We start from the raw sequence: 72089 nt of genomic DNA, 5'->3' as shown, positions 1-72089 counted from the left end.
ACTGATATACCAAGATCAGCCAAAATAGCCTTTAATGATTTTTGCCTTAAAAAAAGTTATTGGTGGTCAAAAGGTCTTAACACCACCTTAATGATACACTGTTCAGTTAAAACCAAGAATATTTAAAAACTCTAACTTGTATGTTCATAGTAACATAGGTAAAGACTATATAAAAGTAAAAATGACAGAATGAAATTGACACCCGATCTCAGAATGGAACATTTCAACCAATTATTCTCAGTAATAGATCAAGCAAACAAAAACGCATTGAGAAAGGATATAAGATATTGGAGAAAACGACTTGCAAGTCTCATTTTAATAAGTATACGCAAATGCCACATCCAGCTACTAGAAAATACAACAGAGCACACATAGAACAATAGTGAAAACTGATGACATGCTAGGCCATAGAGCACAGCTAACAAATTTCAAAGAGTCATGCCATGGTTCATATTGTCTAATGAAAGGCAATTAGATTAAAACCCAATAATGAAAAGGAAATTTTAGAAACCTCAAATAGCTGGAAATTAGAAAATACACTTTCTAATTAACTCCTGGGTCAAAATATTTAGAATTAAATATTAGTGGAAATACAGCATATTAAAACTTATAGGGTGCAGCTACGTTGGTTTTTAGAAATTTCAAGGTTTAAAGATTTATTTTAGAAAATAAAAAAGGCTCAATAAGAGACTAAAACAAGAAAAGCTTACCATGCAACTTGAGAAATTAGAAATTATTTTTAAATGAATATACTCAAAGAAAGTAGAAGAGAAATCATAAAGATAAAAGCAGAAATCGATAAAATACAAAACACAGAGTCAGCAAAGCCAGACATTTTTTTAAAAAGACTGATAAAACTAATGAATGTATAATAAGAAAATTGAGGGAGGAAGGGAAGGACAGAAGGCAAAGAAAGATAATAGAGCAAGAAGGAAAGACGAAAACCAGTGTTCTGGAAGTATACAGCTGCAAAAGCATTTAAGATGAGAAGACTAGGGCGCTTGGGTGGCTCAGTCAGTTAAGCATCTGCCTTCAGCTCAGGTCGTGATCCCAGGGTCCTGGGATCGAGCCACACATTGGGCTCCCTGCTCAGTGAGGGACTCTGCTTCTCCCTCTTTCTCCCCCTCTGCCCCTGCTCATGTACTCTCTCTCTCTCTCGATCACTCTCTCAAATAAATAAATAAAATCTTTAAAAAAAAGAAAGAAAAGACTAATACATTATGAACAACTAGAGCCAACATATTTGAGAACCTAGATGAAACAGGCAGTTTTAGAAGGCAATATAACTTACCAAAATTGATTCAAGAAGAAATAAAAAAACCAAATCTTCCTTTAATCAGTAAAGAAATTAAATCAATAGTTTTAAATCTTCTCAATAAAACCCAGTACAAAAGAATTGTAGTAGTTTTACCAAGAATTACATGCTTTCTTTTTTTTTTTTTAGAGAGTGAGAGTGTGCAAGCAGGGCAGAAGTGGGCAGAGGGAGAGGGAGAGAGTCCCAAGCAGGCTCCATACCTAGTGTGGAGCCCGATGCGGGGCTCAGTCGCATGACCCTGAGATCATGACCTGAGCCAAAATCAAGAGTCTGATGCCCAACCAACTGAGCCCCCAAGAATTCCATTCTTGCACAAACTTGCTCATAGCACAGAAGAGGGAACTCTCCCCAGGATGCAGCCTAGATCACTATCAGACAAATACAGAATGAGAAAAACAAATAAGTAAATTGTCAATCCCCCATATAAACATAGATATAAACATCCCAACAAAATAATAGCAAACCTAATGTAGCCACAAATTTAAAAGGATACATTCAGACCAAGTTTAATTTAAAGTCAGGAATACAATTTTGATTTGACATTAGAAAATATATTAATGTGATGCCCCATATTAACAGAACAAAGGGAAAAAGCCAGATGATTATCTCAATTGATACAGAAGTCATCAGATAAAAGTCAACATTCATTTGTGACAAAAGCTTTCTGCAATCTGAGAAAGAAACTTCCTTATCCTGATAAAGGATATCAAGAGAAAAGCCTCCAGTAGGCATCATATCTAACAGTGAAACATTAGAAGCCTTCCCTTTAATATCAGAACAAGGCAAGGTTGCTCACAGTAACCACTTCTATTCAAAGTTGCATTAAAGGTCTCAGCCAGCAAGATAAGGAAAGTCAAAGAAATAAATGGTGTAAGGTTTGAAAAAGTAGAAGTAAAACAGCTTATATATGATTACATTTAAATCCAGAAACAATACAGGTACAAGTTATCAAAATTAATAAAAGCATAGTAAGATATAGTTACTAAATGAAATGGAAAAGCCTTTTTGATATATATTTCTATTTGTTGCTGGTACATAGAAATGCAGATTTCGGGGCCCCTGGGTGGTTCAGTCCATTAAGTGGCTGCCTTTGGCTCAGGTCATGATCTCAGGCTCCTGGGATCGAGCCTCATGTCAGGCTCCCTGCTCAGCAGGGAGTCTGCTTCTCCCTCTCCCTCTGTGCTCTCTCTCCCTCTCTCTCTCTCTCTCTCTCAAATAAATAAATAAAATCTTAAAAAAAAAACTTAAAAAAAATAAAAATAAAAAGAAGAAATGCAGATTTCTAATAACAAAAATAATATGGTCCCTAGAAATAAATGCAAAAGAATATGTTCATGATTTCATTTTTAAAACTGAGACTTACTGAAGTACATTAAAAATGAAACTGGGAAGCTATTTATTGATGGATAGACTCATTATCATAAAGGTATCCATTCTCTCCAAACTGATCTATAGGTTTAGTGGAATTCCAATCATCAACAAGAAGATTTTTTTTTTTACTTTATAAGATAAATCTAAAACTCATATGAAGAGCCTTTATGTCAGATACTGGAATAGCTAAAGTCCTCCTAAAGAAGAAAAGATGGAGAGACTTACCCCACCATGTATTAAAATACACAAAACACTATGTATTAAAATACACTTCCAGATGGATTGCATAATTAAATGTGGTAGATGAAACTTTAAAATTTTAGAAAACACTTTATGACCTCAGGATGGGAAAGTATTTCTTAAGGCAAAAAAAAAAAAAAAAAAAAAAAGTGAAAGCCATAAAGAATTGATAAATCTCTCTTAATAAAAATGTTTATCAAAAGACATTGTAAAGAATGATAACCTACCAACTGGGAAAATATTTGCATTGCATATAACCAACAAAGGAGGAGGATTCTGAATATTTACAGAATTCCTACAGTTTAATAAGAAAAAGACAAGCAACCTGATTAAAAAAAAACAACCCGGATGAAAGACAAAAAGGCATTTCACATAAGGGGACACCAGAAAAATTGTCAACCTCATTTGTAATCAGGAAAATGCAAATTAAAGCCCCATCCACCAGATTGGCAACAATTAAAATCTGATAAGACCAAGGGTTGGAGAAGTTTTACAGCAATGAGAATTCTTTACACCCAGCCAGTGGGAGTATCTGTTGGTACAATCATTTTGGAAAACAATTTGGCATCATTAAGTAAAATCAAAGTTCCTCTAGAGGAACTTGTCGTGCACACATGTATGGGGGAAAAAATGCCAGAGCACTCAAGGGGCACCTTTTTTGGAAAAAAATAACAAAACAAACAAAACACTGGGCACAACTTGGGTGTCCATTGACAGGTGAATGGATCAATAAAGCGTAGGTTATTTATACAAAGGAATGCTATTAGCAAAGAAAATTAGTAACCCAGCCACAGCTATATATATGAGCCTGGATGAATGTTAGAAATAGAATGTTGACCACAAAAAACGTATGACTTTTTCTGTAAAGCTCAAAAGTATGAAAAAAGAAGCAATATAGTGTTTATGGATCCGTAAGTCTATGTATATATGATAGATCCGCAAGGAAGGGGAGGTTGGGCAGGGTTGCCTGTGGATTTTTGTACATCACACAAAGATATCCAGCCAGAGGGGGACTGAAGCTAAAATCTAGACCTTTGAAAGCTACTCCCAAGCCTCTTACCCTAGTGTGAGCAATAGATCTCAATTCAGAGGAAGGGGGACATTTTTCAAGTTTACTCAAAGGCACCGTGTCGGGAGTGGAGGTAACGTACATGGGAGTGTCACAGGTATTGGCAATATTCTGGGTCTAAAGCCAGGTGGTAGTAAATACATAACTGGCTATGTTATTTTTATTTTGTAAGTGAACATAAGAACACATTTTTAAAACGTACATAGACATACATATATATAGCATACATGGATAATCACACATATAATGTGTCCAGTTCAAATTTGCATACTGTATAGAATATATGCATTACTGTATGTGTGTATGCTTTATATCTATGAGGTGTGACGTATCTTACAGTTTTAAAAATTTGTATAAAGTGTGTGACATTAAGTTTTCTTAACATGGTTATTTCATTAACTACTTAAAAAAGGAGTGAGGAATGAATTTCCTATGACCATGACTGCTCGTCTTGGGGAAATAGTATATATTTTATATTACATACTTCTACCACACATGTAACTTTGCCAAATGGTTTGACTTGATCTTTGTCAGGAAAATGTCTTTTCCCAACTTTAAGAAATCAAAACTCAACCGGCCCATAGGGAACTTCGAATGAGGCTATCCCAAAATCCTAATACAGAAGTTAGGTTCTGTTAAACATCAAGTAGCTATTAGTTAGTCCTTGTTAGTCTCCCCCCCGCCCAAATATAAAATACTCACAAGGCTGCAGAGAATGGCATCTTTAAATAAAGCCTAATGGCCAAGAACGATGTTTACCTGGAAGATGAAAAGCCTTCTCAAAACAACCTCTCAGAGAATTCCCGAAACTAGAATCTGCTCCCACTGGCCCAGATGGTCAGTAAAACAGGGCCCTCGGTATACAACATGCTCAGAACTTGCGGAGAACAGGAACTGCCTGTGTGGAGTGCAGGGGCCTTCGCTTCCCCCCTGGGCTTCATTCGGCGCTCTGGTCACCTCTGGGAAGTGTCTCTGGGCCATGTCAACGCCAAAGTGAAAAAGGGAAGCACCACTGCCTGCCTCTGCCTTCACTGCACCGGGCCCTGATAGGTCTACCCGTGAGGACCTGTCACAAGGGCTTTCACATATGTCTTCCCATTCGAGCTTCTCAGCACTGCTGTGCGGAAGGGCTTGAACAGCGGAAGTCAGCATTTCTGCTGCCTACAGCGGAGCACCTCAAGTCCTGAGATGTGAAATGACTCTTGTAAGGTCAAGTAGGGCAGGTCTTCTGGCCCCTCCTTCAATAGTCTTCCTTTTCTGGGCGCCTGGGTGGCTCAGTCAGTTAAGCACGTGACTCTTGGTTTCGGCTCAGGTCATGATCTCAGGGTCATGAGATGGAGCCCCGCGTTGGCCAAGCTCCACGCTTGGTGGGCAGTCTGCTTGAGATTCTCTCCCTCTGTCCCTCCCCCCTCCTCTCTTTCTCTGTCAAATAAATAAATAAATCTTTTAAAAAATATATTCCTTTTCATTCCAAGGAGGACTGGTTAAGGCAGAAGCAAAGGAGGAGAGGGAAAGGGGGAAAAGATTAGGGGCTGATGGAAGAAAGGGGCAGAGGGGAATGGCAAAGTAGGTAGAAACTCCCAGGCAGATGCAGCGACAGGAAGCAGGGGTGAGTCTCAGCCAAAGGCTGAACCACAGCATGTTTCCTTCCAGCCTGGCACTCTCCAGCGGGGAGCAGATTGAAATGAGGGTCAGCATTTGTCCTAAGAAAAGTGGTGTCTTCGAGGATGAGCAGGCCCGCTGGAGTGTGTTTGGGACTGAGAGTTGAAATTTAGGTCTTGTATTCCAAGGCTTTATCTTTGTTCTCAGCAAGCCCTATCAGGCCAGCAGCATCTGCCACTGGGATACCGGCTAATCATCCAGCTCCCCAGAATAGGCATCCCTAGTACCCCATGGGTGTCACTCACAGTCAGTCACCAGGACATTATGATGGGCTTAGGTGTTCCCAGAAGCCTACCATCTCAGGACCCCACTCTCCAACAAGCACACACACCTTCCACTTGCAATAAACAGAGGCCTTATGCTTGGTCTCTTTGCCAGTTGGCTCCCAGCTCTAATCCTTAAGCACTGCAACCCATTGCCAATGTGATGCTGAGTATTCCAGTGTAACTTTTTTGCAAAGTTCTAGCCAAACCCTGGCAAGATGCAGTTGAAGAGAAGAAAAAACAGTCTCCTCTCAGGTGGAGGTCACTATGCAATGGTACAATTCTTGGAATCAGAAGATTGAGTTTTTTAAACTAACGATTTGATCTCCGTCGCCTTCGTGTAAATTGGAAATGGATACCATATCTTTAATGCTAATTAGGCATTGCATTACTTAGTCTTCCAGGCCTCATGTAAATAACAATTAGCAATAATGTAGCAGTTGTGCATGCTGGCATCTTCTAATCCATACCATTGTATACCATTCCAAATTCCTTTGCATTAATTAGGATCATAAGCCAATCAGTACTAATTAGGAAGAAAATAAGTATAATAATAAATGCAACGAAATTAGTGATTTGTATCTGGTCGGTACTTCCTTCCCTCTGCAGTTCATCAAATAGTCTTAATGCGTAGGAACTTCTTGTAATTGAAACTAATTATGAGGTTTCCCCTGCTACTTTGAGCCTCATGTTCAAATCCCACAAAGCTCATTAAATAAGTAACAAAACTGGAATCTTTAACACATATTGTAACTTGGATCGTGTTAATTAGCACCGCACGCAAAAGGCAACGAGAGGCCGTTTAGCAGCCCCTGCTCTCGTTGAAGGGAAGGGAGGTTGGGATTTTTACAGTTCTTCAGGGCTTTGAAGAAGCCCGGCCAGTAGTGGGTGGGCACTGTGGTGAGCGAGTTTGTGTGGTATTTCAGGGGCAGGGAGGGGACATGGAATCCGAGGCTACGCTCTGCCTTCACTGGGGGCATTTCCAGCAGCACGAGCGTGCAAGGAAAATACATGAGTGGGGTTGGTGGCCCAGTTACAGGGCAGTCTAGTTACTCCAGCAGCTTGCCTCAGTCTTGACTACCCTGTGGCTACCTCTCCCTTACTTTGGGCCAGTTATAGAGCTTTTCCCTTCAAGGTTGAGTGGTGAGCATGAAGGACCCCAGAGAATTCACTTGCCCTGCACAGACTGAAATTGTATACACATAAACCCATGTGTCTGTTTCTAGTCAAACATATGTACCATTCAGTAGACATATTGACTGTATTCACAGCTTCCAGCGCTGATCTAAGCGACTGCCGTTCCTTTTCCATATACAGCTAGATCTGTAGATAGCTCTCTAGGCCTCACTGGAAAGATGCTTAGACATACACTCACCCCCCAGTGTATCTCTCGCCCTCTCCTCCATGCTGTGAGCAATCTGCAGTCAAGCACCGGGGATAATGCTGTGAAGGTTGGACACGGGGACGTCGGTTAGGATGTACCCACCTGCAGTACTAGAATGCCATCACAGTATTACTTATTGCTGTTTTATGAGAAGGAGTTCCAAAATAATCCTAAAAGAAAACACTTATTACTCTACAACTGGGATTTCTCAAGCTTAATGGCTTGATGAGAAAAAAGACAGGACAGATTTCCAGGTACCCAGTGGAAACAAGGCTAATGATGTCTTAAGCTGTTAACGTTTACGTTATTTATTTAGGGATAGAATCTTCTGGTCCTTGTATAATAAACAGTTAATAATCCTGAGCATCCATCTAGCCTCAACTAGAGTGTTACTCCTAAATAAAGCTGCTCCTACTATTTATTCTAGCTCATAAAAAGCATTCCTTTAAAAAAACAACAACTTATTTAGCTGTCATTAACAATAAGACCTACTTATGCATGGTTCCAAGTTGTTTGATGAGAATCTTACAGGCAAGTTTGGTCTCCCTAACCAGACTAGTAATTATTCAAAAGTAGGAGTCTTCAGGTGTCATCCTGCTTTTGGGACCCGTAGTGACTAACCCAGGCTGAGAACCAAAAGTTTCCAGTAAGTTCTGATTCATTGATTAAGTGAGCATTATTTAAAAGAGCATTCAGAATACAGCATAAGAATGACACTTTGAAAGTACAAAAATATCATTTTAATTATTATTATATTATTCTCAGGATTTTAAATGTTTTGTATTATGAGTGGGTGGGAATGTGAGAAGTCTGCAGTCTTGATACCATCTACTCAATGATAGCTGGAAAGAACTCTGGGACACGTGCCGTGTGTATCTAAATGACTTGAATTTTATCTGACATTAATGGGTTATGAATGTAAGGCTTTGTCTATACTTAAGCACAATGGGGTAGAAAGTTAGAATGACCTAACTCATGATGAACCCTCCTACCAATGCTCCAAAGCAAAGGGGAAAATAATAGTTACGAGTTTGCCTGCACTGCTAAAATTAGCTGACCTGGTTAATCCGTTTCAGTGTTTGATTCAAATGGTCTGTGTATGCACAGCCCCCAACATGACACACAAGTATTTTTGAGGACATAATTCTACAGCATGAAATGCTGAATAATTGACAATGGAACTAATAAGGGAATAGTTAGACCCTGCCACTAGAAGCTTACAGTCTACAAGTTTTCTTATCAAGAGTTTGTGACTGGTCACAGTGAAATTAAATATAGCTGAGTTACAGTGTTTAACCAAGAGAGAAAAAAAGCAAAACACAAAAGACTTGTTAGTCTTTCTTTACTTAACCAGAAATTATAGTTGCCAATATTCTCTTGTCCGTAGTCCAATGTTACACTATATCACAATGCTGTGTTGGCGTGCCTGCCTCCCCTACCAGCATTGGATTCTGACTTCCTTGCTGGCGCAAAGGCCAACAATGGGTCTCAGATGGTGTTTACACAACAGGGATCCGATTTGGTATAAGGATGCCTAGACTGGCTTCTGAGACAAAACTGCCGTTCCCGGTGGAGGATGAAACAGGAGGCTGGTCTTGGTTATTAGGGAACCAGTGCAGACATTGGACTCGGACAGAGAAGTGCACACTTGGGTCAGTAGAATCAAGTCAGCAGGCAGAAGCAAAGGCACGAGGGAAAAGCAGGAGGCAGGGATGAGAACCGGGCCCGGGGCAAAGCAGGGGCTGCAGTAAGCAGCCAAGATGCCGATGCCGGGCAGCCCGTGTGTCACCCAGAGGTTTTCTGGGTGCCCCTAACTGAAACCAGAGCAAGGATTGGAGGAGGTGGGGAAAAGGGGAATGGGATAGATTGGAGACTAGGTAGAGCCCTGTGGATCATTACAAAGCTCCCCCCCAAATCATGTTCAAAATGTATCTGTCTAAATCTTACTAAATACAATTTTAAAATGAATATACCTGTATGTCTTAGGCTTTATAAGAATATCGCTCAGAGTTCTACAACAAAAATCATCTTACGATTTTTCTCATTGAAAAAAAGAAAGAAAGAAAAGAAAAAGCAGAGGAGTTGTCTAGGAAGATAATAAAGACCTAAAGCAGTCACTAAGATGCTGCTAAAAATCTATATAACTAGACCCAGGGTGCACCACTGAAACTGCACGAAACAGACATGCGCACACACACCCCTCAGAAACTTTACACTGGACAGAGTGCATACTTTACATTTTTATCTGCTTAAATGTGGTGCTAAGTTCCAAAGACAGCGTGAGCAACAAAGGTGAGGTCAGGAGGTCCTGAAGGACCAACAGAGTGCGGCTGCAACAGCACAGATCCCGACTACTTTGCAATAACAGGCTGCTTCTTTAGTATGAGTTCATTTGTTCCTTCATTCCCTCATTCCACATCTGCTGAGCCCTTCCTCTGAATCCAACACGACACTAAATACTCGAGCTGCAGAGGGCAGCAGTGTAGTCTAGGGATCACTGCATGAATTTGGGATCAGACTGACTTGGGTTCGAGTCATAGCTCTTCAACTTACTGTGTAAGACGTTTCTGGCAAGTTACATAATGCCCAAACCCTGGTTTCCTCATCTGCAAAAGGAGGACAATATTAATTTCTGCTTCACTGGGCCTTGGGAGGATTAAATCCAATGATGCCTGAAAGACTAGGTAGGCCAGTGCATGATATGAAGGAGGTACACAGGAACTGTTGGTTGTTTTTGTTGTTGCTTTTAACAAACTTTCTACTCTGAGTAGAAAGCGGAGAGAGGCAAATGCTCGCTCACAGGAGGAGTTTTCCAGCAGTCGGAGCTGGCCACACAGGATGGACCACTTGATTAGGTGGGGGGGCCTCTCATTTAATCCCTGCCTGCGTTCAAGCAGAGCTTGGATTTCCCATCTGTTGGGGATGTGGTAGAAGGGACCCCTGTCTGAGGAGGAGGCTGGGACAGATGTGCTTTACAGGCTTTTCCAACTCTGCCCTCCCCATCCCGTCATTCTCCAAGGGAACCGCACTGGGAGAGGAAGCAGCATTTCTGATTGCACCCTGTATGCTGGCCCACTGCTGGTTGCTTTAGAGTTGTGTTCTGATTTGAGCCTTGCAAAACCCCTGCAATGAAGATCTTGCTACTCTTCTTTTGCCTTAGGGAAACTGAGGCTCAGGAGAGCCTGGTAACATGCCCAAGATGGTGCAACCAGGGAAAGGTAGAAGACATTAGATCCCAGATCCATGCTCTTTCACTGCACTACACTCACTCTGAGTTAACTCGTTCGGAGAATACTCAGGAAAGTTATAAAAGACAGTGAATTCAGAGTGGGATTTTATCCCCACAGAGTTAGAGGGTGAGGCTCCTCCTTGCATCTCTAGATCCTGTGCATCATCCAAAGCCCCTGCATCCAAAAAAAAAAAAAAGAAAAGAAAAGAAAAGAAAAAAAACAACTTGCCTAAAAATACTTCAAATCCAACAAGTCTGAAAAACTCCTTTAGAAAATCCTCACTTCCGCACATTGATCTCTTTTTGAAAAAACAAAGCCACTCCATCATCTACCTACACTGATGAAAGACAGGCCAAAACCGAGCATTCCAGAAATTCACTCTAGAATCCCATCTGTCAGATCTGGGCTCAGAACATGGCAAGAGGTGGAAAGGGTGGTGGAGGCTGAGGGTTGGGGAGATTTTTTTTTTTTCTTTTTGTCAAGAGAAACAGATTACATTCTTGAATCCTTTGCCATGTTATAAACAAGACTAAGCACACAGCATTCCTTCCGAAGCACATGGCCCTGTTTTTAAAACACCGGTCTGGTCTCCCCTGGAATTTAGTGTTTGTCTCAATACTGTTCTTCCTATCCCTTGGGATTTATTATAATTCGGTACTATTAATGGCAGCCAGGAATGGAACAGCTCTTTTATTCATCCCCTCTTCCCTCATCTCTCTTTCCACACCCTCTATCTTTTATAATTGTGTTTGTAAGCCTATAAACGTTTCCAAGAGCACTGCCAAATTTTAAGTGCTGCTTGTTATTACGTTGTGTGGGTGGTTTTACCCTCGTACCTGGATCCTCCGGGTTTTGCTGGCATGTTGTGGCTCCTTCTCCAAAGCACTCAGACCTCAGCGAGGACCTCACCCGAGCAGATACTACTGATCTTTTCTTTTCCTTCTTTTGGTTCTTTTCAGGCCAGTTGTCAGGGATTGGCTGGAAATGTGATCCTCAAACTTGGCCCAAGACCAGAACAGTGGGGCCCTTAATTCTCACTACTTCTTTGGAGACTGGTAGTTCAGGACTTGGGTTGTTGGGGTGCGTGGGATGAGTACTTTAGTATATGTGAAGTATTAGTATTAAGTAATTAGATTAATCCGTTTTAAGAAATATACTGATATATACAGAGCCGATTGACGAGCTCTTTGTCTCAAGAGGATACATCCTTTTCCACAAAGCTGCCATTGGTCAAAGAATTTTTGGAATATTTCTGGAATTCCTTTGCATTTTCTTTTACATGTTCTCAGTCAGGGAAAACCTTTATCCTCTGTGCACAGCACTAATGAATCAGTGTATTTTTTAATTCCCAATTCGTGATTATTACAGGATCCTGAGACTGACTTTGTTGGTTGGCTCACAGTCTGGTTCGAATGGTTCCAAACTTGGAGCAACAAGTGAACAATGACAGTATCATTGGGGTGCATTATTTGCTTTCCATGATGACTCCCTTCCATTACAACTCATCTATGTTCAAGGAGCATGGCAGTCTTTGCAACCCAGCACCATCATGAGCCCACTACATGGGCAGTGTCTGCCCTGGGCACAGCTTCAGAACAGCTGCTTCCCCCTGTAAACACGTGAGGAAGACCACCTACATCCTCACGTGAATCCACCAAAGACCCTGCTTGCCCTTCCACATCAGATGCCTGAGGAATAGCGAAGTCATGAAAAATAGAACAGTAATAATCTGAAAGTCACAGGGTGTTTTTTTTTTTAATCTTTAATAGTACCGAATTATAAGGACTCAAATGTCTGTTGACAGTGAGAGTTTCGTGTAGTGGCTCTCTTTTAAAATTCAGGAGAGGTGACCTTTCTTAAAGTTAATGCTCTATGATTTGGGTTTGGAGAGTCTTTGGGAAAGAGTATATCCCACTAGAACAATGGTTCTCCCCTTGGGATGATTTTGTCCCCCAGAAGACATTTGGCAATGTCTGGAAACTTTTTTTTTTTTTTTATTGTTACACGGTGGGTAGGGTTTCAACTGACATCTACTGATTAGAGGCCAGGGACACTGCTCAATATCCTGTAAGACACAGGACTACCTATCTCCCTTCACAAAAAAGGGGGGAATAAAAGAATTATTTGACTCAAATATCAAGAGTGCTGAAGTTGAGAAACCTACACTAGAACAAGTTTCACCTGGTGGATCAAAGAAGCATATGGCATAAGTGTGAAGATAGTCCTGGCAAAATACCATGAACACCCTCTCCTTCTTTGAGCAAGATTTAGCACAGGGGCCAATTACTATGGCTCTCTTCCATTCATACAATGAAAATCAGGATGTTCCAAGCAGATGTTGCCCTCGGCGTTCTGAATTCATCTTCTCTGCCCCTGTGTTTGGTGTGGACATCACCCTCGTTTAAACGTGGGCATGGCACATCCTATTCCGTGCACTGTGCGGAAGACACAGGACATCTCTGCTACCCATGCTTTTGTAATCTCTACCTTCGATTGTGTAACCAGGTGCCTGTTACAGAATCAAAGAATATTTGAGCTGAAAAATATCTTCTGGTTTTCTTACCTTTGAGAAAACAGAAATCTCGAGAATTCAGCCAACTCTTGGGGTAGATAGAAACTGAGCCAAGATGAGAATCAGGTCTTCTGAGGTCCAACCTGGGGCTTATCTCACCACCTTATTTTTTACCACACTCCCTTTTTGTAGGCATAAGGAGCAGCAGCCCCAGGTCAGTTGTACCCAGCTTGTAACAGATTTCTTTACATGCCCAGGCGGTGAAATCACGGGCTCCACTCAAGGATGAGAACATATTTCTCTCTGCTGCTGGACCCTGCCGAGTCTCTGGACTGTAAAGCTCAATTCCCTGACTTTTCTGCTGAGATTTAGAGAATGGTTTTCTTTCTTCAGCTCGCTCCTCATGTCATTTTTAAAACATCGTTAATTGATAGCAGGATGATCCTGATAAGCGTCTCCATCATTATAGCCAGGGAACATATCAGGAATATAACTGATGTAGGACTAAGGAATTTGATGGATTGTGATTGCTATTTTAAAGGTAAGTGAGTAGAAGCCTGGTGACCTGCAAAGTATTGTAAGGGTTTTGCCACAACGTCTCAGTAAAGGAATGAAACCTAATGTTGTGACAAGACAGACACCAACCACCATCACTACACAATGAAAAATTTTATAATAAGGGCATACAACCTCAGGATACTAATTACATTTTTTTCTTTGAAATTCACCAAAACTAAAGTCTTGATGGTCAACCCTTTTAAAATCCCCCAAATTGAGGTGCTTGTCAAAACATTCTCAGGTTTACCTTCAAGTAAGTGAAAGGAAGCATAGTAGTGGTATTTCTGATGGGAACACTGAGCAGAAGAACCTTCAGCCCACCCGCCAAAGGATGAGTCTGGTTTAAGAGGAGGCCTCTAATAGAGTTCCGGTTTATAGGGTCAATAGACTCTTAAAATTGAGAAAGAACTCCTAGGCCACCCAGACCAGCTCCCAGAAAATGCACACTGGATCTGGGCTAAGGACTTTATATAAAAGAGGAGTCTGAAATAAAATTCAGGGAAAGGGATGCAAATACCCTAAACATGATTGGAGGGGACAGAATGCCAAACCACTTGTAGACTCACCAACAGGGAATACACTTAAAAATCTATTCAGAGCCTGACTCAAGCTCTCCTTCCCCTGTGAAGTTTTAAAAACTCTCTTAACCAGAATATCCCCCCTTCTGCTCAGCACCCCTAATTAATGTATATCTGTTCCTACTACCTTGCCCTTCAGTTGTTCTTTGTCGTGGTGTTGAGTCTCTGCCACTACATTAGTTTGCCCGTGCTGCCATAACAGGGCACCACAAGCCGGGTGGCTTAAACAAGAGGAATGTCCTGTCTCATGGTTCTGGAAGATACACATCCAAGACCAAGGTGTTGGCAGGATTGGTGCCTTCTGAGGGCAAAAAGGGAGCATCTGTTCCATGGCTCTCCTTGCTTCTGGTGGCTTCCTGGCAAACTCTTACACTCCTTTCACCCCAGGATCTGCCTTCATGTTCATATGGCATTCTCCCTGTGTGTATCTGTGTCCAAGTTTCTCCTTTTCATATGGACTTCAGTCATACCAGATTAGAGTCCACCCTAATGGCCTTATTTTAACTTAGTCACCTCTGTGTAGACTCTGTCTTCAAGTAAGGTCACGTTCTGAGGCACTGGGGTTAGTTAGGACTTCAGCATGTCTTTTGCTGAGAGGAACACAATTCAACCCATAATAGGTCTTGAGGACAGGAATTATCTTGTATTCGTGTGGCTTTGTTACACCAGACTCACCGTGCAGCACATAGCAAATTTGTTGGTTAATCAGAGATGCAGTGTGAGTCATGAATACACGGTCTGTCCAAAGGATGAGCAGAGGGGTGCTTTGTGGAAGAAAATAATTTTAAAACTTTCACGACAATATGCCCTACTTCCACCAGTTATATACCGCCTCACTTATAAAGTGCAAAGTTGAGAAAACTCTGTGACTTAACTGTGCCATTAGTAGAAGAGCTAGCATTCCATCCTCAGCCACCTCATTCCTGAGTCTACACCTGTCTTGCTCCACATTATCTTTTCTGGAATCTATTTCTAGTTCCAGCTGACCCCGGTCAATGGATCACATTTGTGTTGTGCAGTTGTTGTTATCTCTGTAATTTGTCCTATATAGTACATACTACATTAGGTGAGTTTTCTTTTCCATTTGTCTTCTTCTGCCTTCCTCTAAATATGCTTACTCAAAAACAATACTCATTTTAAAGGCTGATTGATGAGATGAGAAAAAAAAAGATGTCCAATAATGCTTAAAATTCCACTTTGATTATTCTTCTCCTGTTTAAGACCTTAAATCAACTCCAGAGAGTCTAAGAGACAAAGTCTACATTCCTTAGCTTGAACATCAAGATGATGTTTCTGTGCTCCTTTCCAGCCATCTTCCCTTATGTCCTTACAAAAATCCTTTGCATCAGGACATGGTGTCCTGATCTTTCCCATCTAGTCTTTCCCACCTCACGGGTATGAATTTTTTCAATTTTCCATGTTTCCATTATTATTTATTCAAATATTTAACTTGGAGATATTGATCATTAAAGACACTCAAAAATGAGGAATTTTGTCTTCTAAGTTAAGTTGGTTGCCCATGAAGTCTTTATTAAGGCCAAACCACTGCTTGAATCCAACATGACCCAGTAGACTTTGAAGCTATTTTGAGGATTCGAAAGGCATCCAGGGTGAACCGTGGCTGGACCTCCTAAAATCAGAGCAAATTGTCGATTCAGGGCTCAAAAATCCTGAAAGGCAAGTATTTGCCCAGATTCTCTCTAGGAAGGATCCAAAAATCTGTCCAAAGTTTCCTGAAGGCATTTCAGGGGCTCCTTCAGAGCTCCTAAGTTACCAAAACTCCACATTGTCCCAACTGGTCCTTGAAACTCCCCACGAATTCATGAGAAACCCACCGTTCTTCATTTGTGTAAGCAAGAGGGCTCAGGAAATGCTCAGGGTAGCTCTCTGGGCATCAGTATTTGATTGTGTTATATTTTTTCCCCCTTTTTCTTGTGGTTTGAGCAACATAAACCAAATTCTATCTCGTCCCTAGTTTTCTTCATTAACCTCCTGGGTGTTGAGTAGGTTAAAAGATAAACTGAGGCTTACTAATTTTTCAAGAGTTTATTTGAGCAAAAATCAATTCAAATTGAGCAGTACCAAACCAGAGGTGGTTAGGAGCACTCCACCAATAGGATCTTGGGAAAGACTTTTATACAGAAGAAACAGAAGCAAAGAAAGGAAATTATTTGATTGGCTCTAGCTTAAGGGGTTACCTTATTTGGGAAAGCCTAGTTGGCTGTTTGTGATTGGTTGTCCTTAGGTTTTGATTTCTTCTTCACCTTGAGGCATTTTAGGGTTAGGTTTTGGTTTGCTTACATAGGCTACTAAGGCATTAAAGCCACCTCAGTCTAGTGGCCTCATTGTTTAATTACTTTAATAATTACATAGGTATAAAGTCTCAGTGATAACTCACAGAGATCCTGATGAGTCTAGCCTGAAGCCAGTCCTAAAATGATGTGTATGTAGCCTTGATCAGGGACCAGGGATGTTCATCAGGGGTCTGAGGGAAATTTTTCCTCAAGTGTTTGCTCCCCCCCCACACACCCCCCCACCATCCACCTATCAGGATTAAATCCAGATGTACTTCCCGGAAGGGCAGCCCAGAATCTGCTGTCAGGAAGGGTGATGATGCTGAAGATCAATCACACCCTGTTTCTCTCCCAAAGACCAGCTTGAGGAGGTTCAAAGAGCACAGACTTTGGAGTTTGATTGACCAGACTTGGGCTCCAAATGTTGACTAGCTCTGACCTCAGGCACAATATTTGAAATAGCTAAGCCTCCATGTCCTCCTCAGAAAATCGAGGAAGATAATGCACACCTCAAGATATGAAAGGGGGAGCAAACATAAATCCCCCAACTCCCGGTTCTCTGTCTTCCAGCCAAGGGCAAGGTTCTGACTGCCCTATAAGCCAGAAATAACAGCCCCCGATCCTTGAGTGGGTCGGCCAGGTGTGGAGGAGGAGGGCAGGCCCGCCTCCCCTCTTCACTGTCCACGTCGGGCTTGGAGCTCGTCCATGGCCACGGCAGCTCCGATCGCAGAGGGGGAAAGGCGAGGCCGCACGACCGCCAGTGTCCCCTCCTGTGGGGGGCTGTGGGGCGGGAGGTGCCGCCTGACTCCAGAGCCCGCTCCCGCCGATGAGAAACAGGGGGAGCGTTTGCCACCTTGCGCTGTGGTGGCAACGCTCCTTTTAATGAGGGCTCCTCAGAAGTCGTGTTCTCAGAAGGGAGGACGCGGGCAGAGCTGTGTTTCCTCGCAGCCGCCAACCGTACCTACCGGGCGCCAGGAGGAGTTTTGCTCTCCACACTGGGCCCCGCAGCCAACCTCACAAAATGCTTTTTGGCGTTTGCCAACGGGGAGGCTCGGTGTGCAGCTGCAGCAGCAGGTGCTTGCTGCCAGGATCCCCGTGGCAACCCAGGTGTGTGCCAGGTTAGCGGTTCTGCCTCGGAGAAATGGCCTCCGTCTCCAAGGCGTGTGGCCCGCGGCACGGACTGGAGCTGTGTCCCCCCACGGTGGGAAGATAATGATTGTGCTGGTTTTTATGGGGCATAATATAACCTCAGTGGGTGGCTCAGTGGTAGCAGTGGTTTTTAGAGGGTATGGAAGATTGCAACACGCTTGTTGCTGTCTCTTGTTTGAGGGATTTGGGGTTTCTATTGCCATTATTTCGTCCCATTCATTATTATTCACGGATCTGCTCAGGCCCTTGGCTAATATGTTTATGACTCCAGGAGGGCTTTGCTTCCAGCCACGTGCTAATTCAAGTTTCTGTTTATAGGTTTTGCAGAAATGTTCACACCCGGGATCTTATGTGGGGCTCTCTAGGAAATCATGAGCGAGATGGATTAGGGATGGCTAACTTGGTCTGTCTGATGTGGAAACTGAGGCCCAGAGAGTCACTCACCCAGTTGTATGCCCTGTGTGACAGAGCCAGGACCCCCACTCAGGTCTTCTGAGGCTCCGTGCTGCATCCTTTCCAGCCGGCCTGCTGCTCTGGCCTCCTGCTGGCCCCTGTGTTTCTGTTTCCAGTTGTCAGTGAACTGTTTAATCACATGTCTTTTCCTCCGATCGGTTGTGGTCTTTCCTTTGGTACACAGATCAATGCCTGTTAACCACACTCACCGGCCTCCGAGGCTCTGTTCCTGAGCACAGCGGGAGGAGGAGGAAACGGAAGATGCCGAGTTATAAAGGCATCTTGTCCCCTTCACCATGCCCGTCTTCTCCGTGGGCTTCCCTCCCTACCCACAGACCCCCATCTCCCTGCTTCCAGCGACTTGTTTGCTCATGACTTGCTGTACCTCCTGGAGATGCAGGCTAAGTGGGGGCATCAAGGGAGGCTTAACCTGGGCCCCAGAGCACTCTGGTTCAAGATTGTCTGGTGCTCTTGTTCCCAGCATATTGGTAAATTCACATCCTAGTGGACTGCTCACTTTCACTTCTTCTCAATATGGGAGGAATCCTGGGCCTGGGAAATCCATAAAAGCTGATAATCCCCAAATTACATATGTGTACACACACACACACACACTTTTTTCTATAACTTTTTAGGAGCTTCCTGTCACTTTTTTCTGTAACTTTTTAGGAGCTTGACAGTGATCTGTATCAGGACATTTTTTGCCTCAGGCAGATGTTAAAATGTGTTTTCATTCCTTAAACAAATAACTAAGTACACACCGAGGCAGCTCAGAAGTTTATCAAAACATGGTCCTGAGACAGCATGCATCCCTGATGTTTCTCACGGGCGTCACCAAGAGACCGGTTCCTGGGACTCCTCCCCTCATTCTTAGTTCCCAGTGAACTACTGAAAATAACAACCAGAGCAATAATACTAGCAAACACTAGGTGAGCATTTGTCACATGCCGGACATTATCCTAATCCCAGTGCAAGCATTACTTACTTATTCCTCACGATGACCTGGCAGAGTTGGGTACCACTCACTTTTACAGATGAAAACGGTCCTGGCTGCCATAGCTGGTGTGGACTCAGGCAAGAATGCAAAGGAAGGCAAAGCTCTAGTTTGTCATTTCTTTTTTAGCCTTCCTAGCAAGTTGTTCGTTTATTTGTTTTTACCACTTTATTCAGGTATAATGTACATGTAAAAAACTGTACAAATGCAGTGTATACAATTCGCTCTGTTTGGGGATAAATGTGTACCATTGAAACCACTGTGATCAGCATAGACTTATTCACCAGCTCCCAAAGTTCCTCCCACCCCCTTCACTGTTATTTTGTTGTTGTTGTTGTTGTTGTTGTTGTTTGTTGTTAGAAGAACACTTAACATAAGGTTCACCTTCTTAGAAAATTTTAGGTATTCAATACAGTAGTGCTGGCAAGACTGTAATTTTAAAAGGCAAATGTTAATTTTATAACTGGATGCTAAAGAATTACATGTGAACTTCATGTGACCAAGTCAAGTCAAACATTCTACTGACATGGATGCTGTGGGGATGCCACAGAAATATGCAGCCCGATTCTAGGGTTAGAGGTCCGATAGTCTGCCGGTGGTAAGCTCTGCGCCCGTGAAAACATAAATCACAAGTGAGCATTCTCCTTTGGTCGGAGCAGGGCTGTGTTGTTAGAGATACAGGGTTCCGGTGTAGAGCAGGGACCTAGGTTGTGACCCTAGCATGCACCATGATGTCAGGTACCTGATAAAGATTTGGTCAGTGGTTAAACCTGTAAACCAGCAAGACCATGTAGACAAGTCTCTCTAGTGGAGGAATACTCACAGCTGCAACCCTAGTTACTCAGAGAGGGAGGGGCATACGTACCATCTTATAGCAGGGTCCGCGTTCCCTGCTGATGAGCGACAGCAAGACAAGGAAGCGGTGCCCTCGTGGAAATCAGTGCCCTGCTGTCTTCATCCACAAAGTCTTACTTGGAAAAAAATAAAAAGGCTGAACTAAACAGTATGCTCAGTGTCATACTTGATTTATGTACAGGTAACAATCTCTTTCTCTCTCGGGAGCCAGGTAACAAATAGCCTGCTGACCAACAGCTGGTTTGCAGACTGTTCTTTGCTCAGCTCCATTCTAGGGCCATACCTTTTCGGTCCCAGGGCTTCCCTGAAACGCCTCCTCCCAGGCACAGGTGCCCCTCAGTATGCACCGGCCCTGCGTGTGGCCTCAGAAGCCAGACAGCTGAGGTCTGAGTGCTACCTCTGTCCCGCTGTGTCATCTTGGGCAATCCGTTATTCCCTGGAGACCACAGATGGTGATTGTATGAATTAAAGAAAGTAATCCATGGAAAATGCCTAACATGTAGTAATGGTTTATACCTGTTAGTTCTTGTTGCTGCGGCTGCAGATAATGTTGTTAGAAACACTTGTAAACCTTTTTAAAAAATAAGCCTCCCAGTGAAATAAATATCTTGGCATAAAATAAAAAATAAAGATCCCAGATTATATTAAGGCGTCCAGGAATGGTAAGAGAGTGACCTCTTTTTAATTCCCCAGCATAATCCAGGGGAGTTGAGAGATTTAGGGACAGGCATGAATCTTGGTGTGTGAAAATGTACTCAGGATTTGTTTTTATTGGGTTTGGTGAGACACATAGACAGGAAAAAGATTGTCATGAAAGAAGAAGTTTATAGTCACATATCCCTTAGAAACAGGAAGTCCATCATGCCATGTCTGTGGCATGCAGGCCCATCTGTCAGGAAGCACCAGGGGAAAAGACTTTATTGTGGTCTTCATGGGAAGGAGCTGTCAAGGTAGGCTAGGAAGATTTGGTATTGGCTGATTTGAGTGATTTCAGCAGCGTTCGGTGTGTAGAGATTGCCCCTAGTTGCCTGGTACCTAGCTCTTAGGTGCTCTTAGGGTAGCGGGAGAGTGGCTCAGCCTGTGGACGCTCCATAAAGGGTGTCATTGGAGAATATCAGCTCTGGGACTGATGGGTCTGCACATGAAAGGCACGCTGTCTGGGAGGTCGTTTGTTGTTTCTAGGAATTAGCCAACCCTGGGAGAGGCAGTCTCTCCAGGATCAGTAAGTCCCCAAATGTCAAAGCATCATAAAACACAGAAAATAAAAAACATGATTAATACAAGTGGCATTGCAATCCCGGATAGTAGCAGTAGGGTTGGTGTTTACAAAAGGCATGACCATAGCTTCTGTCGAACTCACAACCAACTCAGACAGCTTGTGGTTTAAAGAATACCAGGGCCATCTCTGTGGTAGGGAGTAGGTGCCCCGACCCCACTACCATTTCCAGGGGTCAAGATGGCTTGGGAAGCCCCAAGAGCTCACTTCTTTGGGCTTCAACCCTACCTACCTGTTTTACCTTTGATAAGTCATTTCATGAGGGGTTCTATGAAAATCTGGTCGCCTCCGCCCAATGGGTGTCTGAAGAGATTTGTTCCTAGAGCTGGATCCACTGAAGCACAACTCATTAGGACAGTATCTGATTAGGAGTAAGTCACTCGATGCACGTGCCCTGGTGCCAGGCAGTAGGGCATCCCCAGTCATGCTGTGTAGTCCGAAGGTGTAATGGTTGTCGTTGACAGACCACTCACCCACCAGGTTTCTCCCTGCTCTGTTTTTAAATTTGCTTTCAGAAAAAGGCATGTGGTGTCCAAGACACTTGGGAATACATAGATGTGTTTAAACAACCTGGTTTCCTCTCAGGTTCTGCCTTAATTCAATAATCCATTCATTCTTTCATTCAACAAGCACATGATGTTTGGCAGAATTTTTTTTCTTTTTTTCCCGAATTCCCAGGCAGCATAGCAGAATGAGTCACGGAGCTTTGGGACCCAAATTCTCCAAGGTGGGCGGGGCACGGAAAGCCAGTGTCTGCTCGTACTATCAGCGGCCAGAGTGGAGGCGAGCGAGTTAGCGAATACAGACTGTAGCCATCTATTAAGCAACCACTGGACTTCATACAGTCCCTGGCAAGGAGGTGGAGGTTTAAAGGCTCAAAGGAGTCCGTTTCATTCCCACGTCAGCCTGTGAGTTCTGGTCGGCTTCACTGGCCACTGCCTTCCCCTCACACTGACCTACCATTCTGCACCGAAAGAGCAAAGGAGGAGGATGTGCTGATGAATCAGGGCACATCTGCCACACCACGGGAAAAGTAATTCAGGGTATGTCCTCCTGCTCTTGGCTCAGGACGGCACATTTCAATTTAAGCCCAACCAAGCAAAGGCATGGTTGATACAGATAGGAATAAATTCATAAATAATGCTCTTATTTAGCTGGCAAAGTTGGTTTAGCTTCCTATTACCATCTGGTCTAGTAGCTACTTATTGAATTTTCTCCTTGCACACACTCAGGAAAACAAAACATAAAGGGAACTCAGTGTTTAGTTCTTAAGAGGGTCAAGTATCCAAGAAACCGGGATTGTTTGGCACTGTTTGGTGGTTGAGTCTTTGAAGCCAGCTTGCATGCATTCAGATTCTGACCCTGCCCACCTGCTAGTTGTGCTAGTAACAGAGGGTGAATTGCTTACTCCTTCTGGGTCTCAGTTTCCTCTTCTGTAAAATGGGAATAAATATAATATCCCTTCCACATAGGTTTGTTGTAAATATGAAATGAATTAATACATGTAAAGGTCTTGGAGAGTATTCTAGTAATAGTGCCTGTGCAATTGAAGTATGTGCTATTATTATTACTAGCACAGTTGTGAGATAAAGAGCTTCAGAAACTGGAATGCGTGCTTTAAACAACTAGGGGTGAGCCTTCTCTGGCCTCTCTGCCTTGGCATCAAGTGTTCCCTGATCAGTGCCCAAGCATTCTAGAGCATGGTGAGGAAGCATCTGGAAGCTGAATCACCTCCCTGCAGGTTTTCCTGGATTCAAGGCACAGAGAGTGAGTGGAAAGGAATGGCTCAGAACCTGGCCAGACCAGAAGGGAAGGAGCTGCATGGTGCAGGCATTAAAGTGCTTGAATAAGATGAATTTCTCAAGGGTCATTTCCACTGTCTTGAGGGTCTGAGCCAGATAGGGTGTTAAAGTGGGAGTATCAGGTCATCTCACATTTTGGCCCAGTTCAGAACCCTGGCCCCTCTCCCAGCTGTATATATTAGAAACTGATGCCTGGGTCTTGAGCTGCCTTTACCACTGTCACCCTGAAACCTTTACCTAAGAACCTACCCTTACATGGTGTTAAGAAGAACTCTTGCCTTTCCCAAGGCCTTAAAATACAACAGACATATACCTGATTTTCTCTGGGTGATCACAGCATACCTCCAACCACCCCACCCATGCCCCCGGGCCTGTTAGCATCTAGAATTGTTGGAAAGCTCAGAGGGCTTTTGAAGATATATAAACAACCATGTTTGTGCAAAGTAAAAAAGGAGTATTAGACCACACTTAGACCTGTTCATCTGTACTTATCAGTGTTGCCCACCACCACCAACTACATGTAGAGTGAAAGGCGATGAGGGAGGGAGTCGGTTTGCAAAATTCTGCTTTAGAAACAATCTTGGGTTAAACAGAGAAAAATAGATCGGTGTCTATACATACTTATGCCCATAAATCATCTGTTTAACAGAGAGAACATAAAGAGATTTGACATTTGGTCATGGGAATATTATATCGTTGAGTCAGATGTCTTTATAAGGCATTTTTTTATTCAGTCCTTATAATTACCATACAAAAGGAATTATTATCATGTATACTTAAGGAACCCGAGACCCACGGTCCGACCCACAGTGTGCACCCACTGGGAAGTTACTCCCTAACACAGACAGTCCCTTGGAGCATTACCGAAAGATATCAAACAACAAAAGAAAATACAGCCCAGGCGTGATGAAACTGACCAGCTACTTATTTTGCATTGTGGAGGCAGATAATTAGCTTGAGCTCTTGCGGAGCTTCCTATGAACTGGGCTGGTGGGGACGGGGGAGATTTTCCCTTCCATATACTATTTTAGGAAAGCCCAAAATTAAATCTAATTTCTGCAGCTGCCATTCGAAAGCAGGATGGCGGCAGCAGCATCTGGGGGACAACAGAGGCCCACGGAGCAGGGCAGAATATGCCGGGTGCAACTGAGAGCCCCAGGGCAGAGGGCAGAGCCACCTGCCCTAAAGTGGTCCCCAAGGCGGCACGGAGCCTGTGCAGAAAGTGGGAGGAGAGGGTGGCTCCCCAGCCCCCACCCCGCATCTCACAGAGCATCTCGCAGAGTTCCTGGAGCGGGGGGGAGCCTTCTGTACCTTTGTTCTCTCTCCGCCACGGCTTGTAAGTATTAGCCTGATGTTGTTTACTTCTTCTCCCCATCTCTCCAAGGAATATGATTCACACGTTTTCAGATTTATTTGAACAAAATGCAATAAATATGCTGCTTCAATTTTAACTGCTGGCCTGTAGCCAGGGTTTTTAATGAATCTGGCCTGTGCTACTGAAGTGTTCCAGGATCTCCAGGGCTCTGGGCACTGTGAGATTATACACACTGGTGTGCGTGCTCGCGCGCTCTCGTGCACACACACGTCCCCACCTCCTGTTCCCTGGAGGGCCAGTGACTCACAGTCAACTACAGGTTTTTCAGAGCTGACTCTGGTTAAAATTAGCGGGAGCCTTTATTGTTTAAGGATTCCTTCCTCCCCTTTTCACGGCTGCATGGAAATACCATCTTTTAATTTTTTCCCCTCTGTTGGAATCACTGTACCCACCTCCAAAAGCTGCCATCATGAGCCTCGTCTCTTTTCCTTTGTTTCCTTGCAAATGGTCACTAGACCAGGTCCAGCCTGTGAAGACTCCCATATAAAAAGAGCTGGCTCTGGGGGCTTGACGTGGAGCTAAAAGGACTCCGAGTTGATTTTCACCACAACCAGCCATGCTTTTGAGAGGTGGGAGCAAACAGGAAGAGGGACAGCCAAAAACATAGTCCCAGGCAGGACGCCCTTTTCCAGAAGGACAGGCAGGAGAACGGGAGATGGCTCCAGCAGACAAGAGGCACTCATCTCCTGGACCCCGCCTGCCAGGAAATACAGCCAACAGAGGGTAAAACTGAGGGATCTGCAGAATGGGTCCCACTTGGGGACCCCAGCCTCCTCTCTCTGTAGGAAGATGATCACCAGGACTTCCTTCAGCTTCAAACACCTGAAACTCCAAAGTTTTGTATCATAATGAACACTTACGCCATTATGGGTGGGCATCCAGGAACCCCCTCAGAGGGAGGGGCTTTTTGCAGGGAGGGGTGATTTTAGGCCCTGGGCGTAGTTGCCCACTGGTGACAGAGACAAAGAGGTGGCTCCAAAGACATCGCCTCCTAATATGGTGGCCAGCTGCTGCCTCCTTGCTAAGGACACCATCACCCATTTCTCCTTTCAAAGAATAGACCATAGTCTGATCTCTTCATTAACACCAGTGACTTTTATTCATGTCAGCAGCCCACGTTGGCTTTTTCTCTCCCAAAGTTACTATCAAAAGTGAATTACAGATTGTTGGGCAGAAATCTGCCCACCTCACTCCATCCCCATCTCATTTAATCACATCCCCTAATGGGACCTCACAGTCATTAGGCAAAATAAGCAAAGAAGCTTGGAAGTCAAGCACCTGCGCAGGCAAATAGCATGAAAGGCCTGGCTGCCCTTCGCGCCCGGGGACGAGGAGCAGGGTGCAGGGGTCCAGGCTAGAAGTGCCTCACCAGCAGCGCACAGTGGGACCGGAGGGAGCCTCCACCTGCTCGTCAGTGCCATGACAGAACCCATTGAGTGATCTTTCCAGCCCCGATCTTCTGTGATTCTGACATCCGGACTGCAGACTTTGGGTGGTTTTCCCTTAACATCTTTTACCCTCATAGTAGTTGAGAATTAAAGACACTTACAGTTAAACACCCCTTCTCTGTGTTTCACTTTCTGGAAATGGAATAATAAATAGCTCTTATTTCTGCTGTGATTCCTCAAATCATAAAAATTGCATCCTCTTATTTATAATATTCATAGAACTGTAGAATTTTTCTTACGTAGACCGGGGGGAAAAAAAACACACCGTCTTGGTTCTACTTCAAGTAGTAGTGTTAGTGGTGTGGTTCTGTGTATGTCTGTCTCACGCCCCTCACAAGCACAGATGTGGCTCCGGGAAACACGGATTCGTCGGTCACGTGATCTCTTCCTAGCCCTTAGCTGGGTAAACACTGTTAGAAACCTATGAGAAATATAGGACCACAGACTCTTTTCCCAACTTACTAATTATCTTATTGGGAGGCCAGGATTACTGCGCATAATAATAATGATGATGGTGATGATGTTAACCAGCGTGCCTGTTCAGAAGCCAGGCAGCATGCTAGGTACTTGATGGCTCTTCACTTCCTGCAAGCCTCGGCAATTTCCATAAGGTATCTCATGTGTATTTCCATTTTACCCACAAGGAATCTAAGGCTTACATTAATTCATTGGCCCAAAACTGAGCCATGATTGAAAATGTATCTGACTGATTCTATGTGTTTGAGAGGTCATGTAACCAAGGGTTGAAGTGAATGTAAGCAAGGTCGATGGAACCGTGGTATAGGTGGATTGCTCCCTGCAAGGTCGGAGATATGGAAGTTCTGAGTCAGGAAGGTTACCTGCCACTTGAGTTCCTTTTTTTTTTTTTTTTTTTTAAGATTTTATTTATTTATTTGACAGAGAGAGAACAAGTAAGGGGAGGGAGAGAGGCAGAGGGAGAAGCAGGCTCCCGCTGAGCAGAGAGCCCGATGCGGGGCTCAATCCCAGGACCCTGGGATCATGACCTGAGTTGAAGGCAGATGCTTAACCGACTGAGCCATCCAGGCACCCCACTGAGTTCTTATTGAAAGGTATAAGCAGGAACTAACCCTGGGCAATGGGGAAGAGGCACCGGTCCAAAGGTGAGAAGGAGAATATGGACCCGTAGTAGATGTTAAAAGGAACCCTTTGCCACCTGCAATCCTCTTAAGCCACTGGCAAGCCTTTGATGAGCCCATTGGAGAGAGACAGCGTCCACCTGCCCCAGCCTGGACCCCAGTCGCTCTTTACGCTGGATGTCCTTCAAGCAAATTCCTGACTTGACAAAGAGCTGCCCCCAGATAACTTTGATTATTTTTAAAACGGTGCTTATAAAAACAAACACATTCCACTTATTATATAACCAAGGCTGGAAAAATAATGTTTTACTGTCAGTTTTATTACTTGGGAAATGTAATAACTTCCAAGGTTTGAGAAATACAGTCCAGGAATTTTTTTTTTTTAACTTTTGTAAAGTCTTGCATTTGCTTTATTGGCCCTTCTTGGCTATTCCATTTGCTTCCTGAATCCTGGTTTTAGCCTCCTTTCTCTTCTTAGGGAAGCTTAATTCTCACGTTGATGTCAAACATAGAAGCTATTTTTTAGCTCTGAGTTCATGGAGATTGTCCACAGTTGCGGCCTCATGGCACATTCATTCCGAATTTTTTTCAACAAGCTCTGTGACTTCTTAATCCAGCATTGGGCCATTATCTGCTTGGACCCAGGGCTAGCTGGACAAAATTAAGAAGTAAGCCGTTTGCTGACAAGAGTTCTTTCCGTAAACCTTTGCCTAAAGAAAGCTTCACACTCTTTCTGTCCCTTTTTTGGAGTCCAGACACTAAAGCATCCATCTATTCCTTACAGCCATGAGGCAGGAAGGCTGTTTAAGGGCAAGCACTTGGCTGAGAGATTTGGGTTCAAATTCCTGCTAACGTTGTTGTTGTGAGACCCTGCGTGTGTTTCTTAACATCTCTGGGCCTCATTTTCCTCGCATATAAAACGTGGTTAATATTATCTACTTCATAGCGTTGTGGGGAGGTTTAGATTAAAAGTGACACATGTAATGAATCTTCAACCAAGGGCAGTTGGTCAGTCCTGAAGTAACCAAAAGGACTTCATTAAAAAGTGTCTTCCCTGTAAGGTGGCTCTAAGGTGTGCCCTCCTGAGTCGTTGTTACCATGAGGCGCCCACAGCCCTGGGTGTGGAACACATGACAGAAGCACCCAGACGAGCCTAGACCTGACTGTGCTTCTCAGGCCTTTTCATGTCCAGTTACTATTGCATTTATTTGGTTTATCTGGTAGAAATGAGAGCTCTGTTGTTGTCTTCTCAAAAATGGAAGTGATTCCCACTGTTGGCTCTCAGCTCTCCCGTTACAATGGCCAGATGATTTCCCTCCCGTTGAAAATCACAGGAAACCCTTCTATTGACCCGAGATGCAGAATCAGGGGGACTTAGAGACCATAAGGAACCCTCAGGACCAAAGCGAGTGGCATGCCCAAAGTCATAGAGCTAAAGATAGTGAGCCTGGGAATCCCACCTCTGAGCCTCTGTGCCCCTCCCCCTCCACACCCTCCAGCTTTCCTGGTGACCTTAAACCCTGCACTGAGCACAGGAAGTCACCCCTGTGGGGAGAGCTCCTGCCCAGCATGGTTCTAAATGAATCGCTGGGCCAGTGTTCAGACTCTTTCTGACAATATCAGTGCAACATGGCTCATTATCTATTGCACGTTCGCCCATCAGTGTGGGCTGTCTCTGTGTTAGACTCACCCCCCTGCTTACTATTCCTGTGTCTTCATGCTCAGACTTTCACCTTGTGTGGTTTGCCTTTAGTGAGGGTGATAATCATCAGTGCCCTTTCTCGATTATTACACTAATTCTTGCCCATCTTTGTACAGCACTGGTGTCTTTACCAAGGTCTGCCAAAGTTCCTTCTTCATTGTAGAGGCTCAGTAGATTTTTTTTTTTGAATGAACAAATGGGTAAATGAATAAACACATGAATATTCCTAGCACATATCAATCCAGTGGTATTTATAACTTGCTAGACTGACTTCAGCTTACAAATTAAACAAGCCATGAAATTTGAATTTAGTAAAAGAATTTGGGGGGGGTCCTCTGAGCCAACTAATAACCATCTTGACTATCTTTTAACAAGTTGTTAGCATGCGGTGGTTTAAAGCCGTAAGGTGTCTGCTTCTTCAGGCACTGCCCCGGTGGCCCGGCGTGGTCCCATGCCTCTGCCTGGCCCTCTCTGCTTCCTAGGAAGGCTGGCAGCTTGCCGGTCCTCCAGCGCTGATGGAATGTCCACTCCCACTCATTGCTCTTATTTGCTCTTCTCTCCCCTAACCTCTCACTTTCTCCCCTATGTTCAAAGCTTCTTTAATGGTCTGAGATCTGAGCATCAGTCGGAGATTTTTGTATTGGGAATAAAGTCCTTCAAAAAGTATCTCAAATACCCAGCCCATGAAGACGGGAAGAAAAAATGAAACCTCAGGGCAGGTGTCTAAAAATCCACACTTGCAGAACACATACGTTAGGTGGGGACTTACCTTCTGGGAAACATAACTTCCTAAAAGCCCTCACCTCCAGCTGTCCAAATGAACAAAACAAGATTTGTTTTACAAACATATGATTTAAACATGGCTTTGGGTGTCTTTACAACCTTCCCCTCAGCGTCTCCTCCATAGTGCTTTGAAGGGAACGTCTAATGCAGAATTTGCCCGATAAAGGTTGAGGAAGGGAAAACGAAACAGAGGGAGGCAGATGGGAATTATACACAGTAGGGCACACTGGTTAACCATTCCATGTCATAGGTTCAACTTCCATCCTTGATTTTAAAATATTTTCTGTTGGCTGTCTGCTCAGAAACACCCCGGGAACAGCCTCCTTGCCTCTAAGGCAAGCCGTGGTAGAGAACTTTGTGTGTCTACATGGAAACCCTTCGGGACTTGCCACGACCCTCAGGTGAAGTCCAGACTCCTGGCACCATCCCCAGCCTGACCCAGGTCCCTCTCTTCTGTTACACTTCACCTGCCCACTCTAGAAGCTCTACCTCTACTGCAGCCACCGCTTTATGCTTTGAGCCTTTACACCTGCTGCTCTTCCTTCCCGTGATTCCTTTCGTGCCCTTTCAGCCTCTACCTCCACACTGTTAAAGACCCAAATCAGATGTTACCGCCCAGCGAAGTCCTTCCTGACCCAGCAGGGAAGTCACTCATTCTCCTGTTTCGTCATGGCTCTTGCACCTGATCTTGTTCTTATCAGAGAGTAGGAAAAATTAATATATATGGGTTTGCCTCCAGCTCTTTGAGGCTGGAGACTTATCTTTGTATCCTCACATTGAACTGGGGGGATGGCTACCCTGATTAATTCCATTATTGACGAGAAAACGAAAGCACAGAGAGGTTAAGTCAGCTGCCCAGGTTCAGACCACCAGTAGCTTGTAGAACTATGATTTGAACATAGGGAATGTGGGCTCACAGCCCCCCCCTTTGAATCACTTTGAAATGCTGTTTTTCCATAAAAATGATCATACTGGTTACCTTGTTACTTTTACTAGGGTGTCTTATTTTTTTTTTAATTCTTTTTTTATTAATGTAAATTCTTATTCTTAATCAACCAGATCAATTATTTATATTTGTATATGAGCTATACAGGTAATAAATTCCATCTTAAACTATTGTTCTAGGATACATGCTAGTGTGGCCCCAGGTGCGAGGGAAGGTACTGTAGGTGCTCTTTGTAGCTCAGGGGAGATTGTTATTTTTATTTAAATTTCTTGTTCCTACAACTTGGTTTTTTTAACTAAATATTTGACTACCCAAAGACTGGACTTTCTTACACTTTAAGGGTCCCCCAAAGGACCTGGAGTTGGCTGTGTTCAGGGTTGGCACTGAAACTTTTGCTGAACTAATTAACACAAGAACAAAACTGCTTCCTTGTTGTCAACTACGAACAAGAGAATGTGTCATCAGGTTGAATATTTAAGAGTCGAGAAGCTGTCTCACTGGGATCCCAGGTTTGAGAGCGTTGAGAGTTAGTTGGGATGGTAGAAATGGAGCGATGACTTGGCCAGCAACCTCTCCTCCAAACTGCCAGTCCTTCGTTCAGGCCTCCGGTGGCCTCCATCCTCGTCACCTTGCATCTTACAGGTATTATCTCATTTAATCCCCATGATAGCCCTCTGAGGTAGGTGGTTCATTAAACTTTTTTTTTTAAATAAGGAAATTGAAGCTTTGAGAGGTTAAATAACTTGAACAAGGTCAAATACCTGGTTTAGCAACAGAGCTGGGATTTAAACCAAGGGCCTTCTGACTCCAAGGTCATGGCCTTATTCACCAGCTTAAAACTTTCCTTGAAAAAAGTCTATTCCACAATTACTGGCTATTACATTTGGATTCTGATTCCCTTTTACACAGAAGATTTTTGCCTCCATGTCTTTATTTTACTTTCCTTATCCAACATCTCCCCCCATTTTTAAATAAAAATAAAAAATTTCCACAGATATTTTTTTAAACTTTTATTTATTTATTTGTCAGAAAGAGAGAGAGAGGGAACACAAGTAGGGGAAATGGGAGAGGGAGAAGCAGGGAGCCCACTGAGCTTCCCTGAGCAGGGAGCCCAATTCAGGGCTCGATCCCAGGACCCTGGGCAACTGAGCCAGCCAGGTGTCCCATCCACAGATATTTTTGATCCTGAAAATCAAACCTCAGCTTCCTGGTTCTATAACCCTGGATAGTTTGAGACTGCTTCTCCTGAAATGCTTGTTCCTTTTTTTTTTTTTTTAAATAGTATCCTACAGTCTCCAGTCTTTGGAATCCCATTTCTTGGCCTTCCAAATGAAATCCAGAACACAGAAGTCCTTATTCTTTTTTTTATTATTATTATGTTGTGTTAATCACTATACATTACATCATTAGTTTTTGATTTAGTGTTCCATGATTCATTGTTTGCATATAACACCCAGTGCTCCATTCAATACGTGCCCTCTTTAATACCATCACCAGGCTAACCCATCCGCCCTCCCCTCTCCCCTCTAGAACCCTCAGTTTGTTTCTCAGACTCCATAGTCTCTCATGGTTCGTCTCCCCCTCCGATTTCCCACCCTTCATTTCTCCCTTGCTACTTTTTTTTTTTTTTTAACATATAATATATTATTTGTTTCAGAGGTACAGGTCTGTGATTCAACAGTCTTACACAATTCACAGCACTCACCATAGCACATACCCTCCCCAATGTCCATCACCCAGCCACCCCACCCCTCCCACCCCCACCACTCCAGCGACCCTCAGTTTGTTTCCTGAGATTAAGAATTCCTCATATCAATGAGATCATATGATACATGTCCTTCTCTGATTGAGTTATTTCGCTTAGCATAATACCCTCCAGTTCCATCCACGTCGTCGCAAATGGCAAGATTTCTTTTTTTTTTTTGATGGCTGCATAATATTCCATCGTATATATATACCACCTCTTCTTTATCCATTCATCTGTTGATGGACATCTTGGCTCTTTCCATTGTTTGGCTACTATGAACATTGCTGCTATAAACATTGGGGTGCACGTAGCCCTTCGAATCACTACATTTGTATCTTTGGGGTAAATACCCAGTAGTGCAATTGCTGGGTCGTATGGTAGCTCTATTTACAACTTTTTGAAGAACCTCCATACTGTTTTCCAGAGTGGCTGCACCAGCTTGCATTCCCACCAACAGTGTAGGAGGGTTCCCCTTTCTCCGCATCCCCGCCAACATCTGTTGTTTCCTGACTTGTTAATTTTAGCAATTCTGACAGAAGTCCTTATTCTTTATCTCTGTCTAAAGACTAGATTCTCAGGAACTGGACTGACTCCCTGTGAATGTTTGAATCAAATGCAACCGTCTCTTCACCAGTTCCAGACCTCCCCAATGACTTTCTTTCTCTGATTTCATGCCCCACCAAGGACTCTTCCTCCCCATTGTCCACTTCTGTAAATTTCCTCACACCCTTCTCTGGATGACCAAGAGACCTCCTCCGATGCACTATTAAAATACCCCCCTCCCTTTGATCTGAAATCATATTGTCAGTCTTGCCTCATGTAATGGCATGTTGTCCCTTAGCCCCGTGTATGCACCACACACTGGTTGGAACCAACACAGGCATTATCCAAACCAGACATATTCTGGGCCACTTTGGGGTCTGGCAACAGTGAAATTTCCTTAGAGGATGGTTGGAAAAAGTGCACTGCCTCCCATTTCTTGAACAGAGGCTTGCATAGTCAACCAAGTAGAAAGAAATGTTGAGGTGCATTTAACCTCATTAGTTTCAGTAGGACTGACTCTCTCCAATCCATCAGAGTTGAGCTACATTAGTGAAACTCAACTATTTCCAACTCTCATTTACATAATGGATGAGATGTGAAATGAGCCCAATGTGAGGGGAGCTGCCCGGAGGCACTAAAGTTTATCACAATATGTAAGAGACCTTTTAGATCATTGCATTAAATTTCCACTAACAAGGTAACAAATTAATTGTCTGTATTACTGTACTAGCCCAAAGTCTACTGAGTGCAGACTATCAGTGAGGAAGCAGCTGAAGTTTCGAGGACTGTGGGCAAGAGGGATGTTTAGAGGGATGTGATGAATGCTACCTTAGCTCTCTCTTCTGCCCCTTTAAGAAATCCTCGGCACCTCTGTAATCTGATGGCGGACTTTGGCTTTATTAGTGAGGTAAGCGAGGATGAGTAAATCAACTGTATCAGACAAGCCTCAGGACATCTAGAAATTGATCATTCTGCCGAAATAAGCACTCAGTGTTTATTAGCTGGGAGTTCATCACTATCACTTCTCCTCATCCAATTCCTAAGAGATTTCAAAGCCATCATCATGGTATTAGCTCGTCTGACTGAACTACTAGAGATAAAGATTAGGAGATCTATCTAATGATGGGTCTGAGTTTCTGTGATTTTCTTCTTCTATTGCAAAGAAGAGAGCTTTCCCAGCACACATTCTGTGTCCATATGTGTATGCCCGCACACAATCAGAATGCATTTGCATTCTACAGGATGGATTTAAATAGTGGAACAGAGTAGGTGGTTTGAGGAAGAGGCCCAGTAGAGGTTTTAAAACAATACAGTTTTACCAAACATAAATCGATGACTACTAAACAAGGGGGATATGTGCTAAACTGACATTTCTAGCTGACACAGTGTGTCTATACAGTGGGTGATATTGCACTCAGAAGAAGAATTTGATTCTATAACCACATTATAATCCTAACATCCATACGTGGTCAGACTCCTACAGATATGTCCGTGAGAAATGAGTACATATCGGACTGATCTTTCACAAACCGGCAAATATGCATTTATCTATTTATACATATATTTATAGACACACATGCACTTAAGCTCCTGATATCAAGCGCTTTTCTCAATGTGGCTTCTAAATAAGCAGTAATCAAAATGCAAATAAGGTGACCCAGTTAGCATCGAGATCTGTATTACCATGCAGATGTGTTCTGTGACTCCACACTGTTAACGGTAAAAAGGAAGACACTACAAAAGATGCTTATATTAACCAGCCTTGACTAGTAAGCCCTTTATATTAGGAAGAATCTAGGGAAGGCATTCCCAGAGTCAACGGCCTTAGAGATTGGATCAAATCTCTAGTTTTTGGCTTGGTCTGTTTGCAAACTGCCCGGTAAGTGTACAATACCGGGCGTGCCCCAGAAGAGCAAGAGGATGGCTTCTGTGAAGTCTCAGGATGGAACCCTTGCAGCTCAGTGCCAACATGCCGGCCTGCAATAAGGCCGGGGGTCAGAGTCATGGCTCTGCTATCCTCTCTGTGACATACTTGACAGAGCCAAATCTCAGCCCCTGTCTGGGATGAGTTGCCCAGGAAGGACCAGACTAACTCTAAACTTGCTTTGATTTTACTTTACTGAAGCTTCTTTGTGTTTATCTGTTGATGAAGCCTGTGACATGCTTAGTACACGACAGCAGCAAATTCCTAAGCTACCTGATCTCTAAGGACATAACAAGAGCATACTTGGTGCATCGTAGTATTAAATTGGTTTTAATTACATGTATGCATTGTTTCTTCCCTAGTGAATACATCTTGAAAGTCCCTTTGTTATATTTTTCAGAGAACAGCTACCACTCTATTGTCTCCACATTTTTTTTTTTAAACATGGGAGCAGTTACATCAGCATACTGTTTGGTTGTCTGTCAGCCCTTTGTCCTTCTTTGGTGTGTACACATGCGTCTGTGTGTGTGTGTATGAACGTAGGAATCAACTTAGGCAGGCAAGGGTTCTAACCTGAGCTTACAAGTATCTATGAACTTTAAGCTGTTTACAAAATGTGTTCACTGTGCATATATATGTATGTGTGTATATATATATATACACTTTTTCCCCCTAAGAAAAGGTTCTGATGTCTGAGATTCAGGAAGATTGAAAACCTCTTACTCAGTATGTCTCTCTTTGCAATTTTGAAATCTGATATATTTCCATTCTGGATGATGTAATTGGGTGCTTCTAGAAAACACCTTTCATCTGAGATGAATTTTTCACTATAGGATCAGGAGAGACTGACTTATGCATGATTAGAATTTACTGCATCCAGACTCTGTGAAGTTATAAATCTCTGTGAGATTCCAGTGGACAAAATATTATCCTCTCAGCCCATTTCTGCACTCCTGAATTAAGAGAAGAAAGAACTAATCAGATTGTTCAGCGGTTTCTCTGAATCTAGAGAGCGCGGAATCAGAATAGTAGAGCTAGAAGAGATTCTGACCAGTAGGAAAATGAAGCTTAGTGAGATTCCAGGTCTTGTCCGAGTTCATCCAGTAAATGTGGGGCAGATCCTGCAATAATTCAGTGTCTCAGAACTTTTGTCTAACACTCACATCAATAAATTATTTGTCTCTGATACAACTTATTGACTCTAAGTATCCATTGACTAGTTCCTTTGTGTCAGCTGTATGCTAGGAAGATAAAGGAAAAGAATATAAAGTCTCTGCTTCCTAAAGAATTTAAATCTTATAGGGGACACACATAACTTGAACATATGAAATAAGTTTATAATGAGAAAGCTAGTACTAAGACGATATAGTGCTAAGAAATAATAGTAATAGTTAACACAGGTGAGTGCTCATTATAGCTAGGCACCATGGTAACTTCTTTTATATGTGTGTTAGTTTTCTATCACTACTATAACAAATTTCCACAAACTTAGTGGCTTAAACAACACAAATATATTACTCTACACTGTTGGAGGTCAGAAGTCCAAAACGGATTTCACCGGACTAAAGTCAAAATCTCAGTAAGGCTGCATTCCTTTCTGGAAACTGTGGGGTAGAATCTATTTCCTTGCTTTTTCCAGCTTCCAGAGCCCATGCGCATTCCTTACCTTATAACCCTCCTCCTCCATCTTCAAAGCCACTAACGTAGCATCGCGCTGACCCTCCTTCCAACATCACATCTCTTTCTGGAACTCTTCTCTTCCGCCTCCTTCTTCCACTTTAAAGGATGCTTTGATTCCATTTCGACCACTTGGTAATCACGGCTACTCTCTGTATGTAAGGGCAGCTGTTTGGCCACATTAATTCTATCTTCAGTTCTCCTTTGCCATGTTACATAACACATTCACGGGTTCTGGGGATGAGGATATGGATATCTTTGGGGAGCTGGGATTTTATTTTCTGTCTACCATAATGTATAAACTCATTTAATCCTCACAACAGGTTCATTTCACAGATGAGAACACTGAGGCACAGAGAGTTGATAGGACTTGCCCCAAGTCACACGGCTAGTGAAGCAGGTAGTCTTCTTCCAAAAATATATTCTCTACCTCTATTCTCTACTACATGGAAATAGGGGATTTAATAAAGAGGGCTGTGTGTGGACTAAAGTAGTTAGGGCAGCTTCCCCCAGAAGATTTGGGTCTAGAAGAATAGATGTGTTTTCTCTTTACCCATTCATCCACCCAACACTGTTGAGTATCTAGTATCTGTCAAGCTATGTGCTGGGGAATCAAAATAAAGTAAGACATGGTTCCTGACCTATAGGCAATGTTGCATTTGCCTCCAGGAATGTCAGAGAAATCAACCAGTAATGACACAAGAAGCCAGAAGTCTGTCCAAGACGATAAGACATATAGGAGAGAGGCTCTAACTCTACCCAACAATGGGTGGTGGGTTTCATTTTTGCCAGTGGCCTTTCCAACCATATCTCCTAGTATGTGGTTTTTATGACTCATCCCAACCACCCTTGTCTCAGCTGCACAAAGAAGGCTTGTTATTCCTGCTTCTACTCTTGTCGTTTCCCAGTCCTGGTAGAGAGAGCCTCCTCCTTCCACTTCTAGTGATTGAATTTTGCCCGTCAAGACTGGGGTTTCTGTATTTTTGTCTGTCTTCCTGAGTGGATAACTATTCATGTTCCCTGTGCTTAATGGTGCCTGGCACGCACAGGTCCTTAATGAATGTTGAATGAATAAATGGATGAGCACAGACCACCTCAGATCCCACGGAGATCTCATTTTCCTCCTAATTCCTGAGGGACTCATTTGGCTTCCTGTCTTGTTTGGTTTTCAGTTTCCTAAGTCTTTCTGTCCTATGTCACTCTCTACTTCTAAACTTTCTGTGCAAATACAGGGCTCACATCTTCCGAGTTGTGCTGGTAGGCACTCAGATAATTGTGAATTTTAAAATGATTAACTCTAGGCTCACTGAATAGCATTCTGTTCAAGAGTAACCTTGCCTGAATTTCACCTCCCAAGGTCCTAGAACGAAGTAAAACTTACTTGACACAAAACACATGTTGAGAGAGTCACTATGATTGAACAGGCTGTTTGCGGTCCACGGCACTGGGCTCAAGGGGGAGGTGGGGTTGAAATCCATCCCATGCTCCTCCCTCTGGACCTGGAGCAATGGAGATGCATGTGCACACAGAAAGCCAGGTCTTTTTCTAATGTTCACAGTGGTGCCCTCCCTTTGCTGAGATCTGGGTCCTTGGAGCTCTATCCCTCAGATACTATTAAAAAACACCTTAAGATCTTTCTGTGTCCTTATAAAAAGTAACAGCTGCCTTTGTGCATTGCCAAGTTTATTAGAATGCAATTCTTAGAAAACAGGGACTTCAATGGTTTTGACAAATGCTGTGTCCCTGGTACCAGTAAACATTCAATAAATACTTATTGAATTAATGAATACAATGATGCAACAAAAATAACATTTTTATTGACTTTGGCACAGAAAAATATTGTTTCCCAAATTCTAAAGGTATCATCTAGTGCTTGATTCACGTTCTCCCATAACATATATCCCCCTATGTGCCATGAGTGAAGTTCATTTGCAAACAAGAAAAAAGAGCAATGGATCAATCCGACAATTAGTTATGAGAATGGGAATTATTATCAAGTTTTCAAGAGTTTTTTTGTCTTGTGCAAAATATGTCATTTACTGGTTTACCCAAAAGGGAAAGAAAAGACATCGAATTGAGTTGACAGGCATGGATTTCCACACTCTTTCTTCTGCACATGAGTGATGTGTGAGTTTGGATCAGAAATCATCTGGTCCTCTGTGGCTCAGTTTCCTCATCTGTGTATTTGGAATTTCACCATCTGCCTTTTGTCATCCACAGAGATGCTGCAGGGGCAAATGGCATAATATATGTCAAAGCTCTTTGCAAGATTAAAAGCCACCGACTGCTCAGTATACCTCCCAGTGTGTGCCAAAGCCCTGCATTCTGCAGCATGAAGGGGGCCAGGGAGGTGACTGAGGAACCCAACCACTCAGGCTCTCTCACTATCCCAGACTAAGTTTTGTCACCAGGAAACAACTGCATTTGCGAATCGTATAATTAAAAAATTAATTAAGGTGTTCAACAAGCCTATATTAATGACATAGCATTTCCTAGATCTACTGCTCTCTGCAGTGGATGTTACAAAATGAATTACATATGATCCCTAGTGATGATTCCATTAGCCCCTCTATTTTAAAGAAATTGTGACATGAGGACCCATCAAGGAGTCAGGATCTAGTTCTTACCACTTCTTACCAACTGTGTGATTTTACGTAAGTTACACGACCTCTGTAAACCTCCTTTTTCTGATCTAGGAAAGGGGAGTATACAGTACTCCTCCTACAAAGATTTTCGTTTGTTTGCTTGTTTGTTTTCCCCAGAAAGAAGATGAGATAAAGTAGCTTTATAAACCTAGAGCAACATACAGATTACTCTAAGGTGAGGCTGGTTTATATTATCCAAGGTCACAGAGCTCATTAAAGGGATCCTGGGAAAGTCAGCCACCAAAGACCCTGCTTTTCCTCCATGACCCCTGTGACCTTGAACAACCCGGGGAAGAGGTAATTGAACAGCAACTACTACTTTGGAAGAAACAGAATCAAAATATTGAAGCTATTGACTCACCCTTAAGGCAGTAAACAGTGCTTTGGTCTCTGACCTTTTCCCATCCCGGGGCAGTCAATAACCTGGCCGCTAGATGCAGCGCCTGCCACTGATTCTGATTTGGGAGTACTTTAACCTTGAACCAAGCTCCAAGTAACCAAGGCAACAGGAAGTCAGCTTCTGCATCGGAGGACTGGGAATCCATAAATCAAGTCCCTAATGCAAACACGGTGTGCAGGTAGAGGTTTGAGGGGATAAGTGGTCTATGAGAAATTACCTTTGAAAATGAGTGACTGTTCCTCGATGCACTACAGCACAGTTTCAAAGACTTTTTTAAAATGTATCAATAGAGGTCAACAGGTTATTAGCAGAATGTTTTCCTATAGGTTTAACTTTGAAACAATATTTCCTCTTGGCTCTGTCTTTTAATTATGAACAGATGTTGGATCCACATAGTTATTAGCGTTGTTATTTCCTCCTTTAAAAACGTCCTGGCCTCCAAATATGCGAGCCCCAGTACAGTCTGTCCTGAGCTGGGGTTGACGGATGTTTCGAATGGAGGCGCCATGTGTGTTCTCCACACAGTCTGCTGTCTGAGGTGGAAGTGACCCCTTCCCACATCAAAGCTATGCTCACCTTTACTCAGGTCCCGGGGTTAGTTGAAGTAACACATCTCAATGATCCAGCGGTTCTTTCTGGTGGACCTCCAGCTTCACGCATCTCTCTCCTGCAGAGAGAGGGAAGCCAGGCCCATGCTGAGAAGAAAGGTTCCAAATGTCCCAGCACTCCGCCCTCATCCCACATCTCCGAGAACTTGCTTCTGAACTGTTTCACGCATGTCCGGTCATTTGGGCCCCTGTCCATGGAGCCTCAGCTCCCACCTGGAATGAAGGGAAATGAAGACTTCTGGTGGCCAGCCTGCCCAGTGCTCTCTCCCCGGGGGGGGGTCACCCATCCCAGGACCCCGAGCCCTCGGTCCTCAGGCAGATTTTGGGGATTCCAAATGCTGTTAGATTAGTCTTTGTTGAAAGCTTATCTAATATACTTGCTTCATGTATGCTATTTCTGGGATTGTTTCCATCATCCTTTCAAAACCCAAAAATGTCTGAGAAAACGTCAGGGCTCCTTTTTTTCTTTTCTCCTAATTGCTTTTCAAATTCATTGGATGGCAACTAACAAACAGTTCCATAATCTAGAAAATCCTAAATTATCGAGGGTTTTCAAGACAGCTTGAATAGTGACAATTTGAATTATAGAGTTTTTAAGTGTCATTTTATTACTTTTAACATAAACACTTGAGTAGCAAAGTATGCCCAATAGAGGTATGATCGAATGAACTTTAATGAAATGATGTGGACTGAGACTAATTTGGATGGTGAACATTTGCATGAAAATGGGTACAACGAAAATGACTTGAAATCAGTTTGTTCCCAAGTCAGAGTTAAATATCCTCCTGCTCATCCTGTTTGCGGCTTGTTCCCTGAGCCTGTCATAATTTGCACAAAGAATGACCTGCCCAACCTGTGTCCACAGGTACAAGGATGACGTATCAGTGGGTTTTTCCAGAGGAGCTGTTATCCAACAGAACTCTGGGACGGCTTGGACTTCCAGAGGCGCACTATGGCTATGGAAGGCCCACCTGCCTCCATTTAATGGGAGCATGCCCCGGGTTGCACGGCGAGTACCCAAGTGGGGGGACCGAACTGGGAGGACTTCCGTCAGACCCGGGGCTGCTGTCCCCAGTTGAGATTGTTAGCAGCCAGATGTTCAAGCGTAGCATTCTACCCCAAAGGCTGTGCTCTGGTAGACTTCTAGATTTTACCCCCAAAGTCTGTTTATTTTCTCAAAGGAAACAAAGTTTAATATGTTTGTGGCTTTGAAACTATTAACAAGAAAGAAGGCTAGGGAGTAAGTGTAAAAAAACTCCCTCTTCCTCACCAAACTTTGCTGCGCTCTCCTTCCTGAGGATAATCACTGTTAACTGTTCGGCTAGATCTCCTTGTGGGTGGTTCTGTATGTGTGTTACATGTGTTATGTGTGCGCGCCTAGCCCATCCCTAACACCCCTGCATATTTCACAAATGGACATCCTGCCCACGTTTGCTGCCCTTCCTGGCTTCCTGATGGTCATGCCTTGCAATCTTTCTGTCGCAGAATTTGATGTCTGTCTACCTCCACCGTCAAAATGCTATGAAATAGAAAATCCAAAGAAGTGTAAATGGCATTGTTATTCACAACACCAGAGGGGGAGTTTCAGAGGGTGGGATGGAGAGTAGGAGGAAGGTAGTAGTAGATCAATGAAAATGTCAACATGCCTTTCTTCCTTAGATGCTTACAGGTGCTTTTTCCAGGTGTGAGGCTAGGGCCTGTGCACCCTTGATGTGGACGATGCTGTGGGCCGACCAGGGCAGTGGGCAGGTGTTAGAAGATGACCAGCTGGGCCGGGCTGATCCATGGGTCCTGGATTTAGCATCTGGCTACTTGCAGACTCCCAGCCCTGACATTAGGGCTGTGTGACTTTAGTTAGTTATCTCTTAACATCTCAGAAATCTGTTTCCCTCATCTGTAAAATTAAGAAACTGGTATCTTCTGCACTACACACTTCATGGGGCTGCCACTGACCCCCCCGAGCTGCCGTGTGGCGGCAACGTAACGTTACTCGGGGAGAGGACTAAATCACCCACGGTGGTTGGGTTGCACAAACGAGGATCGAGAGCTGTGGGATAAAGCCCCATTTGTTGTTGCTGTCAGCGGCAGGTAGCCTAGAAATGAAGAAATTCTGCATGGATGACCATCTGACATGGATTCAGACACGCCCAGCCTCTGGACTTGGGCTTGGACGAGTTGGAGAGCCACGTTCCTACAGCTGGGGATGCAGATGGGGCCCAGAAATCCTTGGGCAGGTCAGGGAAGAGAACGGAGCCTTTGCCAGCTGCCTTCCATTGCCCTGAGGAAGCCGCAGCTGCAGTACCGACAGTGGTGATAATAAGAGTAATAGGAACAGGAAACGCTTCCTTGTCCGGGAGTCTGTGCCGGCCACTGCTCTAAGCACTTTACGTTAATTGCCTCCGGGATCCTCCCAACCACCCCTGTGAGCTTATATGGTTCCACCCCATTTGTACAGCTCAGGAATCTCAGAGCTTGGAGAGGGTAAGCAACTTGCTTATGATCACACAGCTAAAAAATAAGAGAGCCTGGGTTCGAACCTCGGAAGCAAGGTTCCAGGATAGCTCTATAATATGTTATATAGTTCCAGGCCCTTACAGAGGCACTTCACAAGAGGCGCTTTTCAGCATCACAAAGACATGATTTATGATGCTTCTTAGGACCAGAGGCTGAAAAGCCCCCACATCAGCTTTCGCTCGGCCATGGGACTGCTACACACCAGCCCGCACAAGGCATCTTCTGCTCCGGCAGACCGGCCTCGCGTCTGGGTCATCTTCCTTCCCCACCCAGAACTCAGTGTGTGCTCTTCTTGGCACCAAGAATGCCTTTCCCTCTTCCTTGCTGCTTTAGCATAAGCTCTGGAAAGCCTTCCCTCACTTCTCCCCACACTAATCCTGAACTCCTTAGCGCTCCCCAGGCACCTAGGACGTGAATGGAGGAAGAACACCCAAGCCCGCCCGCCCTGTGCCATCCGATTTTTCCTTCTCCTTTAGTCTCGTGTCCCCAGCCAGATGACATGAGAAGCTAGGGTGGGGTCCCCTTCTCCCCTTCATGCTGCACACAGCACAACCTCTGTGAAGATGGGCTTCTTGACCCATAGAAGACAAAGGGTAGCTGCTGGCCTATCCTGCTTCACTGGGCCTGTCCCCCTGCTTCCATGCAGCCAAACTAGAATGTTGTCACCACTGATCTCAGCCACAAAACCAAAACCAGTCATGCTGCTAATATTTTTTTTCTTTAAATGTTCTAAAATTTCATTCTTGTTCTACCAGAAGGAGGGCAGGTGAATTAACAATTTTCTCAGCTCACTTTCAGGTTTTCTGTTGTCTGTTTTCCTGTTCTTTTCAAATAACTGCAAGCTTTGGGATTGTTCTTTTGTAGGGATGCCAAGTCCCCACCTAAAAGTGGACCAAACGGCACCACACAGTAAGAACGAGGGCTCCGCGTCCACCATGATGACCAGGAAGAAGCCAGCCGCGGTTGACAGCGTGGCAATCCCCCCGAGCCCAGTGCTCTCGCTCCTTGCTGCATCTGCAGCCACGTCTGATCCAGGTGAGCACTGGGCAGAGGCTTTGGGTTCACCCCCATGAAGGTGGGCACGGAGAAGGCCCACAGGGAGTGTGCTGTGGAATATAGGTTCTCCGCTTAGCAACCTCCCGTAGACACCGAGCGTGTTTCCACACTGAGTTTTCAAGATCAGCTCAGGACCTGGGGGCAAAGGCCCGTGAGTAGGAACTGAATGATAACAGTATTAATGGCTTTTTGTCAAGCCTTAGTAATTATTAATCTCTGCATCAGGGCCTTATCTGTGTTAATCTCACGTGACGCATAAAAGAGGTCTCTGAAGTAAATACCTATGTCCGCAGTTCAGAAGAGGAAGCCAGGAGTCAAGAAACTCACCTCAGGAACCTGTGGCCAGTCAGGATGCCAACATAGGTCCAGTACCCTTGCTCTCGGCCACTGGATTTGAATAGCTCCCTTGCTCACTGGGGGTGGGAGACAGTGATCAGAGTTTGTCAGAGGCCTTGATTCCTTCTACCCCATGATGTCAGGAATTCCTCAGTAGTCACCAGATCCCTCACTGGCAGTTGATAAAATATAAACTCCTTCAGACATCCCAGCTGCTCTGCCTTCTTCTGCTCCCCACATAATCTCCCACCAGTGCGTGCACCAGCCCCCACTTTGCCATGTTTATCCCTCCTGCCAAGAAAGCAGACCTTGGGCTTGGCTTAATGCTGTTCTTTGAGGACAGCCTTCCTCAACTCCTGTCTACATCCCACAGACCTTGAAGGCCCAGCCTCCCCCCCGAATGCACGCAGCACCCAGTGTCTACCATGTGTCTGCTACCTACTCAGACACTACAGAAGAACTGTCTTCTATTCACTTCTATTGTACATACCTCAGAGGTGGAATCCATGGTTTAGGTTCTTGCTCTCTTCGTGGCATGCAGAATGAGGGCACAGCGTGGACTTACTGCGCTGGTAACTGTTCAGCGTATTATAGTATTTAGAAATGCCTATTATGATTAGAAGCCCAGGAAGAGGCTCATTATTGATATTCACTCTAAACTCATCTTCTCAGTGAGCAGGATGCTTTGAGCAAAGAACTCAACTTGTCATCATCCCTACCTCCTTCATGGAAATTACCGGTAATTAGAAAATGTGCCCGAGTGAAATAACAGAAGGAAATATTTGGAGTGACGTTTCCCAAATTGAGTTCTGCAAAATATTAGTAGGTGTCTTGTGATAACAGATATTTTCATAGTTAAGTGAGTCTAGGGAATGCTGCTTTATACCTGCTTCCTTTCCATAGGGCTTTTCAGAGCCTTTAATTGACCAGTGTCTGCACTGTGATGCTCCAGGGAGGACAGACTCAGAACTTTACAATCTTATCTGACCACAGAACCCATTTTTCTTGCAATAGCTCTTAACATCTCTTGGAAGTGCCATTCTTCTCAGCCATTTGGGAAATCTTGCTTAGGAGAAATGGGATAGTCTCTCAAACAGGATCGTGAATCTACCCACTGTTCACATGCTAGGTGTGAAGTGAAAGTTCTTGGTGGAAATGCCAGGTAAATGATGCCTACAGTGAGAACAGGAAGAGGTCAGAGGGAAAGTCGTAGGTGAGTGAGGAAGAAACTACTCTGAGACTTGACAAATGGGAGCACCTTTGCAGGAGAGCGTCCAGGCAGAGGGAGCGATGTGGACATAGTCCTGGATGAGGAGCTGGTGCCAAGCCTGGAACTCTGAGAAGCGATCACTTGGCTGGAGTGAATGATTTGGTTTGGAGTCTGCACTATCCACCCCGATAATTACTTACGCAACCTTCTTGGTTAAGCTCTGGAGACCTCCCTTTATGGATTTAGAAATTAGCCTGTATATTTATGCCTTTGCTTGCCAAGCCCAGATATTTCCCAGAGGCAAAAGACAGGTGGTCCCCCCCATTTTCCTCCCCTCTTGGCTCTTTCCATTCAGAGTGAGAGAATGCATTCTTGGGACCCCATGCTTTCAAGGGCTCGCCTCCTCTATTTGCACTCAGTCATTTACAAATATGCTAAACAGGCATAGAAACAGGTGGGTATTAAACTTTTAAACCTGCCTCTCTGGTAATCAGAGCTGAGCCAAAGCTCTCCTGTTTCAGGATGCAGGAATGGGCTGTTTATTTTTGGCAGTGCTAAAATGAGACCCTCAGGAGAACTGCACAGATTTGGTCCATTTCCGGGTCTCAGGCTGCTAAGCAGAACTTTGGGGAGAAAACAAGCCAGAGATCTCCCCAGGTGCTGGAGGCCAGACCTTCCTGAGATTCCGCTCCCCACAGATAAATGGCTTCCCACAAACCTGAGAGAGTTAGGGTCACACAGCCTGGGCTCATGTCCAACGCCCTGTTTCACACGCAATGCACACGTGATTGCTTCCAAGATTCAGAGATCTGCCTGAGGTCACGCAATTGGATTGGAAACCAAACTTCTTGATTTATTGCCTGGTTTCCAGTGGATTCTCCCTCTGTCATAAGCCCAACATTAGCAAAGGCAGATTTCTTTCTCCCTAATTATAGACTCCTACTTCTTTTAGGAAATAGTGAGTGAAACTCATCATTTGATGCATTAACCACAGGCAAGCACACAGTAGAAAGTTAATAAATAGTAGCTTGGTTTGATTTCTTTCAGTTGTGTGCTTGTGCATTAGTCATATATATTTCTGCTGAGACAGTTCACTTCATTTTTGTTTTCTTTGGGGCCCCTTTTTCATCTTTCACTATAAGCAAGGTAATTTAGGAGTACTTCTAGCCTGTTTCCAGTAGGTCATCATTTTTACAGAGCGGTTTTGAAGACCCAGACAAGTGCAGAGTGGGGGCGGGGGGGGAGGAAAAGAGAGTAAAACTAAGTGTCTTCAAAAGCAAAAGTAATTTAAGAAATCATGTATTGAGATACAAAATATACTGAAGGAATTCAATTAATTAGAAATTCTTTTCCTTTTAAAGTAATGAATGCTAACATATCTAGTGCGGCCCTGACACGTAGTAGATGCTCAATAAATAATCACTGAGTGAAGTGGATTGTGGTGAGACCGTAGCTGCGTGATTATACAGCGCTAGACACGGCGGTAGACATTGGAGAAAAACATGCTCCGTCTTGGACGTTAACAATCAGATGGAAAACATTTGACGGACATGTGGTAGGCTGTTGGTAAATACTTGCCAAATGATTCATCAGTCTAGAGCCCTAATAGTATTTTTTCAAATAGGTGATCTTGGGTTTAAAAAAAAAATTGCCCACCTTATTTTATAAACATTATAACATGGGAGAAATGGATGTGGGTCAGAGGTTTAAAAACATGTCTTTTCTAGCTCAAGTGTGTGTGGGGTGGGGGTGGATGGATGGATGGATGGGTGGTTGTGTGTGTGTGTGTGTGTGTGTGTGTGTGTTTTGTTTAAGGCAATTTTCTAGCTTCTCGGAGTCTGGGAAGCATGCTGATTATAAAGTTATTGATTTGAAGGAAGAGGCAGAAGACGAGCTGCAGGAGAGGGAGGCCAGGCGGAGAACATGTCAGTTTGTGAGCTACTGGGAGGGAGGGATGGCCGTGGCTGCCACTGGGGCTCAAGCAGGTCAGCCTTCGTGACCAAACTGCTCAATAGCTATCGATCAGCCACAGTCCCTGGCCACAGTGCAGGGTCTGATTCAAGGGAGCACTGCATCATCCTTGTGAGTAATTAGGGCTAATGCAGTAAAGGCTTCAATAAAGTTTGTTCAAAGTGATGCATAATTTGAAATAACTTCTATTGCGCTGTCCCAGTCATGATTTAATAACCATATCAGATAATCCATACCTGAATAAGTCAGGCTAATTTTTCTGCTCTCCTACATATTGACCTAACTTCTCAGGAAGGTCATGCAATGTGGAGAGAATTTGTGATTTCACTACCGAAACGTCCCCCGACCTTTGTATTTCAGATGAGACTACATTAGTAAATAGATTAAAAATTCTGTAGGAATTCAGTAAAACGCCAAGAAAACAGAATCTCTACTGTCCTGCACCTGAAAGTCTAGTTGGAACACACACACACACACACACACACACACACACACATACCCTCAATATCCTTTCATCTTAAATCCAAGGAGAAAAAAACATGTATCAGGGTTGCTATCACTGATCCAATCTCAACTGCTCAGGGTGTGGCCCAGTAGAGAGAACAGCGGGAGGCAGGTGGGCACAGCTCATAGTTTCTGTTTCGTACGAAGGCTAATCCATTATTCTCTAAACCTGTATGATCGGCCTTGTTTAAAACAACCAGAGCCTATGAGTAAGTGGAAATACTGGGTAGAAGGAGGGGTAAAATAGGTGAGGGGGATGAAGGAGGGCACCTGCTGTGATGAGCACCGGGTGTTGTATGCAAGTGTTGAATCGCTAAATTGTACACCTGAAACTCTTATTACACTGTATGTTAACTAACTGGAATTTAAATAAAAACTTAAAAAATAATAGTGATAATAAAATAACAAAGTACAAAATAAAGGACAAAAAAACAAATAAATTTCACAAGTACATTAAATGCTTAGACATTTTGCTTCTGAAGGCAGAGACTGGTCTTAGGCAAACCATTTAATAATTAACCAAACTATCAGCACCATTGGAACGGACATATACCTGTAATCAAGATGCAAAACCTTAAACTTGAAAAATTACCTTCACAAATAAAAGAATACATTCTTAATTTTAATGGATTTAGAAGGAAATCCAGTATCCTAGTAGCTGGAGCAAAATAATCATGAAAATTGCTTCTGGCCCCCATATTCTAGCATGCCTGATTTTTCGACTAACCAACTTCCATCCATGGAGAGGGGCCCGGAGTAATGAAATCATATTCAGATGCAAAAAGCAATGAATTCTTTTTCAATAAGAATTGTAAAATTATTTTTTTTATTTGCTTTGTGCCTATGTGAAATCATCATCTGATGCTCCTAACCAAAATAGCATATCAATTCAGCCAAAAGTCTTGTCTTTTAAACTGAAATAGAGCAAATAAATGTACAAGTTAATAGGATTTGGAACATCCAAGGGCTATAAATATACAAATTGAAGAAGTCTTCAAATTATAAAATAAATTCCTGCAAGGCCAGATTAATCACTTAAAATATACAGTAGAAAACTTTCAGAAAAGTCCTAGGGAAAATAAAGCTTTATTTTATTTTATTTTTAAAGATTTTATTTATTTATGTGAGAGGGAGAGAGAGAGCACGAGCAGGGTGAGGGGCAGGGGGAGAAGCAGGCTCTCTGCTGAACAGGAAGCCCGATGCAGGGCTTGATCCCAGGACTCCAGGATCATGACCTGAGCTGAAGGCAGACACTTAACCGACTGAGCCACCCAGGTGCCCCTAAAGCTTTATTTTTAAAAATGAATTATTCAGCTTGCCTGAAAAGTGCTGCCTATGGACCCAAGTGGAAGCAACACAGAATGACTGTTTGCCTAGAGAGCTCTCCTGAATGTGGGACTTATGGAAAAGCCCCCCTCCCCTTGGCTCTGGGCCATGAAGAGACTCAATAGGGTTGGAACCTTCTGTGCTTCCCTGAAGATCCCATCACAGCAAAGGCCTTCTGTAAAACCTCCAAAAATTCTTTTTCTTTTTGCCCCAAAAGGAGGAAATAAGCTCTTTTCTGATTTCATTAGTGGACAGCTGAGCTGTCCCCATGGCCACAGCTATAAACATCCCAGAGAAGCACCAAACACTCCAGAATCTAGCCCCTGCCTTCTGCTCCAGCCACATCTCCTTGGAAATGTTAACCAGCGCCAGACTCCTTTGGAATTCCACTGTCAGAGTGTAATTAAAAAAAAAAAAAAAACCCTAAAAACTCATGTCAAAAATTCATTCAACTCTTTAACAAGGATAAAGCTGATCCAAAGAAGAATTAGAGGGGCAGGACGTTATAGGAATGTAAGCATTGGAGAAAGAACATCAAGCGAGATTGCTCAGTTAATGTCCTAATGGGCAATAAAATCATAACCTCCGGGCTTATCTTTTCTACCAGTCAGAAATCATTTGCATATTTTCTGAGCAAAAATCTTCAAGTTAACATATTACCTGGCAGAGTCTGGGCCCGTAATCAGTAGTGGGTAGCAAATCCAACAAAGGTACATTTCCCTAGATAATGAATCCTGGGGCAGCCCTTAAAATGATGACTCTGGGAATCTGAAAAGACACGCAACCTTCTATTGGCCTTGTTTCTAAGTTTTGGCCCATTCTTCTTCACCCCACACACGGGCCATGCACTGCTCTACTTGAATGCAGGTGTTCTTGCTTCAGATAGTCTACACTGAGAGCTGGCTGATCTCAGTCCTCAGTGCTCACATCTATAAAATGGGGGAAAGCATATTACCTAGGGTAGAGAATCATGGCGAGGACTAAATGAGATAGTCCTTGTGAAAATCTTAGCAGAGTGCCTGGCGCATAGCAAGAGGTTAGCAAATGAGCGCTGTTGTAGCCACTGCTGCGTTTGCTATTATTGTTGCCATCATCAGATTTCTACGCTGGAATGTTCCTCATCCACCCTTCAAGCCACATAGATGGCTAATTCATGATCATCCTTCAAGACTCGGCAGGTGCCTTCAACTCTAAGAAGCCTTGCCTCATAGCCACTTGGAGAACCACCCCATGGCCAAGTTGGATGCCTCACGCTCTGTCCTCCAGGGCTCCCTGTTAGAAGTCCATTGGTGACTGATCCCTACATTCAATACGGCGTCTGTGCTCATGCCTATGTCCCGCAATGGACCGTCCCCTCCCCTATTGTCGGATCTTATTCAACTTTAAAACCCCCAGTACCTGGCACCCAGGTGGGCAAACAATAGATAATCATTGAATATTAGACAAAATGAACTAAACAACAACTGTTTGCTGCGTAAAACCATCTGGTGCATGAAAACACATACTTTAGCGTTATATTCATTTGAGTCGAGAGGCAGTGATTTGCCTTTATTTTCCATATCAGTACCAGAAACAGCAAGCCATCCTAAGAATGTTCAGCAGAAGCAGCTACTGAAAGGGACCTCTGGGGCCTCCAGAGTCTTGTGTTCAGGAATGCCGCCCAGTTCCTGGCTAAGCCACGGGGATATTCTCGGGGGGAGATGATTTTCAAGGTGAGTGTCAGCCTATATAGCACAGCCTGTTCAGTACGAAGTATGTGCTTCTTCAGAGAAGAGGAGCCTGTACTGCATCTCTCCTCACTCGGCTCTTTTATGGTGTTTGGGGGATGAGCCACTCAATGGAAAGCTAGGCTGTAATTTAATTACTTTATATATAAGTGTCTCGCGTTGTGACCAGAGTACTGGTTTCCCAAGAGCAGCAATCATATTTCCTATTTCGGTTTTGTCCCCTTTGATGAGTATCGAGTCTCTCATAAATTCCCAGAACCTTTTGTTCTAAGGGATGAAAATAAGAGAAGCAAAAGCCAGGCTATTAAGCAACCTGTAATCATATTTGGGTGTCAAGAACCTTGCACGGTGCTGGGTGTGTAGCAAATACTCAATAAATATGTCTGGACTTGATTTAACTCTTTTTTTCCTCCAGAGTTGAGATTTTAGGAAAGACAGAAGGTATAATAACAGGTTTGAAAAGTGCTGTGTCTGTGAGGAATTTAACTCAATTTATCTTCTCTGAATGCTTCGTACAGATTATGCTCCCACCCACCTCCTGCCACAGTCAGACCCTCTTAAAAATAGAGTAATGATAATAATACATTTTCTCTTCTTCCCGGTGATGGTGTCATTCCCACCTCCACCGAAGCCCAGTGGGAGGTTTAGCTATGAGACGTCACACGCAGGGGGAGTCAGGTGCGATTACTGTAATGAGGGCTCCACGCTCGGCGAAATGCGGCAAAGAAAACCTCCCCTATGTGAAGTGATTTCTATTAAGATACTCATTTTATATCAAATATTCAAGCTCCTCTTTATAAATCGGAGAGAATGAAAAGAAACTTCTTCAAGGGGGAGATTTTATGTGGCCAGGAACGAAAGGGCACAAATATTTTATGATCAGTTTTGAGATGAAAGTGGTGTGCCTGCCTCATTCTCTGGCTCTTTCCGTTTCCACAGGTCTAATTAGATTGTTGGTTTAATGGTGGCGAGATAATTTAGTGGCCACTGAAAGCAACTGTGTTCATGAGAAGGGGGAGACCGTGCTTTGGGTTTCCTGTAATTAATGAAGAGTTTTTGAAAAACTTCTTGGTTCCAATGAAGTTGGCATAGTGTGCCCAGCTGTTGAGAAAGGAGGCAAGGTCTTTCCTGCTCATTGCTGTGGAAATGGCCTCAGGCAACGTGGAAGAACTGTGTAATGACTGTCATTAAGAATGATCTTTAGTGGCCCAGGCAGGCTGTAGTCAGTCTACAATAAAGAGACAGAGAGAGAGGGATAGGGAGAAAGGAGGCAGTGAGGGAAAGCAGAGTAAGGATTATGAGACAGGCGTGACAGAGAGACAAACAGACATTCTACCTCTGGGAGCCACTGAAATAATCCCACTGCATCCTCCCAGGGCATCTCCTTCTCTTGTTGCTTAAACTGGAGTCGACCTGACAAGATTGGGTTAGACCAGCCTCGAAGGGCCCTCTGCCAACCTCTTCATGGCAGACGGTGATGAGGAAATTGAGCCCAGACAGATGAACTGAAGTACAAACCTTACCTCCAGGGAATTAGGAAATCTGGACTCTTTCTGGCCACCACACAGATATATAGTGGAAAATGGATTAGGAATTCAAGGGCCAGGGTTATGGTATAGCCTTGCAGGACTTAATCGTTCCTGTAGGTAAGTTGCTGAGTCTTCCTGAGACTTCTGAGTCTCAGTTTCCCCATCACTGAAAAAGAAAAAGTAATTTCTGCCTTTTAGGCAGCAGTGAGAAAGAAATAGCAGACGAAAACACCAATCACATATTCAAAACAATATATCACTGTGTCATGGCCCCTCTCATGTCAAGAATGAAGTCATGCTGTGTCATGATTTAATCATGTTAAGTCATAATTTAGTCATGTTATGACTCAGATCATAACATCCATTAACTATCTTTGGAAGTTTTATCCTCACTCCCTGCTCCAAATACTCCTATCTCAGAGCACAGTCAAAGCCCCCCACCCCTACCAGTGAGGGTATTAAATGCTATATCAAGTTCATCTTACCGGAACTTCTATAAGGCTTTGTTACAATTGTCAAATAATTTTTACGTACCTGCCACTCTGATACCTACAAGTATAAGATCAGCCCCTGCCCTGGGGTACTTTCATGCTATTTGGAAAGGCCTGACTCAAAACATGAGATGGCCAAATAATAGTAACGAGTGAATAAATTGAAGAACAATCTCAGATGCTAACAGAGATATCATTGAGCGATTGACAAGTTATTAACTTCCAACCAAATGGTACTAGGGAGCTCGAGGGACATGGTAAAGTGATCCGGGAAGAGAAGAGCTGAAAGAGCTTTCTGGGGATGGATTGAATTAAATAAGCAGACAAGCAGATGGGGCAGATTTACAGCATCTCTGAGGTAGGAGTATATGTGGAGATGATGAGCAGTGAGGATGCAAGAGAGGTTTGGTGTCAGATTATGGAGTCCCTGAAATTCTAGAATGAGGCACAGTGACCCTTGTGAGAGGCAATGATGGCAAAACAGCAACCATGAGTCAATAGCTATCTGCAGTTGTACTTTGACAGGGGGTTATACATTCTTAAAAAAATTAATTTGTCAACATCAGAAGACTTACCTAATAATCAAGAGTTTTGGCTTTTTGAAACTCAGACTACCTGATGACTCTGGGCTCGGATTCCTACCTGGCAACAATTGACTGATACAGAATAACATCCACCCCATTAAATGGGCCATATTCTCTTTTGTTTCTCATTCTTCTCCTTCCCCCCCCCCATCTTCCTTCAGGGTCCTGACCCAACTTCACTCATTATCCTGGCAGCCTGGCCCCCTAGAAGGAGCCATCAAAGGCATTTGGACTGGACAGAGTAACAGGATCAAAACAATGCGCAGGGACACCCCATCTAGCAGAAGTAGCACGAGTAGTCGGTACTAACATCTTACGTTATTTAACTATGGAATTCGGAGGTTGGAACAGGCCTTTGAGATTGTGAAATTGAGAGGAAATTTGGCACTCTGATGCAGTCAATAGTAGAAAAGTAACAGGGAAACCCAAGCTTTCTTACTCTCTCTAGCTCCCCGTCGTCTTTGCTTCCTTAAGGAAATACGGTACGAAACTGGCTTTGAAATAGGGCAGCCCTCGCTTGAATCCCGAGTCCATCACTTCTAAGATGTGTGCCTTGGGGAAAACCATTCAACCTTGGAGGTTCCCATTCTCATCTCTGTACAACAGAGGTAGTAATGTCCTCATGCAGTTGTGATCACAATTAAATGAGGAAATGTGAAATACTGCAGCCCGCTGTGGGTGCTCCAAAAAGGATCGTTTCTTCCCCTTTCCCTTAGTCTCACATGGCTGCAGGCACGCTACCTCAGAGTCCATGGTGTGATACAAAGTAGATGTTACCAAAGTAAATGTCGAGTAAATGAATGATCAAAAACCCAGCACACCCCGCCCCTAGCAAAGAATGAAAGCCCTTGTTCTCACCTCCCCACCCCCACCAGGACTCCTAAAATGTGACATCTGTTGTTTAAGTGTCCTTTGTAATTCACTCTGTTAGTTTGTTTTACGAGGTCTGCTTTTGGAAAGGAACACAAGGAGGGAACTCGGCTGCCTCCCCCTCTCAGAATTTCCACCTGTTGAATCCTCTTCCCCAGCAATTTTTGCATGTGTCTTTGATACATCCTTAAACTAAGGGAGACCAGATAGCCTTCATGCAATAATGAGGAAACATGCATTTCTGCTACCAATGAGCAGTTTCAAAAGACAGAGAGAAGGTACTAATGAGGGAATTTCAGCTGTTCATTGATCCCAGTGATGTCTGAACACCCTGTGTGGCCTGGACCCACGGCTTGCCCCATAAAGATGACAGAGCTCAGAACAAAAGAGAGTAAGCCTCATATTACCTTTCAGTTCAGCAGGGGATGCAGGCCAGCCTCATGCAGAGTTCCTGGGTGGCTAGGTATAGTTTCAATGCTCAAAAACACTCTTCCAAGGAATTATCTTGCCCTCCAATACCTGGAGGTATTTTGAGAGGACTTTCCTTTATTTTGAAATCCAGGTTTGTTAGTGCCTAAATAGTCACAGTCCTGGTCTTTGTCTCATGCGTGATGCCAGAGTTAAGTGATTTGGGCTTTACATATGGAAAGTTCATTTTGTTGTGTAATTAATGGGAAGCAGACTTTGGGAAGCTGATGATCCAGGCCCTTATTTATATGAGAGCATATGTCTATGTTTTGTTTATGACTCACTCTCTTACTCCACGCATTGTAACTTGGGTTTGTTTACACTGACTTTTCCTAGAATCCAAGCCACATGGTATATGAGCCAATAATTTATGGTCTCTAAAAGGGAAAGATGATGAATGAGCTTTTTCCTCTTAAATTGTCAAATCTTAAACTGAGGAAGAAGTATTTGCTGCCTTGAGTCTGTCCAAGCTTGTATTTGGGGGGAAAAAAAAAGGTAATGGGAAAACTTAAAAAAAAAAAAAAACTACTGGCATAGCGCTCGGAACTTGAATATACGTATAGATATTTGCCAAGAAAACATATGACCACTCCCCCACAATATACCATGTAATTCTGATCCAAATGTTCAGCAGTGAAAAGACCATTCATCCTCTGTTCCTGTCTATCTCTCTCTCTGTCCCTCTTCCTCTTTGTCTCTCACTCCCATTTTTTTTGATGTTAGGTAAGTATTATATAATATGTACATGCCTCCCTTTTCCAGAGGCCCCATAATTTTAACCAATCTGTGGGCTTAAATGTTCAAGCTGCTTTTCTTAAAGGCACTTAGTAAATTCCAAACTTATTTTTGGCATTGAATCTCCACTTCACCTATGGAGTGGTTTGGATATCAGTCTATATTTCACAGTACTTCCGTGTTTTTGGTCATAGCTTAGATACTCCAAACAGTTAATGGTGCTCTGAGGAGAGTAGGGAACAGCTGAAATATGTGAAGATCTAATTTAATTTACAGTGATTTGGATCCCCTTCAATAAATCCTTTCATATTTCACACACAGCCTTTACAAAATAGACAGTAAGTGTTGGTTTAGGTCAAGTCATGTAGATTGATTTCAATTCAAATAAGTCAGCTGAGCTGTGTGCTGGTCACATGGGGGAGGGAGGCACGGAACTGAGTGTCTAGCACAGAGCCTGGCACGGAGTGGGCTCAGTCAATGCTTCTTCCAAGAATGAATAAGAATGGATAAGGCATGGTCCTTGTTCCTTAAGAAAACACAGTTTGAAAGGAGAGAGAAATGCAGATTAATCCCACAATCTTAACACAGGACAGACTATATGAAATGCTGCCAGAGAGATACAAGCAATGTAGAGGGGACCAAAAAGATTAATATTGAAATGAGAGTCCTCATTAAGCTGAATTCCAGCAGAAATTGGAAAGCACTAGACGCATACTGAGTATTGTTTTGTTTTGTTGTTGTTGTTTTGTTTTGTTTTTTTCCCTTTCCTTGTCTTTCCTTTTCTCACTAGGGCAGGAGAATTGCCTCTGGATAAAAGACAAATGTAAGACATCCCCCCCCCCCCATCCAACATCAGATGCAATATCCTCTCCGACAGAAATAATAGAGTCGGGCACCCACCTGTAGGCAATGCGAAGTCCTGTTTCTGTGGCACATCCATCACCTGCTAACCAGACAGACACAGAAATATGTAAAAGTCTCAAGCAATGGGGAGACAATGCTTGTTGTTTTTATGAAGAATACAGGGATATTTTGTTGTGTACATTGCCATCTTTTTTCTTGAAAAACCTCAATAAAGAGAAAAATAATAGCATGCATTTTGAGTCACTTGAATCATGCCCAGAAGGAGTTAAAGGGACAGTTGTTAACTCTGAGGGTATTCAAACCCTCTGGAAATTCTACAAATCTGGGCAGTCTTTGAGAAAACAAAATTAAGATTCAAAACTTTCGTAACAGACTAGAACACTGGACTAAAACCAATAAAATTAGACTTTGCAGATTTAAATAGAAAGTTTGTATTTAAGCTCAAGAACCAATTCCACATAGCAATGGCCAGGTTTGGTAGCAGTTTATATGAAAGCATCTAAGGGAGTTAATTGAGCTTCTATTTAATATGAGCCAACAGTGTAATGTTGCTGGGGCGGGGCGGGGGGGGGGGGAGACTTCGAAGGTTTTATTTATTTATTTTTTATGTAGCTCTCATTAACAGAAGTATAGTGCCTTGATCACAGAAATTAATCAACCCGATCTTTCTGTATAATTATTTCATACTTGGAAAATCAGTTCAATTCCAGGCACCAAAATTTAAGATGAGATTTGGCAGATGCTAAAATCTCCAGAGGAACACGATCAAAATGGAATATAGTCTAGAATTCATTTCATATGAAACACAGACGAAGAAAGTGAGGGGTTTTACCTGGAACAGAGAAGACTTGGAGGTGTTTGACTTTTTTTGTTTGTTTGTTTGGTTTTTTTTTGTTTGTTTAACAGAATTGTATTTATTTAGTAAGGGTCCTGCCAAGAAGTCAAGATATTTGTCTGGAAGCACAGAACTGAGGGGTGGAAAGTCTAGACTAGAACCTTATTCTCATAATGTCCCAGGCAATATGTTTTCTATCAGGTCATAAATAACCAGCCTGAGTATTTAAGTAAACAAATGCAATTATTAAAACCAGGAAGAAAATAAAGCATGGATTACCTACCATTTGATGGAATTCTTCAAGCGCTAGCATGGTCAACAGGGTTTATTTTAGCTGAGCCTAAATATTAAAAATGTGAACATTTTCCTAAGATCATGTTTGGTGCATTCTTCTTTGTTCTTCCCTGTTTTTCTTTTCTTTCTTTCTTTTTTTTTTTTTCAAAATTTAAAAGAGAGAAAAATCTCTCACAATCAAGTACGAACACACAGCTACAATAATTGGTGTATTATATAAGGGATGGTATTTATGGTTAAGGATACAGTTATGCCACGTTTGAGAGGAAAGGAAAAAAAAGAAATATAAAGAGCCCTTTGAGAGGGTGCGACCACCCCCGCCGTGTGACCACCTGGCGTGCTGTGAGACTCAGCAGATGTAGCGTCAAACTTTTTGGCGTTAACTGCATTTCTCTCCAGCCTCTCAACTTGTCTAGTCAGTCTGCTGGGGCTTGAGCCACAGGCAACAGACAAAAGCCAAAGTTAATTGAAAGGAACAGAGGAGGCCTCCGTGGCCCTCATATGCCTGTTTCGGAGTGCCACTACTCACAATCCTCTCCGCGCCAACAGCCCAGGAAGCCACGGTGGCCCTAATAAGCATCACCCCCAGAAAGACTCCCAGCTCTGAAAGACTCCTTTGTGGACCCCTCCAGGGCAATGCCTACTAATGAATATGCCCAGTGAGCCTTAGAGACAGTGGCGGCTGCTGCTGGTGCCCCGATCTCTGAGCTCTCTCCCCCCCCCAACCCTCTCAGCACCCCCTGGAGTCCCGGTTACCTCCCCTGGAGGCTCTCAGAGCAACCTAGCTGTGTGTTCTTGCTCGGAGCCGGTTCTCTCTGGAGACAAGTTACCACCGCCTTTATCTGTCCAAAGCCACAAGTGGTTTCCCCCAAACTCAGCTCCTGAGATGACTGGCATTATTCCCCCGTGGTCAGAGAAGTCAAGGATTCTGAAAACCTGGGCAGCAGGACCTCAGGACTGCCTAACCGAAGAAAGGAGGTCTGCCTCCAGCCCCATTGTAGAGGCTCTCCGTGGAGAGGACACTCTTCCGACTGCCTCGGAATTACATGCGATTCAATTAAAGCGGCTCTAGGGAATATAAAGATTAATGATATCCAGGCTTTGGTCTCCAGGAGCTTATGATGTGAAATAACCCGGCAAGAAATCTTAAGCAGGCATGTACTGTGAGAAAGGCCCTGCACTCTTTGTTAGGAGGGGATGAAGAAGAGCACACAGTGTCTTCAAGAAGTGTGAAGGCTTCGTACGCCGCGCACTCCTAGAAAGTGAAGATCTTTGAGAATGAAATACGCAGTGAACAAATGCTTCAGGAGTTTAGAAAGAGAAAGGACAACCTCAAAGCAGCCCTGGTTTTTGATCACATGGTGATATCAGTAACATAATTTTGAACAGTTACCCCATGTAAATACATATTCAAAACGTTTGCACTCATCTTTTAAAATACAAACTTTAAAAAGTTGAGATACATCTGAAATCATATTGTTAAAATGATTTTAAATTTCATTTCATTTTTTATTAATGAAACAAAAATATTTTCACTGTCATCAAAATTTTACACTCATTTTAATATTTCTAATAATGTTTCAGGAGGGCCGATTGAATGAGTTTGAATACTTCTTTTTTGAAAAGCTTGGGTTTTGTTTTTTTTTATAACACTTGTGATAAAGCAACTTGTAGCTCTGATTCCAAATTCTGTTTGTTTCAATATTTGTTAGTAGATGTTGTAGGTTAAAAGGCTATTTCACATAAACATACGTCCAAAAAGAGAAAGTGCATCATTTTGCTTAAATCAAAATACTATTTTTTTTTTCAATCCCACCCATCAATTAAGCAAAGGTTGTTGTTGAAATTTGGCTAACCAACTTCTTTAACAATCAGATGGTCTTGCATATCAAAAGGCATTGCATTTTTTAACGAGTTCAAATCTCTGAAACTCTTCATTTGAAAGTTAACTCTGTTTATGAGATTTCTTAATTTGCAGATTTAAGGGATTTTATAGGTTACAATATATCGTCTCAGCAACAAAATTGCCAAACAGTGGAAACATTTCAGTTTTCAAAAATGCTGTGTCTCGAGTATTGAGTTTCTTCCTAAAAGCAGTTAAATTCTTGCCCATTTTACCCTAACGAGACATTAAGTTTTTGTTTGTGTTTTTTACTGACAGCCCATTGACAGCACAGAAAAGGTGAGGACATTTAGAACCCTTGTCTTTTTATACAAGAAATTGCCAAAATTCATCTCTGAAAATGGTATTTCTTATACAGTTTGCTAAGGGAAACCGGTAAAACTCCACATGGCATATAACTTATTTCATGGATATTCCTGATCTTATTTCGAAGTATTTCTTTTTTCTTTTCGAAGACCTTGATTTTCTAAAATGAACCAGGAGGGCCGACCTATTGTAGCATTTTGAATGTAGGACACGACAACGCCCCAGAAGTCACGAACTCACGGGATGCCTGTCAACCCTTTAAATGAATGTGGCCTCTCCTTCTTCTCCTGGGTCCCCCCTGTCCAACTGTGACAGGTGACACATCATCTGATGTACAGTTCTCATAAGGCCGTCACAGTTGCTCCAAATATTAAGCATTAGGATGCTTAACTTAGTTCTTATTTTTTAGATAAAATAGAAGTAATATAAATAGACACTATTCATATGTTTTTCTTGTGGTCGGGTGGAGAGTCTTCTCCAGGGAGAACGCGCACCGCACTAAGGAAGGGGCTTAGGGAAGAGGTGATCAGAGCTGGAGAGGCACAGGGGGGCGTGAGCAGGGTGGGCAGGGTGGCGCAGGCAAGTGGGACGCAAGTTCCTGGATCCCTCGTGCTGGTAACGCCTCCCAGAAAATCTAGGGGAGGCACCCTGGTGGCCCTTGCCTCTTCAGAGCTCCCCATGTAAAATGCACACCCCAACTTCATTTCTCCATCAGCCAAAAGGCCCACTTTGCCGCCACCCATCGCTGGTCGCGGGGAGAATGTGAAGTAAGAGCACAACGAAACCAGGGTCCCCCAAGCCATTGCGGCCCAGACAGGAAGTTCCTTCACAATAAACCCCTAAGTTTATTAGGAAGCTGTCCCGGGAGAATCAAGCAGGGACTGTGCTTCAAACAAGCTAGTCAGGTTTCCAGAGAAACCCCAAACTCTATTAAGATGCCTTTAAAAACAGAATGAAAGCACCTTTCTATCGTGACAAATCTCCCACATCTGCTAACCCTTAATTCTAAATTACGGCTTTGAAATTGGAAAGCAATACTATAGCATTTGTGCTGATGACGGACAGCAACTCAGATGTGCCCCGCCTTGCAGAGGACTCGGCAGCAGAAGCAACTTGCCATCTTCTTTAAAAAGGGCCTTTAAGGCCAGGATTGTATAAGGTTAATTTAAATTCTAAGGAAAAAGGAAGAACGTGTGCATGCCAAGGCAAGTTGCTTCATACATCCCATTAAAAAATAAAAGGCAGCATTAGGAAAACAAGAGAGCATTACTGAGTTAAGTATGAAGTTCCCCCAAAAGGCACGATTTCATGGGAGAACATTAAACAAGTGAATTCCCTTGAGCTTGTATTTGCTGACCACGTAGTGTATACCAGCTCGTGTACTACTGTGGGAATGAGCTTGTACTGGGGACCCTAGGAGTGCAAAGAAAAGACGAGGCTTTGGCCTTGGAAGGATCTTAATGTGAATCACCATCCAGTGCAGTTCCCACCGCAGCTCTCTGCCTTGACTGAGGAAGGTGGTGTTCCAGCCCCTTCCACCCGGGAAGGCCACTCCAGGCAGCTCAACAGTCCCCAGTATTACTCCACCTCCCCGGAGGGATATTTAAATAGCAAGAAACATCCTAATGAATCCAGAGATGAATTTACTTCCCTTTCTGATGCACCCAGAACTTTCTTGTTTAAATTAGGGTGTGTCTTGCACGTGGACAAACAACTAGCACCTCTTTGGGGGCAACTTTCTATGTAACGAAGCCTTGTTAGCCTTTATCTTGCTCACAGTCCCTGTCCTTCATCTGCAAAGTCCGAGCGCAAAACGCAGGGCTAAGTCCAGTCTTTGATTATCACAAAAGATGTGACAAAATCAACAAATGCTGATGAGCCAATCTTCTGATAATGGGAGCAGAAAGATAGAAAAGCTAGATCTGGGCCCAAAACCAAGTCAACCATTTGCATGACAATTTTAAAGACAGAGAAAGGTCTAGAAGATGATTTGCTTTGCAGAGTTATGAAGACATGAATTTTCATTTTGCCTTGGCCACTCATAATTATTTTTTTTAAACTAACAAAGAACAGACAAGATATGGATCCATTATAAGAAGGAGAGCAAATATGGAATCAATCTTTGCTGCAAGAGCTCAGAAATTACTGTCTAATAATGAAACAATTTGAAGAGAGAAAAATCTGAAAACATTTAGAGGGACAATGAAGTCATAAGCAATAAGGAGAAAGATTTGTGAATATCAAACCCTGCCAAGTCCAAAGGCCCCCCACCCCAACACCACTAGGATTTCAAAATCATTAGAGGGAATAAATGTTGTAGAAAGCCACCTCACATTTGGGAAGGCAATTGATAATGAGAATAGGAAAGAATGGCAGCAATCTTTAAATCTAGAAGGGAATTTTGAGAGCCTCTAGTCTAACTGTCCAATGTAATAGATGAAGAAGGGGCTAAGGGGTTCGTCCTTGTTCGGATTGGTTTCCAGCTGACCCCACAGAGTCCTGCTTGCTGCCCTGCACCCTGCTGTGGTTCATACGCAGTGGGAACAAACCTGAACTGAAGTATTTGGATTATACATACAAGGACAAAATAATATTCACAATGTCCAGGAGCTGTGAACCACCTCCTCCAAAGTTTATAATGTCAAAAAAGAAAGAGGGATATTAAGTCTTCACACCTGATGGCATCAATGGAGACTGGGCCCTGATCACAGCATAAAACCCAGAGCACTCATTCCTTCTCTCATCCCATTAAGCCAGGAGGGGAGCTACCAGCAGAAATTTTCTAGGGAGATGATGTGTGCACTTCCACTGAGGACATTTCTTATCCTTCAAAAATGATTTAGGGGAAATAGAGACCCAGCACTCTATAGTCCTAAGATTCTAAGAAAGACATTTTATTGGCACTTACCATGTATAGGTTTTTAACCATATATTACGGAATTATTGAGTATATACCAAAGGCAGACTAGCATAATAAACCTCTGTGTACCCATCACTCAGGCTCAACAATATCAATTCAGAGTCAATCTTATTTCGTCAATACTTCTACTTACCTCCTCCTTTCCTTGTTGTTCCAAAGCCGAGCCCAGATGATACCACGTGACTTCATCTATAACTATTTTAGCAAATATTTCTAAAAGATGGGTACTTTAAAAAATGATCATAATGCAATTGCCAAACACCTAAGAAAATAAACAGTAGTTAAATAATATCATGAAATGCCCAGACACTATTCAGATTTCCATGAATTCATGAAATATGATCTGACAGTTTGTTTAAACTGGCAGCAAAATATGGTCCTTTTTCTCTCAAGTCTCTTTTAATGTACAGTTACACCCCCTTGCCTGCCTTTCTACTAAAGCATTGTAGTTACTTTAAACCTCCACACCTGGATGTTGAAAATGAAATAAAAATTCAAGGGAATCTGTGTGTTTTTAAAATGTTATAAATACTATATTTACAAGTACTTTTATTCACTTTTGTTATCCAACATTTTTTTTAGATTTAACCACATTGATACATTATGTGTAGCTTTTTTTTTTTGACAGATGTATAATATTCTGTTGTTTGAATGTATCACAACTGATTGATTATCCCTTTAACATTTAGATTGTTTTCAGTCTTCTGAGCTTCAAGGAACATCCTTATAGGTTCTCGGCCTCCTGCTATAAATGGGTAAAGGAGGCAGCCTGGACACAATCTCTGGGGCATTGAGCACTCCCATCTTCATTGCTAGTGCTCACTGCCCAGCTGCTCTCCAGTATGAGGATAGGAGTTTCCATTCCCACCAACCGTGTGCAAGGGTCCTCACTTCCTTACAGCATCACCAGCATTGGGTGGTTTCAGCCTGGTCATTTTTCCTAATATGGGTTCATGCATATGCAGTAAGAGTATAAATACCAGCGTGAGAAGGGGAGGGGAGGGGAGGAGACAGGAGGGGAGGAGAGGGAAGGGGGAGGGGAGGGAAGGGGAGGGCAGGGAAGGGGAGGGAAGAGAAGGGAGAAAGGAGCACTGACTTAGCTGAATCTATAATATTTTCTTTCCTTAAAAAAATAATGTATATATTGTGAAAGTTAACATTTGTTCAATGTGAATGGTGGGTGCAAAGGAGTTGCTAATGATATTTTTAGTACTGTTTGGTACATTTACACTACTCAGAATCAACTTATTTCATAATCACTTTCCAATGGAAAGGCTTAATAAAATATTATGCAGCATATAACAAATGACTGAATATGGTATTATCTACTGGGTTCCTTTTTTTGTTTGTTTTTTCGCACTTCATGCTAAAAAGAAAACCCGGCGAGAGACAAGCCAGTGCTTGTATTTATCCCCAGTGACCTGCAGCTCATAGAGTTTTCCAGTCAAGGTTCACTCGGTCAAATATTGCCAGCTAATTGCCTAAAAATGTTTTACTTTTTACCTGTATGCTATATTATATATTACATAGCATTTTCTCCCCCCAAAGATGATATAAGCTAATGAAAAGGTAAAATGCAAATGCCATCTGTATTTGGAAGAATGCCCCAGGTTTTGTGGAGTACCTCTGACTCCTTCTCATTTACACACCAACTGTGTGGACAAGGTAAATTGCCCGGCTGGGACATGGAGGCTTGCTAGCTCTTCCTGTCACTCTATTTGCAGTGGTTGCTTTAAATTCCAAACTAGATCTCTTTTAGAGAAGACTGTGATTCTAAGGCAGCAATGATTAGTGTGATTCATCAGTCCAAAAACAATTTTTAAATGCCATCCATGGGCAAGGCACCATGCCATGCTCTGTGAGGGACAAAAAGATGGACAAAAATTGGTCCCCGCGTCTGAGAACTTACAATCGAGCAACCTTTTTCTTTCACAACACTAACTACAAACATTTTATTTTTGTACTCAGAAGCTCACTCTGCCTTTGTTCTATTTTGATCTTTATAACTTATTTTAAAGATTGTTCAGTAGTTATTCATTGCTCAGTAAGTCTTACAATGACCTTGGGCCAAAAGCAGTAACATTTTGACCTGTCCTGTGGAACTGAGAGCTTCCCACTCCATAAAGCCAGTGGCATAAATAACTTCAAATAATCCCCTCCTGGAGTTCTGTGTCAGGCACGGCATGAGAGAGAAAGGGGGTAAAGCAGGGAAAGGAATAAAGTGGGAGTGCCCCAGAATAAGCGAGAGTGGTATCCATGTTTGCAGCATTTTTGTTCCTCATTTCCCTTAAGATACGTATTCCGCCTCTCTACTGGCTGGAAAAAACATGGAATAACACAGCAAACCGTAACACATTTCCTGTCGGTCTCGTAATGTTTGGTAGGGTCAGCATCTTCTCCATGGGTGTCTCTGGGGTTGAGCATTTAGGGTGTATCACGGCAGCAAAAAACTAAGTGAGGACACACTTCTTGAGTTCATAAAAAGGGAGGGGCCAGTGTGAAGGTGGGGCAGCAGAGTATGTGCGAGTGCCCGTGTGTGTGTGTGTGTGCACGCACGTGAGCGCACGCACGCGCATACCCATGGATGTACACGTGTGCCTGCTCATGAACAGCACAGGGAGGAAAAATGACCTAAAGGGGGAAAGGTCTGCTACGTCTTGAAGCCATTCACACTTCAGAGTGTCTGAACTTGCAAATGAAGGGGTTCTGAAGGCTGGTTAGTGGTGGTGGCAGTAGGGACTTCTGGACTCCTTGACTCCTGCAATACAGGTGCATCTGGCCAGCAGGATATGAAAAGAGCTCTTTGCAAACAACAAACAGCCGAGTAGTGGGAGTGTGAATGACTCAGAAACACCTGGCTGATCTCCCTCGAGGTGTCCAGAGGATGAACTGGTTAAGAAGGAGTCGGTCATTGGACACTATCAGGCAGCTTCACATGCAGAACGTTGGGGGCAAAAATTAGAGAAATGGTGTCATCCCAAATAGAGTGTCCCAGAAAATAATCCCCCCTTCTGTGGAGGAGGGTTAGAAGTAAATAGGTTCACCTACATACATACTCCCCATGAGGTTAAGGTATGTCTTTTTTGAGGTTGATAGTACGTAGGAATGATCCAGATTGCTTGTTTTAAAGGACTGTTGGCCATTTTTTTCATTCAACATCTTCTACAAAAAGAGAAAGCATAGCCTAATCCTAAATTCAATCAGATCAAATGTCAAAAGGCTGAATAAAAAATAAAAGTTATAATAGGGAAAGGTCATGGGAACATTGATTCTGACCTTGACCCCCAGGGTAGAGCTTCCTACAAGGTAGGAGCTTTGGTTTCTAAGTCTTAAAAATGGGAACAAGAATATTTCACAGAATTGTTGTGGAGATTGAAATGGTATAAATAGGAATGCCATGTCCAGAGAAGATATTTAACCGCTGTTTATTTTTATTATTTTCCATTTTCATAAAGAGAAAGGAAGAATAGATACCGGGTCACATCCTCAGCATTGCTTCTCCAGAATCCTCACAGCCCAATACAGTGCCAGTTGTCACTGCCGAGGCTGGGTTTGGGGCAGCTTGCCTCCCGTGCTCAGTCTTCTCTTTCCTCTCCCACAGCCAACTCCTCCCTGAAGAAGCGATTCAAGCGGCGGGAGATCGAGGCCATCCAGTGCGAGGTGCGCAAGATGTGCAACTACACCAAGATCCTGTCCACCAAGAAGAACCTGGACCACGTGAACAAGATCCTGAAGGCCAAGCGGCTGCAGAGACAATCAAAGACAGGCAACAACTTCGTCAAGAAGAGGAGAGGGCGTCCCCGAAAGCAGCCCACCCAGTTCGACGAGGACTCCAGAGACCAAATGCCGGTGCTGGAAAAATGCATCGACCTTCCCAGCAAGAGGGGGCAGAAGCCGAGCCTGAGCCCGCTCGTCTTGGAGCCAGCGGCCACCCAAGACACCATCATGGCCACCATCGAGGCGGTCATCCACATGGCCCGGGAGGCGCCGCCCCTGCCCCCGCCGCCGCCGCCGCCCCTCCCGCCCCCGCCCCCGCCCCCGCCGCCGCCGCCCCCGCCCCTGCCCAAGACCCCCCGAGGAGGAGGGAAGAGGAAACACAAACCCCAGCCTCCCGCCCAGCCCCCGCAGCAGCCGCCCCCGCAGCAGCCCCTGCCCCAGGAAGAGGAGGTGAAGGCCAAAAGGCAGAGGAAGTCCCGAGGGAGTGAGAGCGATGGCCTTCCCTAGGGTGGGTCTGGGCGTCTGGACCTGGGGCCGGGGGAACTGACACATTGGGGAGTGCAGGGAGCCGGGCTGGGGGCGGAATCCCACGCTGCAGGGACACCGATGCCCCTCTCTCCTGAAGCTGGGCAGGCACAATCGAGCCAGATGACGGGGTGGATCCATCAGTAGCTCTTGGGAAAGCAAAGCAGGGGGACGCCGTCAAAAGAAGCTTGTCTGTGCTTTACAGCAGTTCCAAACCACGCGGCACTTCAGTATGGCTCGATCCTTTGCAGGCGAGCAGAAGACCCACGGAGGAGGAGAAAGAGCCGGTGGTGCTCTCTGACAGCCACCTGACCTCCTGCATCCAAGGTGCGTCTCTGATTCCATTGCATTTGCTGGCCAGGAAAATTGAAAGGGAAGCACCCTCAATTAGGAAACATTCCAAGGGGAGAAAAGCTGCAGATTTCTCGACTGGCTTTGTTGTAACCCATTTCCATTTAATTGGTTTTTTACTTTTATTTTGGTTTTTCCAAGCTCGGCTAGGCTTTGGGGCACCCACATCATCTTCAGGTGACCTGAATCTTTCCGTTAACCATACAGTTTCTCAGATGGATTCGTCATCAGAAGGTGGAATTCTAGTGATAGGCAACTTAGACACGCATTCGTATTCTTCCGCACGCCGCCTCTGTACCACACGCTGAGATTTAGCGTAGTCAGTTCCTAGTTTTCCTTTTGCCCATTGTACTTCCATATACCTTTTCATTAACTTACTTGCTGCCTTTTCCTTGGTACACGCCTAAATAATGTAAACTTTATGTGTGTTGTAATGTTCACCCTTGGCATGCTGTCCCAAGGAACTTGGCTTTGAATCCCAGTCATCGTGAGACAGATGCTCAGTATTGATAGAGCCTTTTTAATGAGTGATTTAGAGCAGCCGAGGATATGTTGGCCGGGGTGTCAACCAGGTTATTTTTATACTTAAAACATATCAGCAGAGAATAGGCAGAATAAAACGGTTTTAATAAACCCACAGCAAATGGAATAACTGACAGATCACCAAAAATTGAAACCCCAGACCCACCAGAAAGACAAATGTCTAGCAATGCCTTGGTATGTGAATTTTCATACAAGTAACTATCATAATAGGTCGTTGAAAAAAGGAAACAAAAAGACAATAGAATAAGTCCATTATCTCTTGATGATTATTTCTTAAAAGCAAATGGGAGTAAGTGTTCTTATCTGGAAAAAAAAAAAAAAAGAAAAGAAAATGCTCAAAGGGTATCACCACTCCAATTGTATGAAGCCACCTTGGACAAAGTATCCAAATTGTGGTTGCCTTAATAAACTAAAACATTTTTGTACATAATGTAATTATAAATCTATCAGTCTGCATGGATGCAAACTGTGTGTGACAAATCGTCTTTTAAATGGTCAATTTCAACTGTACATTTCTCATCCAAGTTGTACTCTAGCCATCGGTTTAGCGTGGACAGATATTCCATCTCTATCACCCATTTCCACAGCTCAAGTAAAACATGTTAAGAAGACTCAGAATGAATATGAAGTTACTCCATTGCCGTAGATGTTTTCTAAAAGTCAGATGTGGAAATTTCAAATAAGTATTTTCAATTTCCTCCCTTCCTCCTCCCCTAACCTTCCCCAAGACATCAAACACCTGGCATGGTAGATTATAAAAAGAGAGACACTGAGAGACAGAATTCAGTTTTCTAATGGGAATTAGAGTATCTGGTTTACCTCCAAATTAAGTTTCTTTACAGGAAGTTGGGACTGGCTGGAAATTGTATTATCACTTCAGAACACAACACTGTTTCCTTAGAGAGAGATGGATTTTTGTTGGGAACACAGGAGAATAAGGGATGGGGTATCTATGAAAGTAAATTTAAAAATCCCAAGTTAATATGCTTGCGAACATCACTGCTTTGTCATGGCACCAACAATTGGTTGAAATTACTCACACTATTCTGCACTGTCACCTTGGACTTAACATCATTTGCTCCCCACTAGGTCAGTCACATTTAATCCTAGCAATATGTAAGTTTAAAGGGATGCATTCTCCTGTACTTGAAAGCTTATGTCATAGATACTCTATTTGTGACCTAGGTGGACCTTTGGCATTTCACACAAGTTGAACAGCAAAATCAAACCAGCCACTTTCAATTTGTCATTCCCAAGCCATGTCTGAGTGGTTCTAAAGTCACCGGAGAGGAAGATTTAAATTAGCCCCGCTCACCCCACCATTGCTATGAAAGAGCAACCATTTTCATTCCAATTAAACCATAAAGGGGGTTCTCTCCTGTCAGACTTTGAAAAATCAGTTCCTTCATTCTTTCTTTTTGCCCCTCTTACTTCTGCTGTTGTAGTACTGTTTCCCCAACCGAGACTGTGAGTAGACTAAATCTTCCTGCAGACAGGAATGAGCTGCCACTCTCTAAGCTTCTTAAAGAAAGACCCAACCCCTAATTGACATTAACATCTCTAGTTGGAGAGAAATGTCAGATAACTTAAGGATGCATTAGAATTTCCAGACCGAGGTAAAGTATTCCTGGAGGGATACAGCAGGCTTGTTAACTTATTCGTAAATTCAGTTCTACAGTTGTCATGTGAGTTAAATGCAAATCCTCCACGCTTATGACCCTAAGAATAGATGAGAAAACTGCAGAGGACCCAGGGTGAGACATGCTGAATAGCCCGTGGAAGGTGGAAGCAAGTCCCAGCACCTACAAGCTTCCTCTCTCCCCTGCCCAGCTCCCCTTCAATGTCATGTGACATTTTCCTTTTCCTTCTACCTTCCATTAAATTAACTCATCTCATTGGTACAACCATTTCCTTGTTCTCTAAGTAATCCCTTCCCGTTAGCCTCTCCTCTCCTGTCCAGGCTCAACATTGGGCCAGTCTAGTTTCACCTCTCATTCACTGCAGACCCAGGATGAGAACCCCAGCCATCCTGACCCGGACCGGGGAGACTCTAGCCAGTCAACACTGCCTTCTGGGGCTGCATTTTTATTTAGAGAAGATGTCATTTGGGATGCACGGGACTCCATAAAACACCGCCACAAATTATTTCATTAGAAATCTCTTGGTGGTGGTGGTTTTTGTTTTGTTTTGTTTTCTGGAATACTTTCCTTCCACAAGCAGATGTGAACCCACTTACAGGGAGTCTGATTAGGGGTGAGCAAAGGATGAAACTGAGATGTAAAAGCCTCCTTGTAGGTGATGATGGGTCTCTGATCCACCTTCCTAAGTGGCTGAGGAGCCACGTGCTTTTCAACCCCTCATCTCAAATGAAAGATAGAAAAGTCGAACTTCCTCTAATAGCATGGCTCCGGCTACAACCCAAGGAAGATAGGTCAAAAGAAAGGAGAGCATGTCACGGGCTGGTTTGTGACTTGGCAGGACCGGGACCCAACAGCCACTGACAGCCCGGAGTAGGTGACTAAGGGCTGACAGAGGATTAGCATGTTAACTTGGCTGCTGTCTGGAGTGGGAGGCCACGTTCTGTGGCAGCCGGAATTTGTGTTCTGCACATTGCTGGCTCTATAAATATGATAAGCAAGTGGTGACAGAATTATAGTATAAGGTGATGTACTACATGCAGATCCTAAAGGATTTGGTTTTAGTACTTTAGTAGAAAAATCCCACTCCTACAGCTTATTACCCAACAATATTCAGATAATGAGTTTTTGGAGAATATTTTTTTCCCTACCACTAGGAAGATTTACCTGGGAACTGTCTAAAGTCTATACATATATTTCCAAAGCCTTTAAATGCCAACTGTAGCATGGAGAGAGACGGGGTGGCAGAAGCCGAAATGCCTCAAAAGCCATTTAAGTGTTACATTGCAGGATTTTCAGTCCTTCTCATCATGTAAAAGTAGATAAATATAGACATTATTCTCAACACTACCCTCTAGTATCACAATGGTCCAAATGCCAGAGCTTACAGATAATGTCATCACAGTGCCTAGAAACTCGAACTGTAATATACCGTAGCATTTTCTTGGTGTTTTTTAAAGTTTCTTTCCACAATACAAGGCTCCCTCTGCTTCTTGTTTCTTGGAGAGTTTGCCCCACTGATGAGTCTTCCCTCCCATGGGACTCGGTCATTTGGGGAACAGTCTTAGAAGCACATATCAACCAAGGAAGAAACTTCCTGGATATCGATTGCCCACTTCCCCAGGTATAATAAACACTACAGGGGGGGAAGGATTGAGAAGAGCTGCCACCGGTCAACACAGAAGGGCAGTTCCAACCTAGGTTGGTGTCTTTCTTTTCTTCCTTTTTTAAAAAATCTATTTCTTAAATAATAATAAATGCACATGATGTGTTAAATATGTATATATATATTTCAAAAGAAAAAATGGGGCACAAGATTGTCTTATAAGTCGTGCTGGCTAATTTTTAGTTTGTATTCATAAGTGGTTTTTAAAAGCCTTTTTTAAAGTGTAATTTGCATGTTCTACTTTGATTGTATGTAAACATATTTTAGAACAAAAAATGTATTTGTATTTTATTGAATATAGAGGCAAGAAAATTGTACATTGTTTGAAATGTTCTTTTTGTAACAGTTTTTATTCATAAAGCATTTTTGTACATTTAAAATGAACACGGACTTGCTGTTATTTGAGGCGTAGATACATCTAGCATGCTTTACTGTCATGCTCCTCCATGGTCTTAGATGTTGGGTTTTAAACATTTTTTCTAAAAGAAAGCTCACTCTTTTTCGCTACCAGATCAGGTTAGCACAGTATAGAGCACTTAACTATTAAAAAAAAAAAAAAAGTTAATCCTATTCATATGTTATTCATTGTGTGAAATTAAAGACATTCAATTCAGTCTAACATGAGTTGTGAATTCTTTTGTTTTATTTTCCATCTGGTTCACATCACTAAGGAGTTTAAGAGTATTTGGGGGGTCTTTGCTCACACAAACTGGATATAGAATCATTGAGAAAATTCTAACCAAACTTCTGCCTCTTGTATGAATCTGGGAAGTACATTTGGGGCAAGATTTGAGTCTGATTTACTCGGTTACTGTTCAGAATATATTACACCTGGACGTAAGGCCAATGGCTGATTCAAAGAACCAGTCGGGCCTCTGCTGAAAGCAATCAGAGTTTGTTGTATAATGTTGGAGACCTATCCTGTCCTAAATTTTTAGAACATTATGGATGGGGATTAAGCTTTCTTACCAAATATCCCGTGATGTCAGGTATCTGAAGGATAGATCCCTGGCTGGATTTAAAGTTTGGAGTGATAGGAAAGGCTAGTTAATCAACCACAGACAGTTATAGATCACCTAGCCAAAGTCTACCAGTCTGAACAAGACCCTTGAGGACAAGGGCCAGGAGTAAGAAGTCCTTGTTCTGAAGGAACTTACAAGGCCTGAGTGTGAAAAACCAACTCGCAGTTCTAAGTGAAATGTGGCAAGTGGTAAGAGTGATGGGGTCTCAGAAGAAGCGGCGAGCCCCCAGGCTGGTCCTTTCTTCTCTTCCCACTCTGTTCCAATTTTGTGTTTAGAGTTAAAGTT

The 72089-nt window shown here is 43.3% G+C and overlaps 1 protein-coding gene across 1 annotated transcript; it reads left to right on the top strand.

Moving 5' to 3' along the window:
* The first annotated feature begins 42986 nt into the window (after window positions 1-42986).
* LOC116628860 (SET-binding protein-like) lies at window positions 42987-68125 on the top strand. Its single transcript, XM_032399184.1, has 3 exons — window positions 42987-43449; window positions 65945-66356; window positions 68005-68125. The coding sequence occupies exons 1-3, from the start codon at window positions 43281-43283 to the stop codon at window positions 68123-68125; spliced, it is 702 nt and encodes a 233-aa protein (XP_032255075.1). The 5' UTR covers window positions 42987-43280.
* The last annotated feature ends 3964 nt before the right edge of the window (window positions 68126-72089 follow it).

Source organism: Phoca vitulina, unplaced genomic scaffold, assembly GCF_004348235.1.
Source record: "Phoca vitulina isolate PV1807 unplaced genomic scaffold, GSC_HSeal_1.0 scaffold137, whole genome shotgun sequence".
Taxonomy (NCBI): domain Eukaryota; kingdom Metazoa; phylum Chordata; class Mammalia; order Carnivora; family Phocidae; genus Phoca; species Phoca vitulina.
Note: the sequence above shows the minus strand (reverse complement) of the source record. Positions and strands in the feature narration are given on the sequence as shown.

What these genes read in the sequence shown, in the direction of transcription:
- LOC116628860 (XM_032399184.1), top strand. Translation starts at nt 43,281, where the DNA reads ATGCCAAGTCCCCACCTAAAAGTGGACCAAACGGCACCACACAGTAAG. An exon ending in TGCAGCCACGTCTGATCCAG is followed by an intron (nt 43,450 to 65,944) that starts GTGAGCACTGGG and finishes CCTCTCCCACAG; the next exon opens with CCAACTCCTCCCTGAAGAAG. An exon ending in CTGCCCCCGCCGCCGCCGCC is followed by an intron (nt 66,357 to 68,004) that starts GCCCCTCCCGCC and finishes TTCTCATCCAAG; the next exon opens with TTGTACTCTAGCCATCGGTT.